Source organism: Sceloporus occidentalis, unplaced genomic scaffold (genome assembly GCF_023333645.1).
Source record: "Sceloporus occidentalis isolate IW3139 unplaced genomic scaffold, rSceOcc1.0.p SCAF_360, whole genome shotgun sequence".
Taxonomy (NCBI): Eukaryota; Metazoa; Chordata; class Lepidosauria; order Squamata; family Phrynosomatidae; genus Sceloporus; species Sceloporus occidentalis.
In genome coordinates, this window is record NW_028317340.1 from 207,716 (window position 1) to 273,307 (window position 65,592).

A 65,592-nucleotide genomic window follows, 5' to 3' on the forward strand; every position below is an offset into this window, starting at 1 on the left:
AATTAGAAAAAATAGTAAAAAAACAGTAAAATGTAAAAATCATTTCCCACTGATGTCACTATCAGGGGAACCTCCAAGTTGAAAAAAAATGTTAAATTTTTTTTTTTTAAAAATAATAAAAAAAAAATAAAAAAAAATATATATATATATAAAAAATATATTTTTGTGAGCAAGTCCTAAAATTAGCATATTAGCTTAAAACAATTCTCGCATGGAAAGAGTTAAAATACTGGCATATTAAATGCCCGTGGGGTGTCTACTTTTAAAAAATGTATGATTTGATGGGGTAAATTGAATGGGCCAGGTTCAACAACGTCCCAATTAACACGGGGGGAAGGATGGCCACACATCTAATTTCCAATTAGAAAAATGCACACGTACCAAATGTGGCCTTTTAGTTCCCCCAAAAAATGACACACCCATGCATGTGGGGTATCACTGCACTCAGGAGATGTTGCTGAACACATTATGGGGTGTCGTGTGACAGCGGCATATACCAGGAGCTGTAAATTCATACATAAAGTAGGTGTGTGTGGGAAAAATACACACACAAAAATATTACGGCAAACTTTGAAAAAATGCTGGTGGTAAAATATGTGCATGCAAAGAGTTAAAATACCAGCATTTAAAATACCCTGTGGTGTCTAGTTTTGAAAAATATATGGTTTTGTTGGGCACACTGAAATGGCCTGGCTCAAAGATGTACCAAATAGGGCATGGGCAGTGGATCCCAAATGCCAAAGTTCAACATTGAAAAAAGCGCATGCCCCAAATGTGGCCCTTTTGCCCCAAAACAGCCAGGCAAAATCATTCATGTGAGGTATCGCTGTACTCAGGAGATGTTGCTGAACACATATTGGGGTGTTTTGTGATAGTGACATATACGAGAACATTTTAATTCATACCTGAATTAAAATGTGTGTGGAAAACCAAATGCAAAAAAATGACTACCACAAAGTTTGACAAAGACTGGTGGTAGATATGGTGCATGGAAAGAGTTAAAATACTAGCATTTGAAATACCCTGGGGTGTCTAGTTTTCAAAAATATATGGGTTTATTGGGCACACTGAAATGGCCCGGCTCAAAGATGTACCAAATAGGGCATGGGCAGTGGATCCCCAAATGCCAAAGTTCAACATTGAAAAATGCGCATGCCCCAAATGTGGCCCTTTTGCCCCCAAACAGCCAGGCAAAATCATTCATGTGGGGTATCGCTGCGCTCAGGAGATGTTGCTGAACACATATTAGGGTGTTTTGTGATAGTGACATAAACTAGAACATTTTAATTCATACCTGAAGTAAAATGTGTATGACAAAACAAATGCAAAAAAATGACTACCATAAAGTTTGACAAAGACTGGTGGTAGATATGGTGCATGGAAAGAGTTAAAATACTAGCATTTGGAATACCCTGGGCTGTCTAGTTTTCAAAAATATATGACTTGATGGGGTAAATTGCATTGGCCGGGTTCAAAGATACCCGAAATGGCACATGGGGGGAAGAATTACCAGATTTGGAAAAAATGGCTTTGAAATAGCAAAACGCTACCTGTACTTATTGCCCCATAATGGGTAGAAAAAAGCAAAAAAACATAAAAACATTGGGTATTTCTAAACTCAGGACAAATAGTAGAATCTATTTAGCAGGTTTTTTCATTACCTTTTATAGATGAGTAAAAGATTTTTCAACTAAAAGTTAGAAACAGTCATTTTTTTCTAAATTTTTCACCATATTTTATAATTTTCTTAATAGTAAATAATATGATACAATCAAAACAATGTCATCTAAAGAAAGCCCTTCTTGTCCTGAAAAAAACAATATCTAATGTGTGTGGGTTCAGTAAACGGGAAAGAAGAAAATTACAGCTAAACACAAGCAGCGCAGAAATGTTAAAAAGGCCATTGTCACAAAGGGTACAAAAAGTAAAATCAGCCTTTGTCTCGAAGGGGTTAAAGTGATATTTATTAACTAAAATAAACTAAGAGATAGTGGGTTCTATCCAATTATGTGAGAGAAATCAGTTATTGTTTTTTTTTATTTCCGTCTATGGTATTCAATGAGCTGAGATAGATTAATTTAAACCACTGAATAGAGCTGGATATTTCAATATGCTGATTGTAAAAAAAACCCAAAAAAAACCCTGGTCATTAACGGGTTAATCATAGCCTTAAATAAATGTTACCAATTTAATTATGTATTATGCTGGGCTAATTTGGAAATGTTTTAACAGCAGAATAAGCCTAGTTTAACACATGTCTAAATCAGCATATTGAAATATCCAGCTCTATTCAGTGGTTTAAATTAATCTATCTCAGCTCATTGAATACCATAGACGGAAGTAAAAAAAAACAATAACTGATTTCTCTCACATAATTGGATAGAACCCACTATCTCAGTTTATTTTAGTTAATATATATCACTTTAAGCCTCATTATAACATTTAAACCATTTATCTAATTTACTAGGGCAATGTTTACTTTATTCGAAGTTGCTTCCTATTGCCTGTAAGTATGAGATGGTTTACTTTACTTAGTGGTGAGAAATGCAGAATTTGCTTTTGCAGCTCAGTTATACTGGCCTTTTTAATACCTTTTTGATACCAGGGAGGTGATAGTCATAGATTCCATGAAGGAAAAAGAAAGAGCAAAAGAAAATTGTGACATATTATTGTCTATTGCAGCTGCTTGTTACCAACTGGCAAACGTATGTTTTATCAGAGAAGAGTGGATGGCATACTTGTGTGAGGACTCAATTCAACAAAATAACAGTTTTATCAACTTGATAAAGACCTCATTGTGAGGTTGAAACGTTGTTGCTGTCTTCCTTTAATAAATCTGCCTGAGCTGGAACCCTTGAGTGCCTGGAGCCATTATTTATTTTGATCTACTGGGGAGCTGACCCTTCCTGGCACAGTTAAGCACCAGAGTTCCTTTGGTGTGTGTGCAGATTCCTCATTCTGGTGACCAACATATTACAAGTGTCACCAGTGTTCAAAATGACAAAGATCTATATGATATGTCAGAGGGTTTTCTCTAAAAAACAAGTTTATTTTTTCTCCCATTATATCCTATGGGCATTCCCTCAAAACTGTCATTCACCTGTCATTCCATAGAAAACAGCTATAATCCCACATAATATGAGTTTTAGATCCTCTCTCTGTACTAGGGGAGTATATGTGCCAAAGATCTATATGATATGTCAGAGGGTTTTGTCTGAAAAACAGGTTTGATTTTTCTCCCATTATATCCTATGGGCATTACATCAATACTGTCATTCACCTGTCATTCCATAGAAAACAGCTATAATCCCACATAATATGAGTTTTAGATCATGTCTCTGTACTAGGGGAGTATATGTGCAAAATATCTATATGATATTTCAGAGGGTTTTGTCTGAAAAACAGGTTTGATTTTTCTCCCATTATATCCTATGGGCATTCCATCAATACTGTCATTCACCTGTCATTCCATAGAAAACAGCTATAATTCCACTTAATATGAGGTTTAGAACCTATACGTGTACTAGGGGAGTATGTGTGCCAAAGATCTATATGATATGTCAGAGGGTTTTCTCTAATAAACAAGTTTATTTTTTTTCCCATTATATCCTATGGGCATTCCCTCAAAACTGTCATTTACCTGTCATTCCATAGAAAACAGCTATAATCCCACATAATATGAGTTTTAGATCCTGTCTCTGTACTAGGGGAGTATACGTGCCAAAGATCTATATGATATTTCAGAGGGTTTTGTCTGAAAAAACAGGTTTGATTTTTCTCCCATTATATTCTATGGGCATTCCATCAATACTGTCATTCACCTGTCATTCCATAGAATACAGCTATAATTCCACTTAATATGAGGTTTAGAACCTATAACTGTACTAGGGGAGTATACATGACAAAGATCTATATAATATGTCAGAGGGTTTTCTCTAAAAAACAAGTTAAATTTTTCTCCCATTATATCCTATGGGCATTCCATCAATACTGTCATTCACCTGTCATTCCATAGAAAACAGCTATAATCCCACTTAATATGAGTTTTAGATCCTGTCTCTGTAGTAGGGGAGTATATGTGCAAAAGATCTATATGATATTTCAGAGGGTTTTGTCTGAAAAACAGGTTTGATTTTTCTCCCATTATATCCTATGGGCATTCCATCAATACTGTAATTCACCTGTCATTCCATAGAAAACAGCTATAATTCCACTTAATATGAAGTTTAGAACCTATAACTGTACTAGGGGAGTATGTGTGCCAAAGATCTATATGATATGTCAGAGGGTTTTCTCTAAAAAAAGAATATTATTTTTTCTCCCATTATATCCTATGGGCATTCCCTCAAAACCGTCATTCACCTGTCATTCCATAGAAAACAGCTATAATCCCACATAATATGAGTGTTAGATCCTGTCTCTGTACTAGGGGAGTATATGTGCCAAAGATCTATATGATATTTCAGAGGGTTTTCTCTGAAAAACAGGTTTGATTTTTCTCCCATTATATCCTATGGGCATTCCATCAATACTGTCATTCACCTGTCATTCCATAGAAAACAGCTATAATCCCACATAATATGAGTTTTAGAGCCTGTCTCTGTACTAGGGGAGTATATGTGCAAAAGATCTATATGATATTTCAGAGGGTTTTGTCTGAAAAACAGGTTTGATTTTTCTCCCATTATATCCTATGGGCATTCCATCAATACTGCCATTCACCTGTCATTCCATAGAACACAGCTATAATTCCACTTAATATGAGGTTTGGAACCTATAACTGCACTAGGAGAGTATACATGACAAAGATCTATATAATATGTCAGAGGGTTTTCTCTAAAAAACAAGTTACATTTTTCTCCCATTATATCCTATGGGCATTCCATCAATACTGTCATTCACCTGTCATTCCATAGAAAACAGCTATAATCCCACTTAATATGAGTTTTAGATCCTGTCTCTGTAGTAGGTGAGTATATGTGCAAAAGATCTATATGATATTTCAGAGGGTTTTGTCTGAAAAACAGGTTTGATTTTTCTCCCATTATATCCTATGGGCATTCCATCAATATTGTCATTCACCTGTCGTTCCATAGAATACAGCTATAATTCCACTTAATATGAGGTTTAGAACCTATACCTGTACTAGGGGAGTATACATGACAAAGATCTATGTGATATGTCATATGGTTTTCTCTAAAAAAAGAATATTATTTTTTCTCCCATTATATCCTATGGGCATTCCATCAGTACTGTCATTCACCTGTCATTCCATAGAAAACAGCTATAATCCCACTTAATATGAGTTTTAGATCCTGTCTCTGTAGTAGGGGAGTATATGTGCAAAAGATCTATATGATATTTCAGAGGGTTTTGTCTGAAAAACAGGTTTGATTTTTCTCCCATTATATCCTATGGGCATTCCATCAATACTGCCATTCACCTGTCATTCCATAGAACACAGCTATAATTCCACTTAATATGAGGTTTGGAACCTATAACTGTACTAAGGGAGTATGCATGACAAAGATCTATATGATAAATCAGAGGGTTTTCTCTAAAAAACAAGTTTCATTTTTCTCCCATTAAATCCTATGGGCATTCCCTCAAAACTATCATTCACCTGTCATTCCACAGAAAACAGCTATAATCCCACATAATATGAGTTTTAGATCATGTATCTGTACTAGGAGAGTATATGTGCCAAAGATCTATATGATTTTTCAGAGGGTTTTGTCTGAAAAAAAGGTTTGATTTTTCTCCCATTATATCCTATGGGCATTCCATCAATACTGTCATTCACCTGTCATTCCATAGAAAACAGCTATAATTCCACTTAATATGAGGTTTAGAACCTATAACTATACTAGCGGAGTATGTGTGCCAAAGATCTATATGATATGTCATATGGTTTTCTCTAAAAAAACAATATTATTTTTTCTCCCATTATATCCTATGGGTATTCCCTCAAAACTGTCATTCACCTGTCATTCCATAGAAAACAGCTATAATCCCACATAATCTGAGTGTTAGATCCTGTCTCTGTACTAGGGGAGTATATGTGCCAAAGATCGATATGATATTTCAGAGGGTTTTGTCTGAAAAACAGGTTTGATTTTTCTCCCATTATATCCTATGGGCATTCCATCAATACTGTCATTCACCTGTCATTCCATAGAAAACAGCTATAATCCCACTTAATATGAGGTTTGGAACCTATAACTGTACTAGGGGAGTATACATGACAAAGATCTATATGATATGTCAGAGGGTTTTCTCTAAAAAACAAGTTACATTTTTCTCCCATTATATCCTATGGGCATTCCATCAATACTGTCATTCACCTGTCATTCCATAGAAAACAGCTATAATCCCACTTAATATGAGTTTTAGATCCTGTGTCTGTACTAGGAGAGTATATGTGCCAAAGATCGATATGATATTTCAGAGGGTTTTGTCTGAAAAACAGGTTTGATTTTTCTCCCATTATATCCTATGGGCATTCCATCAATATTGTCATTCACCTGTCATTCCATAGAATACAGCTATAATCCCACATAATATGAGGTTTAGAACCTATACCTGCACTAGGGGAGTATACATGACAAAGATCTATATGATATGTCATATGGTTTTCTCTAAAAAAACAATATTATTTTTTCTCCCATTATATCCTATGGGCATTCCCTCAAAACTGTCATTCACCTGTCATTCCATAGAAAACAGCTATAATCCAACGTAATCTGAGTTTTAGATCACATGTGTGTCCTAAGGGAGTATGTGTGCCAAAGGTCTAAATGCTATTTCTTAAGCTTTTATTTCAAAATCAATTATTCTTTTCCCTTCCATTATAGTCTATGGGCATTCCTCCCCATTATAGTCTATGGGCATTCCTCCCCATTAAAGTCTATGGGCATTCCATTTTGTCATTCGTTTTAGTATGTCCCTCTTTTTTAGTTTTTCTCCTTTTCTCTTAAAAATAAACTTATGGGAACGTTTTGGGTTGTAATTTACAGTCAGGATATTGATTTATCAAACCAATTATGTGATTTTTTTTTATTAGTATTATTGTACTTTTCCTTTTTTGATTTCACAAGTAAATAATTTAAAAAAATGCACTGTTCCCGAGATCTCCTTTGATCCACAGTGATCTCTCTTCGCATAGGGAAACCCTACACAGCAATCAGGGGTATCCTATGTGACAGCTGTCAGTTGGGGCTGCAGCATACATGCTGCTTGATCGTGCGATCAGTCTGTCGGGCATTAAGGTAGGAGACCTGATTGGGGTCTCCACGGACCCCGGGAGTCCTTGCTGTGTGAAGGGCATCCCCAGGGACGTCATTATGGCACCTCTGGTAGGAAATCCCTGAATCGCCTCTCGGATATTTAACTCTCATTTGAATGTAACGGCGTTTAGTTATAGCGCTGTCACATTGATCTGACAGCTTGGGGTCACAAATAAGCCCAGTTGTCAGAGGGGAGATCGGGCGGACATTTCACAGATCGATCCCTGCCGATACGCAATAGCTATGACGCAGGAGGAACGTCACAGATGTTCACGAAATAGTTGTTTGTGACTAAGCGTGTATAACGAGTAGACATTCCATTTCGCTCCAGTCTATGAACGCAGTGGAGGATAACCAATCTTTTCTGCAGACAGACCGCGAAATCCCGACCATTGGTCAAGGATCCCTTTACAATTCATTGTTTTTTCTTTATCTGGCACCGGTAAGTAAATATTGGCCGTCGAACACAAGTAACCCTGATGGACAAACTCTATCCTGTCACTAACAACCCACAAAATACGTTGTCATTTACATCGCTGGCCAATCAGTCCGGAAGGGATTAAGAGCCTTAAGAGCTATTTGATGTCCTTTATAAGTGGATATACATTTATAACGGATTCTTTTGTTGGATTATGTATTTTTTTCTAAATAATTTGCAAGAATCTATATTTTTGGGGTATATTTTAGATCTTTTACATCAGTATTTATTCTGCCATTCTAACCATTTATTCTGAGTGTCCAAACTTGTAGGTCACTTGGTTGTTCCTGGTGAAAAACTGGAAATGAATCCCTTCTGTTTGTCCAAAAAACATTGAAATCAGTGTAAATTTTGTTACTTTTTCAGGATTTGCAAAGACATCGAAAAGCAAAGTTCTGGAGCTACTTTAGTTTTGGACCTTTGAGAGGTTTTCCTCCGTGGCCGTGATGTATGTGCCACGGAGTATGAATTAATTCAGAGGACAACTCGAGGCTCAGATCCCAGATGGAGGAACATCTGAGCCATTTCTATGGAGAGGAGGGTGGAGTAAGTTCTCAAACACTATGATTTTTTTTTTTGTGGGGGTAACTCTGACATCATTCAGCTTAATCAACCAGAAATACATAGTCCCTCCCAACAAATGGTTCTACACAGTCATGGGCTTCCTATAATAGCTATACAGGGAGAACACAAAGGATCTAGACAGGAAGACCATCTTCTTCATCTGACTGTCCTTAATTTTAACACCCAGACAGCCCATTATTCAAGAAAAAAACTAACCATATTTATATACTTGGATGTACAAGAATGAATGTTCTTGAGTTCATTTTTTAAATGTGTTAGAGGCTAAGATAAAAGTCAATTGTATCATGTATTAAATTTCATGTCAGAACGCCAGACACAAAACACCATTGTTTTTTATATCATGTTAATGCCAACCCACAGAAACAGTTCTACCAAAAACTTTGAAAAACTTTGTAACACAATTGATCAATATATAGAGAGAGAGAGAGAGAGAGAGAGAGAGAGAGAGAAAGATCAAATTATATATACACCCTATGAGGTGCCGTTAGGGACATTATTTCAGGTTTTTTTCCCTTGTATATCATATAGTGAAACGCATATATCATATACTGAAACGCATATGTCATATACTGAAACGCATATATCATATACTGAAACGCATATATCATATACTGAAACACATATATCATATAGTGAAACGCATATATCATATACTAAAACGCATATATCATATAGTGAAACGTATATATCATATAGTGAAACGTATATATCATATACTGAAATTTTTCATATATCATATAGTGAAATGCATATATCATATACTGAAACGTATATATCATATAGTGAAACGCATATATCATATACTGAAATTTTTCATATACCATATAGTGAAACAGATGGAGTGAAATTTGTATATATATAGACTGAAAAAAACGCTTATATCATATAGTGAAACAGATGGAGTGAAATTTGTATATATATATACTGAAACTGGTCATCAGTCACATGGTCATGAGCCTGACAGGTTGACTCCGCCTCCTAGAGCTCATTCTGAACTTGCTGGTAAGCAGTGTAGGCCTCTCCATTGAACTGGGTACGTTTTTCTTCCCATTGTTTTTGTACATTTGAGCCCCTTTGTTTAATTTAATCATTTTCTGCATTTTGAATTGTGTATTATATACATTTATGTTAGTATCTGTGAAATGGTTTTACTGTGGTTCAATTAGTTTCATTGCTAATGCTTGTTTAAGATGGCATGATGCTATCTTACTCTGTGTAGGACTTGTTTTTGCAGATTTTTGGAATATTTAATAAGTTTTTCCAGACACATTGAAGATTATTTCTAAAAGGTATGTGGTGCATTAACCATTCCTTAAATGTACAGAACACAAGACATAGTGACATATAGGGGGTGCATGCACATAGTGAAATACAGTGGTACACTATAAATATAGGGGCACAGGGTGGTACATAGACAAAAATAAGGACATGGGAGGACATACAAGCATAGGGACACAGGAGGACACAATATAAATATAAAAACACATGGGGGCACAGAAACATAGGGGCCCACAGACAAACAAAATAAAAACATAGGTACACAGAGTCACACATATATACAGGGAGACACACATACACTCACAGGGACACATAGAGGCCAATACACACAGGAACACACAGGGTTACATAAAGAGGTACGCTTGAAAAGTGGTTCATTTGCATATCAAAATACAGGTAATGTCATAGACACGAGGAAACCTTTTCCTAATTCATGCATTTGCTTGCATATCTGTTAATACAATGTATAGATTATTCTTCATCATTATTTACTCTCTGTATTCACAGTATAAGTAATGATGAGGTTGACTCAGTAACCTTTAATATGGCTACATCACATGGAGAGTGTCCTTACTTTGTGAATTAAATTCATCCCATTTGTGAAAGGAAGAAAATACCTACAAATTGTTGCTTCTCCCTTTCCAAGTGTCACTTCTTGTTTGAGCTCAGTATACTTTTAATGCTCAATTTCTGATTGATTTATCTTTATTTTTTTGTGGTTTTTGAAGATTTTACAGTTTGGTCACCCTCCATGTCCTTGTTCCTGGAGCTCAGTTTACCCCCCACATCGTACAGTGTATTTTACGTAAAAGATTTTAATATTGTAATTGGTAACTTTTTTTATTACATTTGTAAATACAACAGATGATACTTTGTAATTCTTATTAGAGTTAAAGCAATGCTTGTCTCCAGTACAAATACATGCTTTCTCAAATGATTGCAACATTATTGAAAATCTAATAGGAAATTAGAAGATTGTAAGTGCATAATTGTTTGTTTGCACTCTGTGATAATTCAATTCAGATATCCGAACTATGTTCTATACTAGATGAATTGTATAATTTAACTTATCAATCATTTCATTTTTTACAGGCTCAAATCCCGTTGGAGGACGCCTATTGGAGACCAACATTTCTTAGATCTTCGCTTGGTAGTGACTGGCAGGCGGGGACGTCCAAGATATGATATAAACGTGGAACATATTTCTGCTTTTTCAACTCTTGGTTTTTATTGGCAAACAATTTCTAAATGTTTTGGTATTAAAACAAAGATAATAATTGAGACAATGGATAGACCGTGAACATGGTATAATTATATAATTTATATATCATATATTTAGAATTTTTAAGCGAATGATACAATATTATATTTTTTATTACAAAATATAAAATTTACCATAATTGATTAGAACATAATACATTAGAAACTCTTCTCTGGATAGATGATCTACTTCCAACCGGGTCAATAAACATTAAACTCGAGTTTGTCTTGCATTTAAGCTACCAACTTCTCCTGCATTTTGGAGTAGTGATGAGAATTTCATATATAAGATTTTTACGTTCAGAATCAGAAATATTTGATAATCGGGGTCTTCAAAATCCAGTTGTTTGGCTATGATGATACAAAGTCCAATGGCTAATACCAAAACATTTAGAAATTGTTTGCCAATGAAAACCAAGAGTTGAAAAAGCAGAAATATGTTCCACGTTTATATCATATCTTGGACATCCCCGCCTGCCAGTCACTACCAAGCGAGGAACTAAGAAATGTTGGTCTCCAAAAGGCGTCCTCCAACGGGATTTGAGCCTGTAAAAAATGAAATGATTGATAAGTTAAATTATACAATTCCTCTAATATAGAACATAGTTCGGATATCTGAATTGAATTATCACAGAGTGCAAACAAACAATTATGCACTTAAAATTCTTAAGTAATCTTCTAATTTCCTATTAGATTTTCAATAATGTTGCAATCATTTGAGAAAGCATGTATTTGTACTGGAGACAAGCATTGCTTTAACTCTAATAAGAATTACAAAGTATCATCTGTTGTATTTACAAATGTAATAAAAAAAGTTACCAATTACAATATTAAAATCTTTTATGTAAAATACACTGTACGATGTGGGGGGTAAACTGAGCTCCAGGAACAAGGACATGGAGGGTGACCAAACTGTAAAATCTTCAAAAATCACAAAAAAATAAAGATAAATCAATCAGAAATTGAGCATTAAAAGTATACTGAGCTCAAGCAAGAAGTGACACTTGGAAAGGGAGAAGCAACAATTTGTAGGTATTTTCTTCCTTTCACAAATGGGATGAATTTAATTCACAAAGTAAGGACACTCTCCATGTGATGTAGCCATATTAAAGGTTACTGAGTCAACCTCATCATTAGTTATACTGTGAATACAGAGAGTAAATAATTATGAAGAATAATCTATACATTGTATTAACAGATATGCAAGCAAATGCATGAATTAGGAAAAGGTTTCCTCGTGTCTATGACATTACCTGTATTTTGATATGCAAATGAACCACTTTTCAAGCGTACCCCTTTATGTAACCCTGTGTGTATTGGCCTCTATGTGTCCCTGTGAGTGTCTGTGTGTCTCCCTGTATATATGTGTGACTCTGTGTACCTATGTTTTTATTTTGTTTGTCTGTGGGCCCCTATGTTTCTGTGCCCCCATGTGTTTTTATATTTATATTGTGTCCTCCTGTGTCCCTATGCTTGTATGTCCTCCCATGTCCTTATTTTTGTCTATGTACCACCCTGTGCCCCTATATTTATAGTGTACCACTGTATTTCACTATGTGCATGCACCCCCTATATGTCACTATGTCTTGTGTTCTGTACATTTAAGGAATGGTTAATGCACCACATACCTTTTAGAAATAATCTTCAATGTGTCTGGAAAAACGTATTAAATATTCCAAAAATCTGCAAAAACAAGTCCTACACAGAGTCTGAAAAGGAAAAGAAAATATTAAAAACACAACACAACAAGAAGGTCTAAATAACAGCAAATTTCCAGCAATGACATCAATAACAGAATTTGCCAACCAATCCAATTAGTTTAAAATAAAAAAAAAATCAAACCTACATTACACTGTCTTTTTAATGAAAAGATAAACATAATGAAATGGCAAAATTAATTAAAAAAAACCCTGAAGTAATAACACCTCCTCCACTCCCCAAAACCACTAATCCCACAACAGACCATCTCAAGGCAGCACATCCACATGTAACCCCACAAACTCCAAAAATCATCACTACTTCCAACATTAATCCCGCATGCCCAAAAAAGATCAAAACAAGCAAGTCCCCATCTCACCCCAAAACCCCCATCCAAAAACTCACATGATAGCATCATGCCATCTTAAACAAGCATTAGCAATGAAACTAATTGAACCAAAGTAAAACCATTTCACAGATACTAACATAAATGTATATAATACACAATTCAAAATGCAGAAAATGATTAAATTAAACAAAGGGGCTCAAATGTACAAAAACAATGGGAAGAAAAACTTACCCAGTTCAATGGAGAGGCCTACATTGCTTACCAGCAAGTTCAGAATGAGCTCTAGGAGGCGGAGTCAACCTGTCAGGCTCATGATCATGTGACTGATGACCAGTTTCAGTATATATATATATACAAATTTCACTCCATCTGTTTCACTATATGATATAAGCGTTTTTTCAGTCTATATATATACAAATTTCACTCCATCTGTTTCACTATATGATATAAACAAATTTCACTCCATCTGTTTCACTATATGATATAAGTGTTTTTTTCAGTCTATATATATACAAATTTCACTCCATCTGTTTCACTATATGGTATATGAAAAATTTCAGTATATGATATATGCGTTTCACTATATGATATATGAAAAATTTCCGTATATGATATATGCGTTTCACTATATGATATATACGTTTCAGTATATGATATATGCATTTCACTATATGATATATGAAAAATTTCAGTATATGATATATACGTTTCACTATATGATATATACGTTTCACTATATGATATATGCGTTTCAGTATATGATATATGAGTTTCAGTATATGATACATGCGTTTCACTATATGATATATGTGTTTCAGTATGTGATATATGAGTTTCAGTATATGATATATGCGTTTCAGTATATGACATATGCGTTTCAGTATATGATATATGCGTTTCACTATATGATATATGCGTTTCACTATATGATATACAAGGGAAAAAAAACTGAAATAATGTCCCTAACGGCACCTCATAACACCCGTCACATTTTTGTAAATATTTTATTATATCTGTTCATGTGACAACAATGAAGAACAGACACTCTGCTACAATGTAAAGTAGTGAGTGTTCAGCCTGTATAACAGTGTACATGTGCTCTTCCCATAAAAATAACTCAACACACAGCCATTAATGTCTAAACCTTGGCAACAAAAGACCATGACTCCTTATTCCCTTTTCTTGTTATTACTAGCTGGCCACAGGTGGAATATTTTCATTGCTGCCTTCTTCTGGTCGCTCATTATCACTAATAGTGCCTAAGAGGAGTGAAACCTCAGCCAGAGACACCCCTTCAAGAGCAGATTCCGTCTCATTGGAATGTGACCATCACCTCAGTGGAGGTCTTGAGACAGCAGTCGCTCAAGTGCTACCTTCAGATGTAGAAGGACATCAACAGGAGAAAAATGATTTCCTTCAAGCAGCATCTGGTATGACCGTTTATAAACTTTCTTAATTTGTTAGTGTTGTAACAGAAACATTTCCTTTCCTAATGCAGTCACATATGGTATTATTTTGCTATACATGGTTCACGGCTACCTAGTCTTGCGGGCAGGGGCAAGCACCAACATTGTTCATGGTGGACCTTTACTGGGGTCTGTGGTGGATAATTTAATGATGTTCTACGGACCTTCGCAAACCTTGCCACCTACCCTGTGTCCTGGTACGAACAGTTTGCCGGTCCCTCTTTGTGTGCACTCTCACACTTTCTTAACTTCTTATTTATCCCAGCCCCCACTGAATGGCCACTTTGACAGTAGCCTAACTTGCATGATCACTTGCTGCTTAGCTCAAGCACTTGCGTTGTAGGGTTCTCTTGAGTAAAGTGGGTCTGCCTTCACCAGCAGGGTGTTTAATATCTGTCTTTATTTTATGTTGGATTTTTTGCTTGATTCTGAAGTGTGGTGTTCTATGTGTTCATGCAGTTTGGCTTTGTGGTCTGGGTCTGCAGAAACCAGCCTTCAATGTGGCTAGGCATGAAATAAATTCAATCAGATCAAAATAACTTTAATGTGAAGACGATTATTACTTTACATTTAATATATGTTTATAAACTTGTCTTAGGTATGTATGAAGAGTATATAATTTTAAAAAAAGGATGTAAAGTATTTATTATACAAAACAATCATAAACCAAAGACAATACCTATAGGTAAATATATGAAGTATTTGTCATCTCACACAGTTATTGTTTCATTGTTATGATAAAGCCCAGGCTGATACTCCATAGATAGATCCATCGATCTCCATAGACTTTGAGGATTGATGTGGACTCCTCTTGCGGGTGTTACTAATATGTTCTTCTTTTGCAAGTTGGTTGGAATCGTTTTCTCAGTCGTGCCGTTTTGAGAATATAGAGAGATAATCTTTGATATTTCTTGATATTTTTGTTTTGTCTCAAGCAGAGTCAAGTTCTTTAAAGATCCAGCAGTTTGACAAAGCAGTGGACTCCAGGCGCTTCTACCTGCAACAGACAGAGAACAACACATGCTGCAAAATACCCGCCAGGCATGAGCCAGACCCAAAATTCAATGGCTACGTAAGTATTGTCAGTTGGGAAACAACAGAGTGGGTAGTATTGCTAACATGAATTATTTTCAAACTTAATATATCATATAGTTACCAAAATTCAAAAATTTTTTTAACTAATCATAACTGGTTACAAAAACAGAATGTGTTAAATATAGATGAAATTATATGGATGTGTGGGTTTAGATATGGGACTCATAGACCAGTCATCACTGACGTCCTTGTAGAGCTGTGTGCAGGGTAGTATATGTTACCTATTTCATCTACAAGTAACACAGGCAGATATAAGTGTTCTACTAGAGCCGGGATAGCCAACAGACTACTGTCCAGCTTTTTTTTGGAACTAGAGCTCACTAGATGGCTAGTTTTCCATAGACTGGCTAGGCATCAAGGGAGTTCCACAATACCTGGAGATGCCCCTTTCCTTCCCCCCTACTAGATACTAGACTTTATAAGTAGGCGAGCGAAGAACACACATCAGCTTCATACTACTCCATATTTGATGTCTGAATGCTTAATTTACAGATGAAACTTCTCAGAGAGTGTCAAAGGAGCATAGACACTGTTAGGAAAGTTAGAGACAATCTGAAAGAGGAAGACGAGGAGTTCCCTGGGTTGGCCAATTTAAACAGCACCGAGACTAAATCAGCCGGTAAGTAGGTTGCCAATCATGCAAACTAGTGGGCTCTGCTTACATTCAACTCTGCATTATTGTGGATTCATCATATCTGAGATACAGACAGTCAATGTTACAATTATGGGCACAATAGATAGATCTTAATTTCTGTGTACCATGTTACTATATAACATTTACATATTTTTATTTAGCAGTTTTAAGTAATGGTATCATTAAAGTGGATGGGTATATTTTTAATGGCTGAAAAAGGTCAATATCACATTTTATTGCCCCTTTCACAGAGAATACGTGTCATTGGTCAATTAAGTCTCATATAGTTTTTGCATCAAACCTAATAGTTAAACTGGTATTTTAACTTTCTATTAGTTAAACTTTGAGTATTATTACTAAGTATGTTAAGTTCTTTTAATGTACTTTCTACATTACCCAATAATCCCCTTTCTCTTCTGCAGCATAGCTTACTGTCTCTGTAAAATACATTGTTGTGTTCATGCAACTGTCTCTGTAAAATATATTGTTGTGTTCATGTTACAGTTTTTCCAGGCGTTATTGAGAGATGGGAATTATTCCAGGCAGAAGCAAAAAAGGAGGATCCCGTAATAAATCCAGAATCTCATCACTGGCAGCAATTTATGCCAGACCTCACTAATATCTGGGACTGGCTGGGAGACACCGAGGAAGAGATTGGGCGAGTACAGCAGTTGGATGTTGGCACTGATATTCAAACAGTTAACATTAGAATCAAACGACTTAAGGTGAGCACAGACTATAAGTGATTTTTAATTCTTTATTGAAAACTACATTCCTTTTAAAATTAGTGATCTGATTAGAAAAAGTGCTCTTAATATTCACCAAAAATAGATTGTGGACTTTCATTAATAATTCTACTAATTTGCAAACAAAAGAAACTTATTCGGACAAAACTCAGTGCTCTTACATGCATGTTTTTGACGCCTGTTTTAGAATAGTACAGAAGAAACCACAAAACACTGTTGATTAAGTTATTGTAGGAAGTAGAAGCCTTTGGCAGGTCGATAAAGAAATATGGACAAGAGAAGTATTTTGGTAAAAGGAGATATCTGCAAACATATGTGGAAACCTTTGGCATGTCTGATTTATTAAGAGATTGTCTAGATTGCTTAATTTTTGTAACATGGAATTTTAGTATTGGAAAAGAATACACTTTTTGGTGGAAAAAAAAAAGCTGAGATTTGGATACAATGTCATCCAATAGTAAAAGCTGCAAAAGTTGACCAAACAAATGCGCTAATGCTTTTGATAATCCTTAAAAAAAAAACATTCTGCGGCTGAAAGAGATTTCATTTTTTGGGAACCGTCATAAAAAGGAATTCCACCTTTTCTATTATTTCAGGAGCTTCAGAAGGCTTTGGATACCAGAAAACCTATTGTCCTCTCCATTAACCTGTGGAGCTCACGTGCCGGCAACACAGACGACAAGGAGCTCCAGGAACATCTCAGCCAGATGAACGTCAAATGGGGACAAGTGTGCAGCTCACTAGACGGGTGGCGTCGCTCGCTGCAAGAGGCTTTAATGCAGTGCCAGGTCTGTAGTATGATGTTTTCACTACAAAGTCATAATAAAATCCATTTTTTATAGTCTGTAGTCTACTGAAATGTAAACTACTAAAAAGTTACATTTAATCCCAAGTGCATTGCCAGCCATGTACAGTTGAAAAAGCAGTAAACTATCTGGGAGTTTACTATTAAGTATATTAAGTATATCATGTCCACAAAAAAGCATGAATTATGTGGCATTTAGCCCTTTAGCCCTTTTAAATAAGTAGATGGATTTCTTGGTATTTCTGTATGTATATCATTATTTTTGTATGATTCCGTACACAGGTCTTGTACATTTACATATTCTATCATTCATATTTGCATAAATAAATCCCTTGCTCACTGGAATGGAGGATTATAAATGTAATACAATTGTTTATGGGGACAGATAATTTATTATTGTCTCAGCCAGACACAGGGTGGCCTTCACTCACTCTCTCTGATTTAAAGAGGGCCCTAGGAAGCACAATTTTTTTACATTTGTGTTACTTATTCTATTTGTGTTATTTTATTCACTTGTTTTTATTGGTGGGGGTACTGATTTTTGCATATTTGTGACTTTTAATAGGAATTTCATGAAACTAGCCAGGGGCTGCTTCTCTGGTTAGAAAACATAGACAGACGACAACATCAGATCATTCCCATTGATCCAAATTGTGATTCAGACACTCTTCAGCAACATCACTTGCTTTTAATGGTAAGAAAAAATCTTTGTTAACTTCATTGCAAAGATTGTAATTTTTTGGTGCGGTAGGGACTTTTCTTCTACCCATAAGACATATTGTACAAGTTGATGACCATCTTCTTGTCCGACAGCAAATGAAGAGTGATCTGCTAGAGTCTGAGCTCAAGGTGCCATCTCTGAAGAACATGTCCTGTGAGCTTCTGGTGAAAGCAGAGGGTAAACACTCCCTGGAAGCCAAGGAGAGGGTCCATGTCATCAGTAACAGGCTGAAGTTTCTCCTGAAAGAAGTCACCATTCACATCCAAGAAATAGAGAATATTTTAGGCATCTCAACTAACCAGCCTGTGAATGCCAACTTCCGGATGGTAATGTGTAGATAACATGAAGTTGTATTGTTTTGTGTTTTTTTTCTAAACCATACTATTTTGCCAAGATGACAATATAGAACATGATCTTTAGCTGTGATTGTCTGGCACAGAATAGTAGTTTATTTTATATGGTTTATATATGGATTATATCTATGTGGTTTATTTTTCATCTATTTCTCTATCTCTTAGAAGTGAAGAAGTGTAATTCAATACAATTGTATTTGCAGAGCTGTTTGTGAATGTCAGCACCCATATACTCTCAATTTAAAGGAGAGCTCGACCATTTTTTATAATGATATCCGATAAGCTTTAAAAACTATAGTTTTTGTGAAATATAATTTTATCAGTCATTAATATGTGTTTTAGCAGTGTCATATTGGCCTAATCTACTAGACCACCACCTTGACCCCCTATTATACTTCTTCTGATAGAATGTCTCAGTATTAATCAGTTCCGTTCATTTGAAAAAAATGCTAGGAAAAGCAAATTATACTTTGTTCTGTTTTAGTTACAGATACTAATATTTCTCATTTTTAAACTTAGGAGTTAACATCTTGGTCTCCATCAACCACCTTGGACACTTCAGGATCCTTCGGCCTTATGTTGGGCAGGCGCAGGCCTCTCAAACAGAGAATGGTAATGCCCAGAAACCTTTTTTTAAATATTGGTATTAATGTAGTGAAATAGACAAAAGATTCCATCACAACCCTGCTAGGAAAGTCACATCCCACAATCTTTATAATGGTCAACATTGCAATTTTCAGGATCACTTATAGATCGCTTTGAATCAGAAGAAATGCTATTACAAAAACCCCTGACATTTTTATTAAAATAAATTGTTATATTTAACAAATTATAGTGTTTTCCATGATAAAGTCACTTTTTCACATTGCTTGTGTACTAGAGTTATTACATACTTTGGGTGACATCATTTATGTATATGCAAACTTGGGTCCATCATAATTGTTAAAATGGGCAGTGTATTCACTAAGTATAATTCTCATCAGATCCATGTTGCTGTCGTCTCATTTTAGGCACCCTTGAACTGAAAAGCTAGGTTCCTTTTATCCTGGGCATTGTAAATCTCAAATAATTTTTTATTTCCTTTGTTACACTTTTTATTTTGGTATTTTTATGTCATCGGTAACTTGTTCTTTATTTGCCTTGGCTGACCATTCTTTTTTTTCCCCCTCTCATTAGTGCAAACAGTCAAGTGGCAAATGTGTTGAGCCTGGACCGCGTGTCATCGTTCCACCAAACAGGTACCTTATTCTTCTGAATTCCATAGTCTTTTATAACCAAAAGAGATAGTTTTATCTAGTTTTAAGTCCTGCCCGGGACTTAAATTAAAACATCGGGGTTTTTTTGTTTGTTTTTTAAAACTTTTTTTTAACATCATTCATGTTAAATAAAGTAAAAAAAAACAACGATGCTTTAATTTAAGTCCCGGGCAGGGGCGCCGAGCGGTTGCTCGTGAAGTTTTCAGCAACCGCTCGGCGCCCCTCACTCTCAGTGACTCCGTCGCGGTGCAGGCGTTTCATGTTGAGCACCGTAATATGACATCATATTCCGGCGCTCTACATGAAATGCCGGCACCGCGGCAGAGCAGGAAGACGGATGCCTCCCGTTCTCACCGCATGACTGCGGCAACAAGGTAAGTGAGGATAATGAGAAGTAGGGAGAGGGAATAGATAGTGAGAAGTGACAGAGGGGGGGATAGTGAGAAGTGGCAGGGGGGTAGTAAGAAGGGGCAAGGGGGGTAGCGAGAAGGAAGCGCCAGAGGAGTAGTCCGCACATGAAGCCAGAACACTTAAGGCCGGCTCTGCTTGCAGTAGACAAAAAGCTTAATAATTGAATGCCAATTACTTTTTTTCTTTTTTTACTATTTTTTTTTTTATTTATTATCAGGTCCAAAGAGGGTAGTTGCCATCAACTCGAGAAGAATTTGGCCCAACAGAAACAATCCTTTTTTCGCCGAGTTCTTCTGACTGCCTTCCCTCTGCAGTTTCTTCTGCTGATGATAATTATTTTGGCATTTGTTGCAACAGCCAACATAGAACATCACAGCTGCACTCTGGCCAACAACTTTGCCAGATCATTTAATCTTATGGTGCGCTATACCAACGGGCCACCGCCAATATAGATTTCTATTGATAAGGTTTTTGTTTGTTTTTGTGTGCTAAATAAAAATGACTGATTTCAGTCGCACTCGGTGTAAATGTGTTATTCACTAAAAACAACTTTCGAACAAGAATAACCACACGTTTTGCTCTTTCTGTCCAGTTATAGCACTGCGACATCCCTTTATTTTTATGTCCTTTTTAACCATTCAGTGTTAGACCTTTTATTGATAACCATGCTGTCAATTTATCGATAACGTCCAACTATATAATTGCTAATTCTCAATGATAGCATTGTCAATATTTCAGGCATATCAGTTCATAATGCAATTATGGTGCTATTTTTAGAAGATTTTATTGTTGTAATAAAAGTTTTAAAAAGCTTAAATTGCAAGTATTTTAAGCACAAACCAACCATAACATTGTATTAATGAGAAGCACTTTTTATTTACCGAAACAGGATGTTTTACAGATCTTAATGAAATATTATATATTTATTCATGTAAAATTTGCTAAAGCAAGTTTTGTTTGTTATGATAACTTGCAAATACACATGTTAAAATGATATTTTGGTCTGATTTTTTTCTTTTAAACTAATAAGTCCTGGTTTTTACTTATGTTGTATAAAGTTTTATAATGACAAATTTGCTTCCTGTGTTACAAACAACATACGTTGTGGTGGGTAGCAGAGGGATTATTAAACATGCATCCACACCCACCAGGTAAGCCAGAAGACCTGAAATCTTGTAGTACTAGAATCTCTGTGTCAATTTCAGATTCAGGGAAGTCTTTACCCCCTTTACACTTGTGTTTACAAACATGCTCTCTTATCAGTCTTTCCATATGGGAAATAACTGAAATATTTGTCATTTATTTATTTATTGGTTGTGGGGGAAATACTTAAATATAGCAGAAGGGGCAAGATCATCATCAACTTCCCTCCCATTGAAAAGCTACGTGTTTTCCACTTTGCAATTTTGTTGTTTACATTTTCCCAGATTTCTGTACCTTGATTTAAATCCTAAATTTTTCACACATTCAACGACTGGGATTGGCAAATCTCCTTTCTCTATATCTCCAATAGGTAGAATTGTGCTCTTATTTAAATAAATATCAACCCAGACGCACAGCAACTATATTTGTTTAAGTATCATTTGAAGTGAAACTGTGTCCTCACAGAAAATGTCAACATTAGCCATACACCCCACTACTGTGGCCTCCATACTCCCGCCGGCTCCCACTGAACTTCTGATCATTACCGCCCACTCCCGCACCGTGTGTGTTTCACTCCCGCAACATATGTGTCCCTGATATATGTATCCCCGCGCTGTGACAAAACGGGGTAATCACCCCCACTACCCACTAGTAAAGGGAGGGAGGGTGGGACAACCAGGATTTGGAAAAGCAGTTAAGTGACCGTTTACAAAATGGTTGCCACTGATATACCTTGATAGTAACCTCACCCATAACAAATTTGAACCAATTAAATTAAATCACTCCTTATGCACACCACTTAGCTCAGTCAAGGCCCACTCCACCTAAGCTGCGCTGTTCCATGGGCTTCATTATACATTTTTTATGACTGAAACAGTTCTGAAGAATTCTGACTTGTTTCCAGTATTGTTTAAGGAATGTCAGTATATCTTCTATAGATATAAAAAGAGACTTCATCACTAATGCCATCTAGAATCATCAGCATCTATCGTCTTCTAATTGTTCCTCTTCAAACTGTATTCTCACTGTGCTCTTTAGCCACTCAAAAGTCAGCACCGGAGGATTGCAGCCTCCATCTGATTTAAAGGCTTTTGAGAGCACATACAGTACTGCTCAAGACTATGTGAATACTGTATTTAACTTCATAGGATAGAACTCTTCCCCATAGCACAGAAGGCTTTACTTCCCATAGGGAGGTTGCCATGATGCTGAGAAGAAGGTTTTCCCAGTCAGTCCAGCAGTGAACCAATCCCGACCTTAATGGCACTCATCAGCATGAGACTGGATACTGGCTTACTACTTGAGGCTTGGTCAATATGTGATGCCCTCCACTTAAAATAAAGGGAGTAGCAGAGTAATTATTATACACTCATCCACACCCACCAGGAAAGCCAGAAGACATGCTTTCACCCCCACTGTAAGGGATTATGTGTAGGTATATGTAAATAAGGTAAACAATAACAAACAATGATCACCTTTTTTACCTCTATATATGCTTTATACATGGACCCCTTGTAGAGCAGTATAACCACACAACTTGGTATGACTTTGCATAATACAATACTTCAAGAAGGTTACACAATGACATCTGTAGGCAAAGAAATGAATGAAGGAATTTGTGGATTAAAATGCAGCAATATAATCATTGAAGATTACTACCTTGTCGTATATATTGCATTCACATTTAAATTGCTGCTTTTGGAAGAGTTAGTCAACAACTGAAAAAGAAGAAATGGATTATTAGATTTGACATGCAAATATAAAAATTGCAAGATATGTTGTAATATATGTAAAGGAAGAACCAGGGGAGGGCTGGCAGCCTACGGCCTGGGGTGCAAGTCTAGTTAAAGTAATGTGATGGGATGGGATTGGGAGTACATCAGTTCACTTAAAAAAAATTACCATACACGGGATGCCTGAAGCCACAATTTAACACAACTAATCCTTTTTAATAAAATATGCAGAAAAAAACACAAAACCTTCACTTTTCTGCCCACTGATTTCTGGTCCTAGAAAGCTTTGTCATTTAAAGTGACTATAGTTCAACTTAAACACACACACACAAGTACAGGCTCTGACACCCACCAGATGGGCTAAGCTACAGCAATAATAATTTTTTAAAAGTATTTTCCACACTGCTTTGTCGTTGACCCCCCTTTTAGTGTTTTTGCCCCCTTTTGTGTAATGCCCTGAGTTGCTACCCTTGTGTATTGATGCCGCAAGCATAGATAAAATGCTGCCCTGCACTTACACATCCATGCAATCACACACGTATTCATTAATTCATTCATTTATTATTCACAAACAAACATTCACTCATTCATATATTAATTTCCTCATTTACAGATACTAATCATTTACAGATACTCTGTAAATATTCATTCCCTCAATCACGCATACTCATTCATACAACCTCCCCTACCCCCTTACCTGAACTGCAGGTCAATCTCTGCCACTCGAAGACTTCTGCAGGAGCCGCTGCATCCCTCTGCGTTCTTCTCTTGTACCGCCCAGGAAAGCAGGAACGGAGCGTGACTCTGCTGGCTTCCTGCTTGTCCTGGGTGGGACAAGAGACTCTACTCGTTGTGCGAGTTGCAGGGCGTCTATGGAAGTGATCGAGGGGGTTGCAGGTTTTTGTCCAGCACTAAAGACGGCCGTGCGGCCGCATCAGCCATTCGGCCGGCCGTTTTATTAATATTTAGGGCAGCCTGGGGGCAATTGCCCTCCTGCCCAGCCCACCCCTGGGTAGAACTGCTTAACCCCTTAAGGACCAGGCTGTTTATTATCTTTTGTACCCTTCGTGACCAGGCTATTTTAACACATTTTAACACCTCTCCCATCCAGGGGCGTAACTAGAAACCACAGGGCCCTTTACCCCCCTTCCAACATACACTCTGGCACATATATGCAGACACACAAATTACACACACTTATTCATACTTACACATACATTCACACACACACAATTACACATACAGTATCTCACAAAAGTGAGTACACCCCTCACATTTTTGTAAATATTTTATTATATCTTTTCATGTGACAACACTGAAGAAATTACACTCTGCTACAATGTAAAGTAGTGAGTGTACAGCCTGTATAACAGTGTAAATTTGCTGTCCCCTCAAAATAACTCAACATTCAGCCATTAATGTCTAAACCTTGGCAACAAGTGAGTACACCCCTAAGTGGAAATGTCCAAATCGGACCCAATTAGCCATTTTCCCTCCCCGGTGTCATGTGACTCGTTAGTGTTACAAGGTCTCATGTGTGAATGGGGAGCAGGTGTGTTAAATTTGGTGTTATCACTCTCGCACGCTCTCATACTGGTCACTGGAAGTTCAACATGGCACCTCATGGCAAATAACTCTCTGAAGGTCTGAAAAACAGATTTGTTGCTCTACATAAAGTTGGTCTAGGCTATAAGAAGATTGCCAAGACCCTGGAACTGAGCTGCAGCACGGTGGGCAAGGCCATACAGCGATTTCACAGGACACTCAGAACAGCCCTTGCCATGGTCGACAACAGAAGTTGAGTGCACACGCTCAGCGTCATATCCAGAGGTTGTCTTTGGGAAATAGACATATGAGTGCTGCCAGCATTGCTGCAGAGGTTGAAGGGGTGGGGGGTCAGCCTGTCAGTGCTCAGACCAAACGCAGCACGCTGCATCAAATTGGTCTGCTTGGTCGTCCCAGAAGGAAGCCTCTTCTAAAGATGATGCACGAAAAAGCCCACAGTTTGCTGAAGACAAGCAGATTAAGGACATGGATAACTGGAATCATATCCTGTGGTCTGATGAGACCAAGATAAACTTATTTGGTTCAGATGGTATTGTGTGTCGCGGCAGCCAGGTGAGGAGTACAAAGACAAGTTTGTCTTGCCTACAGTCAAGCATGGTGGTGGAAGTGTCATGGTCTGGGCCTGCATGAGTGCTGCTGGCACTGGGGAGCTACAGTTTATTGAGGGAACCGTGAATGCCAACATTTACTGTGATATACTGAAGCAGAGCATGACCCCTCCCTTTGGAGACTGGGCCGCAGGGCAGTAATCAAACACGATAACGACCCCAAACACACCTCCAAGATGACCACTGCTTTGCTAAAGAATCTGGGGGTAAAGGCGATGAACATCTGTGAGGCATCCTCAAACGGAAAGTGGGGGAGTGCAATGTCTCTAACATCCACCAGCTCCGTGATATCGTCATGGAAGAGGACTCTAGTGGCAACCTGTGAAGCTCTGGTGAACTCCATGCCCAAAAGGGTTAAGGCAGTGCTGGAAAATAATGGTGGCCACACAAAATATTGGCACTTTTGTTGCCAAGGTTTAGATATTAATGGCTGTTATTTTGAGGGGACAGCAAATTTACACTGTTATACAGGCTGTACACTCACTACTTTACATTGCAGCTAGCAGAGTGTCATTTCTTCAGTGTTGTCACATGAAGATAATAAAATATTTACAAAAATGTGAGGGGTGTACTCACTTTTGTGAGATACTGCGCATGCTCACACAATACCCACACATCCTCACACAGACATCCATGCTCTCCCTCACAGAATCAGGCATCCATGCACACCCACACACAATTACACATCTATGCTAACATAAACATTCCCGCCCCACTTACCTCTCACGGATACTGCAGCTTTTAGTCCGTGCAAGCAGCCTCGATTTCACGTGCCCCCGATATGCTCCTTTCTCCCCGTGCCAATTTAAAATACTGTAGGAAGGGCCCTTCCGACCAACTAGAGCAGGTTTTGTGTTTTTTTTGCAAGTTATTGCCCTATAAGTAGTGTTTTACGATTTCACAGCCATTTTTTACCAAATCTGGTCGTTCTGCCACCATGTGCTATTTGGGACATCTTTAAAGTTGGTCTACCACTTTGTAAAACTGATCGTAATTTGTGTTTTATCACAAATTGTACTTCAGGTATAAATTTAGTGATATCACCCATTCATAGGTGTGTCATGTTATTTGGGGGGCTAAAAAGCCACATTTGAGAAATGCGCAATTTAGGTTTTCAACTTGTAATTTTAGCATGTGGTCGTTCTGCCCCATGTTCCAATTACATCATCTTGGAAGCCAGCCAGTTTAATTTACCCCATCAAACTATTTGAGGGGGGGGGGAATTGTACTTTAGGTATGAATTTACAGCCCTTGGTATATAACTGCTGAACACCCAAATGTGTTCGACATCTGAGTATCTGGTACCAGCACATTCACAGCAGATCCTTTAACCCCTTGATGACAATTGCCGGTCCGGGCACGTCACCGAAAATCGTGACGATTATGACAATTGACGTGCCAGGACCGGCACGTCTTTAAACGGGTGAAAAAATCGATCCGTGATCGATTTTTTCACTCAAACGGTGTTGCTCTAATGCCTCGACATCGAGGCATTGAGCAACACCAAAAAAAACATTCCCGTCCCCCCCCGATCGCTCCTAGGAGCAAATAAAAAAACATGTTTGAAAGACTGCACGTCTTTCAAACATGGCGGCGCCCGCCGCCGAAAAACGGGTTTAGGAAGCGATCGCGAGTCGCTTCCTTTGCTTAGCTGGTGTTGCTAAGATGCCTCAGTATCGAGGCATCTTTGCAACACCTGTTTAGCAAAGGAAGCGACTCGCGATCGCTTCCTAAATGCTCAACTTACCTTCCCGGTGCCGGCGTCTTCGAAACACATGCGGTGTTTCAAGATGGCGGCGCCCATCAAGCCGGGGGCGGAGCCTGCTGTCATCATCGGGGGGGGGGGTGTTGCTGGATGTCATGGACATCCAGTGAATAACACCCCTAGTGGTCAGATCACTCATAAGAGTGATCATGATCTGATAAATCAAAGGCAATGTTTTCTAAACATTGCCTTTGATCAGTATTGGATCTGCCTCCCTCCTTCACTTGCTTCTAGTGAGGGAGAGAGACAGATCAGTGTGTTTTTAGGTATTCTCAATAATATATATTATTATTGATCCAAAGGCTCTTATAAGAGCCACCCATTTAATATTAACCCCTTCATTGCCATTGATCACTGCATAAACAGTGATCTTGCATAGTGGCAATTGTTTTTGGGGTTCTTTTTTTTTACATTTTTTTTTACTTTTTATTTTTTTTTGTACTTTTTTTTAGGGTTTTTTTAATTTTTTTTATTAGAGCCATTAACCCTTTCCTTCCCTACTATTTTTGCTGCAATTGTTGCCATGCAGCGGTATACGGCTGAGGAGGCATGTTCCAAATTTGGCCCTTTTGCCCCCAAACAATCTGACAAACCCATGCATGTGGGGTATCAATGTACTCAGGAGATGTTGCTGAACACATATCGGGGTGTTGTGTGACAGTGACATATACCAGGAGCTGTAATTTTACACCTGAAGTACAAAGTATGTTTAAAAAACAGCAAAAACAATTACTATCACAAACTTTGACAAGGGTTGGTGGTAGGATTAGTGCATGGAAAGGGTTAAACTATCAGCATCTAAAATACCCTGGGGTGTCTAGTTTTCAAAAATATATGGTTTGGTGGGGTAAATTTAATTTGCTGGCTTCAAAGATGCCCCAAATACCACATGGAGACAGAATTACCAGATTCAGAGAAAAATGGTTTTGAAATAGCAAAACGCTACTTGTACTTATTGCCCCATAACGTGTAGAAGAAAGCAAAAAAAACATAAAAACATTGGGTATTTCTAAACTCGGGACAAATAGTAGAATCTATTTAGCAGGTTTTTTCAGTAGTTTTTTATGATGAATAAAAGATTTTTCAAATAAAAGTGAGAAATTTTTATTTTTTTTTCAATTTTTCGTCATATTTTATTATTTTTATTATAGAAAATGACATCATATATAAAAAATTATGGTGTCTGAAGAAAGCCCTTCTTGTCCTGAAAAAAACTATATATAACTTGTGTGGGTTTAGTAAATGGGTTAAGAGAAAATTACAGCTAAACACAAACACCGCAGAAACGATAAAACAGCCATTGTCACGAAGGGTACAAAAAATAGAATCAGCCTTTGTCACGAAGGGGTTAAGGACTGTAACTTGAAGCGTGATGAATGGCGTGTTCTGATAGTTTTTTTTGGTTATTGGAGCTACAATACCTCACCTGTTGGCTTTGACTAGAGGCCAGCCATGCGCCTCAGTGAGCATTGGCTGCACGTGACCATGTCACTGCTTTTGCTTCTATGCACCACTGCAGACCCCACAATAGCCGCAGTTTTGGAGATGCTGTGACCCAGTCATTTTGCCATCATAATCTGACCCCTTGTAAAAGTCACTCAGAACCTTACACTTGCCCATTTGTCCTGCTAACAAATCAACTTTGATAACTAAATGTTCACATGCTGCCTAATACCCACTGACAGGTAGCATAACAAGATCAATGTTATTCACTACACCTGCTGACAGTCATAATGTTATGGCTGAACGGTGCAGTTAACGCAGGATCTGCAGTTTCAGCCACCTCAGGGCCTACATTAATCTTCCCTCAAAAGTTGAAATCTGCAGGGTTAATTTAATATTTTTAAAATACTAGGGTAGAGTATCAAGTTAACACCTTACTTTGTACATGTCAGATTTTGGTTTTATTTAATCATGACATTAAGGCAGTTTACATACAAGTCCAAACAATCCTTGAATGGTAACATTTTATTTAGATCACGTCAAATGCCAGTGTTCTGAAACCCATTTAAAGTTACAAGGTTTAAAGCTCTGTATGCAGAGATTGCGGAATTCTTCACGGTCTCTGAAATAAAATGAACATTCTGCACATAAAAGTATGAAACTAATCAAGAGCAAAATCCCTTTGGCAGCAGAAGTCAGGACAAGATATGACTTGCACACCAGGCATGTAACATATATACAAGCAGGTATCTATATATAATAAAAAAAATTAAAAAAAAAAATACCCATGCAACTTTGCCATTCCCTGCAACATTTTGAGAGAAGACCCTAAGTCATGACAAGCCATTCACATTAGTTAATAACACTTTAATTTCGAGATACAAAAGTTTTTCACCTTCAGATGAGAGGGAACATACATGGTACGCTAGTCTACTGAAGTGAAGTAACAAAGTTTAAAATAAACCCAAGTTGTCCAATGCAGGATATCTGGAGACTCATTTACACATTCCTTTCAGACCACCATGTCATCTATCCATTCCTTTCTGGACTTATGCTCCTCCGTGGGCTCCTAGAAGGAGAGCGGCTGCAAGAGACAATCACATCACTGAAATAGAAGAGACCGAAGGTTGTGTAACCATCTTAACAATTTAGTGCAGGGCACAGGGGGAACCATTGAGAATTTGAGGTCCGCTGAAGTGGTCATTTAAAGATTCCAGGTATTGCAGCATTTATTCCAGCTGTACAGCTACCATGTCCGTCATCTATTTTGTACCTCAAAGTTCTATTTTAAGGTAAAGGTACTCGGCAGCATTCCTAACAGGACAGTGCATAAATGTCAAGTTTACCTATAGTGATTTAGTCTTGAATTGGTTCTAGTTTCCATATGATGGACCGTTAAATATTTGTGTTCCTGCACCATTTTGACAAAACATATGAGACTCAAAAAAAAAAAAATGGTCCTTATACTGCCTTGTGGTAAGCCATAGAAAATGGATGAAAAATCTAGGTCACCAGAGTGGCAGTAGCAACATGCAAAACCCATACTAATACTGTAAATAGCACTTTTGGAAGACAGTTCACTTCATTGTTCGTCTCCTAGTGGTATTAAGGTGCAAAATATGAATAAAAAGATAGTTACCTTCTTTTTGGAGAAGCAGATCTAGACTTTGATCTGTTTGGGGGGACAAAAAAAAAAAAAAAAAAAAAGAAATTTACCATGCAAGATCTGCCGGAAAACAGTTCAAAGCACATGTACTCATCTTTCCAATTAGGCTTAGGACACACGCAAACTGAACCAAGCCTACCTGTTAGATAATTTGATATATACACTGGCTCATCACAGATGCCTGCACAATGACTCTGAAGTGTATGCAGAAGCATCAGTTTCCATTACCCTGAACCCAAAAGCAAACATTACCATAACACTATCTAGAGGGAAACTTGTGAAGTGCCAAGTAGGCCTCACAGAAGTCACTATGACCCCCTTGGTTGGCTCAGACTAGTAGGTTGTGAGTGGTGCTCTGTTGACAATTCAGGACAAGCAGAGCATTAAGTCAGAGTACTGCCCCATTGCAAGAAGCCATGGCAACAGTCCCATGTTTAGCAGATTTGCTTACACTCTAAAGTGACAAGTTTCTGTACAGTAACAGTATTTGTAAACTTACCTGCTTCTTGGACGTGAAACAGACCTGGATCTTGACCTAGATCTGGATCTAGACCTAAGGAGGAAATAAAGTTAGTGCCGGCTTTGCAATGTTTGTTAACTGTAGTTACAGGGATGTAGGTACAATGCAGTTACCTTGATCTTTTAACAGAAACTGATCTTGACCTGCGTGGGCTGCCAGTCCTGGATCGGCGGGGAGATGCTGACCTTGATCTGCGAGGAGAAGCAGATCGAGACCTGGAGAAAGGAAAAGCTATTTTGAAGCACTAGAATGCCCAATGAATCAGCCATCTTAGTGTTAAGGTTATACACAATTTTATTTAGATAAATAGGATCACACATTTAGTAGCCAATTAGTTTTGTCAATGGCAGAATACAATTAAGCCGGAAGAATCTCTGCAACACAGTACACAGCCAAGTTACTGAGAAACTCACCTCCTGCCACGGCTTCTGCTGCGAGAACGGGAATACCTCCTTCCACGTGATCTTGAGTGAGATCGAGACCTGGACCTAAGTAGTTGAAAGCCAAGTTATTCAACATTCAAGACAGACATGGAACACTGCAGTCTGTATGATCATAGACACTTAGTGCCTTATTATCAGGAAGCCTACATCTTGAAAAGAGCTACCTAGAAGAAACTTGTTAATAAAAGGCATTCCATTTTAAGCTAACATTAAAATGCAAAATTTATAGTGTAATTTGTATGTAAAATAAACCTTGCATGTCTGCAGGTCGACCCTCTTTGGCCCAAGGTCTAGAAGATCTAGACGGTCTAGAAGGATCTACCAGCCGATCGCTGAATCTACTGAAGGTGATCTTCAATCTAACGACGATCAAACTGACAGCCACATGAGCCAGGTGAGGCTTGATTGACGCATGAAGGTTTTTCTAGGTGGGAATCTGGTCAATCTGAAGTTCTTTCTAAACCGGAGGGGTGCCCCAAATGTATGCCAATTTTACTGATACGGCGATCACAGTAGATCATGTTTTCTGGCCTCTACAGAATCTTAAAGGTGGATCTAGATGTAGAAGGCTTGAGGGGATCTGGCCTCTTATGCTGATCACCTCAAGGTCTAGCAGAATCATAAGGTCGGATTTGCAAGGCGCCTCAGCAAGAAATCTTAAGGCTCGTGACATTCTGAATCAAGGCGACTGACTCAAACGAAGAAACCTGTAAGGTTTTGACCAGGTTGATTATTAATATATTTTAAACATGTGAAAGTAATTACATAAGCCATAAAGCACCAGAACAAATAAGCAGCAGTCCACTGTTAATATCTGGTGCTAAATCATAACGCCCTTTCTAGCAAACACAGCATCAGTGATTGATTTATATACCAAGTCCAAGTTGTTCTGGTGCACTCACTCACTTCTATAACATCAGATTTCACATGCAATGTCCACCAGTTCCCAGCCTTATACTAAGATAAGTTGACCCAATAAAATTCTCACCTGGATTTTTTTTTTTTTTTTTTTTTTAAATTAAGGCATCAGTGGTTAAAGTTTGCCAAACCTCAAACACTGTACCAGACATGGACTGCTGCTTTTAACTACCACAGCATTTACTCCAGTCTCTAAATACCCAAGCAAATAAGCTACCCTAGTCCAGGAAGAATACCTGCTGCCCCTTCTGCGTCTGCTATACCTCTGACAGTCATATGCATAATGACCCTTTTCACCACACTCGTAGCATCGATCACTGGGGTCAAATGGGCGACGAGCAGGAGGTCTATCATATCGTGAACGTCGAGGCATGCCAGTCGATAGCTCCACACGAACTCTGGATCCACAAATCACTCTGTTGAATATACATATATTCAAGTTTGCACAGTAGAATGTACAGCCTATGAACTAATCAAGACAAATCAGCAGTCTACAGACTTTTGCCTGACCACTACACAATGAGAATTACAGTATAAAAACCCAATTGCACTGTGAAACATTTGGATGGCTCCTGCTGACTTATCAGGTTATGAAGTTCTGAAATAGCTTTAGAGGTACGTTAGGATACATGTAACTGCAGCCGAGAAGGTTATACATACTTTCCATCAAGCCCTCGCACAGCATCTTCCGCATCCCTTGTGTCCTCGAACTCAACAAATGCAAAACCCGGTGGGTTTCTTGCAATCCACACGGTACGCAGCGGTCCATAGTAACTGAATGCACGTTCCAGCTCGCCTTTACCAGCACCAGTGCCTAGGTTTCCAACATAGACCTTGGCCTCTAAATAAAGAAAAGGAAAAAAAATTACACTAACTAAACCTTCATGCAACATCAGTAAGGGACAGTGTTGGAGTAGTAAGGGATGCATGTATGCAATTGGATTATAATTACCAATGTTGGCTATAGTCCCCTGACAGACCGGAACATTGGCCACTAAGGGACACCGTAGGAGTACTTACAAAATAGGGCATCAACGCATTACACAATAACAGACAAAATCAAAGCAGTTTCATATAAGGTGGTAAGGAAATAGAGCCCTGCAAATACAAGTCATGCCAAGGTAAAAGCTTGGACACGAAAGCAGCAGTCTTTCATTTTAAAGGTGAAATTCATTCAGCATAAGGCCATGATCTCTCCCGCCTAAAACGAGAGCAGTGCTGGACGGTTTTAACAGGGCTTGCTGCAGCCTGTTCAGGAAGTGAGAGGCAGGGAGGCGGAAACAGTTCTAGGGCCGTAACTACAAGAAGCATAAGAGGGGAAATGTAAAGAAAGGCGCCTATGTCGGAATTCAGCACAAGTACGTATGTACATCAAGCAGGACTGATACAAACGTAAACACAGGGATTTAAAAGAAGAATTTACGTGATACGGTTCAGACGCCATTAACAGCGTGCACAAAACTAGCGCACAAAGCGCAAGCCATGTGACTAGAACACCCAACAAAATGGCGGCTTTACGCCAGCTTCCTAAGAGCCCGTTGGACAAGCACACACTGGGAATGATTTCTTACACAGAATGTTCGCGCTACAACGCAACCGGACACACCGAATACTTAATCTTACCTCCTCCGTAACGCCCGTACCGCGACATATTTCGCCTCACCCCTTAACTCCCACCTCGCAAGCACGACAAAAACCAGAATAAGCTCGCGTAGCGCGTCACGTTTTATATGGGAGTCAACGGTCGGAAAATACGTTGTGAACTCCCGATTGGCAGAGAGGGGTGCACGTCATATTAGTCAACACCCCATTTACAGAGGAGGCGGGAATGTTCTCTGATTTCCATGGCTACAGTAACCCATACCCTTTGTGTTTGCAGGGAACGAGCGGCAACGTGATCCTTTATTATGGTGGCCGGTTCCTTGTAATTAATTTGCATTTCGAACGTTTTCTGCGACAAAAATATAATAATAATTTGGAAAAACATTTTATATTTAAAAAAATTATGTGAACTGAAACTCTTCAGGTCTTACCTGTTTTAACCGGGGTTTTATTTCCAGTTGCTTTTGACCATATGGTGGCTGCATGAGGTGCTTATTATTAAAGCCAATATATAGAGTTCTATTATTACATTTTACTCGCAGAAAACAGCAAGAATTCAGCACTTAGCCAGCAAATACAATTTCAAAAGCACCTATCTAAAGCATAAATATTGGCGATTCCGTCACGCTTTATGGCTATATATTGTTTAGCTGCCACTACGTCAATGTACCCCAAGTTTGGCAAGTCCTACCTAATTTTTCGGGGATATATTGCTTACTAAGGAGCTGATTCGGTGGAACTGCACTGCATTTTAACACAAAAAAGAAAGACTGTCATGCAATTTAAAGCCTTCTCTGGGCGCCATTAATGAGGCACCTGCATTGCCGGAGGGGTGTTCAACCTGAAAGTTTGGCCATGTAATGTAAAAAATCCCCAACATTTTTGCGTTAGATGGGTGTTTTGTTTTTGAATGGTACTCGCTGGGTATGTGCTCATACCTGGGAATTCTCTGGCTCTGGCTACCTGAAGCCCCACTTGATGGACGCGGATATGAGGTCCTGCTGACGTTGGTGGGTGGTTAATTCTGGCTTCGTTTTGTGTGTTTGTTGGTCATTATTATTCTGGCAGCAACACGAAATCTAAATGTGTATGACTTTTATGCTTTTTAGGTTGTGTGCTCCCCTATTTTTGTATACATTCTATTTATAGAACCTAACATATTCTGTAGCACTGTTACAATGATGGAGATTACAAAATTCACAATATTAACAATATACCCAGTTAGTAACACGATCATACTACAACATACTGGTACAGAACAAGTTTGTGGGGGAATGAGTCTTCTCATGGTGGCGTATTTACCTTTAGTACTGCCCTAGGTCTAGCCCAGGGAACCATTATTAGCAAGCATTAGAACATAATGTCATTTCCATACCTCTGAACTTCTGGGCGGGGAGCAGGGGCGTGTCAAGACCCCGCGACCCGGAGGATTCGGGTCTTGACCCGGAGAAGTGGTGGTTCACCCGGCAATCTCTGGGTCAAACCCGAAGAGTTCCCAGGTATGGTCATATCTATGCGCTATACTTTTAAAGGAAGGACACTATGGAGGGCTGTGCTGACTTGTCATGTATCTCCATAGGGTTAATGGGTCGGTTGGTGAGATCACTTATAACTGGCTCATTGACTAGGCTTGGGCCTTGTAGTCCTAGGCCGGAATATACCACTGTACACAGACAAATAGGTCCCCTATGATGTTCTTTCTGGACCCTGCGAGGACCTAGTCTCTGCGAGCGAGACTGCGTCGGACTCACTTCTTACTTGTATAGCATTATAATTTGGTTTATACTTTTGACAAGCCGCTGCATAGAAACTTCACAACGGGCTGTTAAAGGGTTGATATTTCAAAAGCCTCAGGGTCTGCTCATTTAGAAAGTTCCCAGGTATGGTACAGATCTATGTAACATTCTGCACCGACTGTTTAACAGGGCGAGGCATTGCTAGGCAGTGACATGAATAAATACAAAGGTCGTCAAGTACAGGTTATTTGTTTTGTACTTTGAAAGAGTCTACTTTTAACTTTAAGACATTTTTAGCACGTCTTTGTATTTTAAAATTGTATACATTGATTGACTACTGATATTAGGGTGTATTATAGGGGAAATAAAGTAATTCCGTTACTACAATACACTTTTTTTTCTCTCCTCAGATTATCACTGTCAACTAGTCCTTTTAATTATTATGATTATCTTTTATTTATATAGCGTTTTTACAATTGACAAATAGCTTCTTGCAATACCTACATTCAAAGGGTATGACAAGACTAGAACTAGGACAAACTGATACATTAGATAGAGCTTACACTCTAGAAGTACATTTTCCCCCGTGTCTGTTTCAATACGTCTATGGGATCTTCTGGAGTGTCTGTAGGGTCATTTTAATACCATTAACCCCTTGACGACAATTGACGTGCCAGTTACCGAAATGCATGTAGTTCGTCTCCGTTGACGTGCCTGGCATGTCATGCTATTAAGCGAGCTTAGAAATTTATCAGAGATTGCTTTCTTCAGCCAGCCAGGGTTGCTGCAATGCCTCTATCAAAGCATTCAACAACACCTTTGTGATTTTGAAATGAATCCTGAAGCGCACAGGCAGCCAGTGAGGAGACTGACACAGGGGAGAGACGTTAGTAAAGCGATGGGAGAGGAAGATAAATCTGGCAGCAGCATTCATGGTGGATTGTAGAGAGGTGAGACGGTTAAGAGGGAGACCAGCTAAGACAGAGTTACAACAATCAAGACGGGAAATGATAAGGTTCATGGATGAGAGCCTTAATGGCATGCTGTATTAGAAAGGGACGGATGCGGGCAATGTTTTTAGAGACAGACTTAATGTGGGGGGTAAACGAGAGGTCAGAGTCAAGGGTGACACCAAGACAGCGTGCATGAGTAGACGGGGAGATGATGGCACCATTAACAATGAGGGAAATTGATGGGGGAGTGTTAGCATTGGAGGGAGGGAAGATGAGAAGTTCGGTTTTGGAGAGGTTGAGTTTCAGGTTTCCCAAGCGAGGAAGTGTAAAGAGAGAACAGAAGGGGTCTTAGAACTGAGCCTTGGGGTACCCCCACTGAGAGGGGCAGGGGAAGTGTTACTGGAGACAGACGCTGAAGGTACGATCAGAGAGGTAGGAAGTGAACCAGGAGAGAGCAGTTTATATGGGTATCTTTTTTCTTCCATACCAGGATCTCCTCTATTGCACCGCATCTAAACCAAGCTTTTTGAGCCCCAGAAGACCTTCTACATAAACAGATTTCAGAAGCTTAGGTGGGAACAATATAAAAAAGAATCAGTGACATGCATCACCAGTGAAAGAAAAATATAACATTGTGCCAACATTTTTTCTGTTTTGTTTGTAGTAATAAATATGATCTTTTGGATTACACTATGATTTTTTTTTTTTCCATTCACATACTTGGAATCCTCCTCTTGAGCCTTCACATAAACCCTTGGTCTGCTGGGATTGTCTACAGTGATTATAATATATATATATATATATATATATATATACACACACACACACACATATTTGGCACAGCTTTATTTATTTATATCTTACAGGTGGCTCTCCTTGTTCCTTTTCCTCAGAAGCTTATATGAGCTTTACCTAGAGACTCTCTTCTCTGGGGCTAATATTACAAAGGCATTGGATAAAGCCATACATTTAGGTAGAGAATGGGTTATTGACCCACCTGTTAACCCCTCAGTGAGGATACTGGGTGTATCCAATCCATGCAGCGCACAACTACTACATATACGTTTCAGAGGAAGAGTACTGGAAGTGGCTTCACTAAGGGCACGTCTCGCAGGAAGTGACATCACTGATGCTGTGCATTAGTGCTGAGCCCCACCATGAGTTCGGGAAACAAGAAGTAAATGTGTAGGGGGTGTGCTCGTATCGCCAGGGCTATTAGCATTGCGAAGTTTTATGCAGAGCCGTGACCTCGAACGTATAGATAACAATACAGACAGCCTGCGCTCCAGGTAGCAGCCAGCTATTCATCGCTCGTGTTAGTGAACTGTGTTCTGGGACTTCATTTGCATTGCACATGAATTCTAGTACTTAGGTGGCAAATGCTAATTACCGATCGCAAGCTTTCCTACAGTTTCTTTGCTGTGCATTTTATTTCTAGGGTTACACCCTTTCATTCAGAACAAATGCAATTAGATATGTGTAACTGTACACGTTATAAGCATTACAAATCACACTATACAGGATCTATGCCTTTATTTCACACGTGATTTTTAAAAGATTGTTTTGAGAATTGATGTTTTGTAGGTGTGCCTGTATGACCTGGAAAATGTGATTCTTTGTTTCAGGGAAAGAGGATATTTGGGGAATGGCAGAGTGGTATAACAAAACCCCCTTGGAATGGCAGGCCTATGTCAACAAAGAGGTGAAAGTCTCAGCTGGCGAGAACAATGAATTCCAGGGATTTGTTATAACCATTGACCCGGTTTCTGCAAGGTAAATGTTGGGGGGGTGTGTGTGTGTGTGTGTGTGTAAATGTTTAAGGTGATAAAAGTAACAAGTAACAAAGTCTACATACTTTGCTTATGTATTGGGGTTAATTATCAAAAGGAGTTGACTGGAGATATACAGGTTGGACCCAAGTAACCTTCTGCTGGATAAGTAACCCTGATGGCTCTTTATAAGGCATATTTAAATCTGTGTGATTTCTTAGTCACCTTGCTTCAATAAAAGCGTTATACAGGACCAGCTCAACCCTCCTGAGCAATTAGTAGAGGACTCCTGCAAATTAGTGGACATCACTTATGAAATACCTTAAATGTCTGAAACTTGGGAACCGCTGTAACATATTGAACTTGCAGGATGTCATAATATATATTTCCTCTAATAATAAGTCCTCTAATGGCAAAGTCTTTATAGTGAGGGCCACCAACAAAATGGTTGGGTTTATTGTAGGCTGTGTGCAAAATACACTTTCTATACCGTTTTTTTATTTATTTGTTATAAAGCATTGTGCTGGCCAACTTCGAAGGCAATCAGAAACCCTTGGTGCGTGTGGTCATGGGACATGTCGTACAGCAAGTAGAAGTCTTAAATGATGCAGACGAAGCAACTACAGAAAGACTTGCAAATCTATTCACTCTTCAAGATGTCACCAGCCATCACAGCAAAGAAGATTTAGAGGCAAAGAAAATCAGCTTAAAGTCATGGTTGGAGCAAAACAATATCCCGGTGACTGAAGAAGGGGAATCACAGAGAACATTGTGTGTGGCTGGTGTGTTAACCATTGACCCCCCGTATGGGCCAGACAACTGCTGCAGCAGTAACGAAATAATACTCTCCCGCATCCAGGGACTTCTACAGAACTATGTGACAAGCCAGTGAGAGAAACCACACCGATTGTCTCATTGTGGTTAGAGGATATTGCACTTAATCTTGTACAGTGGCCTAGGTATCCTCGTGGGAAGCATTTTTGGCAACATCCAAAAATACTTAAGTATCAAAAGTATATAATGGCCTGTGCTGTTTTTCAACTAAGGCACCATCACTGATGCCTCCAAAGTCTAAACTTTCTGAATGTATGTCTTGTGTTGACAGCTCGGCTCCACTAACCCCTCAGAAACATCTTCAAATATTAAATGAATTCACAGCAAATTAATACACCGTTTGCTTTTTTTAGGATCTTTATGTGTATGGCCAACAGTAATTGGGAAACAATGTTTGTTTCGTTCTTACAAATTCCTCTGAATGAAATATCAAAAAAACTTCATGGAGTTCCGTGGCCATAGTTAGGTTTAGATTCAGAAGAGTGAACTTTAAAGTTAGTTTGTGTTTTATGGCCCGGGACAGCAATGCCTCCTCAATATCCTCACTATTCTCCTCCTGACTCTTTTCGGTAACCCCCAACCTCGTCAAAGAACCTTAACAAACATTGTCCTTAACATAGGAGATGGTACACGGTAAAAAAAACAAACCAAATGACTGCAGATGTGTTTTACTGTAGCTTAAATAATTAGGAGCTGTGACTGATGTTCTTTTAAGCCATATACAACAAGTAGATGATTCTATTATTTGATACACAAGGAACAAGCATCTAAAAACACCCAAGTGAAACAAAAAAAACTATTGTTCAATTTTAGGCAGCATGTATTATAAATGTGAGACAGTGATGACGCAAACTAAGATGTTTCTAACTGTTAACGTGTTTACACAATCCTCTTAGAAAATGCATTTAACATGTGCCATCAAAACAAATCATTACTAGTTCTTTATATTTTTCTCTGCTGATCCGCATATTCTAGCCAGTTAGACATGGGTAGATGTTTTACCGAGATTTTGCCTGTGCTTCATTTCACTTTTCGAAAGTCTAAGAAGGGTTTAATACGTGGTATAAGTGCAGTTTCAGGATCAGTTTGACTTCTACATAACGCTTCCAGAAATATATTTAGCCAGCAACGCACAAAATTCAATTCTGACCTTTCTACAGCCTTCATTAAAAAGATTACTGAGTAGTCACAAGTTTTACAATCATGGCAATTATACGGGACCCTCGGGGACAGGTGCACAGATCCACTGTCGGGTTCTTGATTTTATCCTGCAAAAGTTGGTCCAGTTCACTCCGTAGTTCTTTCACCAGCTCTGCTACCTAAGGTAAATGAGAGGGGAGGGGGGGGGGGGGGGGGAATCATTAACCCAAGATTACAGGAATTGTTATAATAAAAAAAGGTTACAATGTATGTTTTGAATACCTCCCCCCCCCCCCCCCGAACATCAAGAAATTAAGACACGTTTACTCCCTTCTATACTTTAATCAAAAGTTATTCTCCAGCTTGAAATGGGAGAAAAAAACCAAAACCACCCACCTGGTAGGAGACTGCGGCAAAACGAATCCATCCATCATCCAGGGAAATCAAAAATTCACCTCTGTGAAGCTCCACGTTAACCTGCCCCCCGCCAAACAGGAGTAGAGGGTAGACCGATACCATGCTGCAATCCCGAACAAACACACGGCTGGTTTTTATCTTCTCGTGATATACCAAGTACGGGCTGTCAAAATGTCTGACCTAAAAAATGTAATCCAAAATAATGGAATAGATGGAACCATACACAATGGGAATTAACATGTTACAATTACAAGAAACCGAGAACTGACCTGATAATTTACAGAGGATGGATGAATGTGAACGTAACCGTCATTCTTGGTGACAAACTTTAACTCCTCAGCTTTTGGCTGAGTTTTGACGGCGCCCGCTCTTGTCACCTGGAACTTCCCTTCTGGGGACTTCACCTGAGTAAACCAAACATTTTAATGGAAGCCACATCAGGTGGATAGACAATGGCTGGAGACATATCAATTTTATATAATGTGATTTTCACACATAGGGTTCTATATGCTTGTAAACATACAGTAGAAGTTAAAGGGAGACTTCAATACAGCCTCACCATCAAATAGTCCATTTTAAAAGGTCTTCGCAAGTACCTTAATATCCATTCTTCATTGTTAAAAAAGTATTGGTCCTGTTTTACACACCACTGTTGGCTGCATCGAGCAGCCGATAAGCAGCAGAAAGGCGCATGTACATGGGAGGCTTGTTAGACCCCCCGGAACTATTGCATGAGCGAGTGGTTGTCAAAACGCATCTTGTAACGGAGACAAAACTAAAATATAAGCGACCACCCAGCTATCATATGCGTTGAAGTGCATATGATGGCTGGAGGGTCCCTTTAAGGGAGATTGATATTTTATGGGTAAAACGCAGGAAATCCATGACAATTTTGTCCTTATTCGAGCACCAAAATCTATTCCACTGAACATTTTAAGGACACAGGGACATGGGTAAGCCAAACTAAGCCAAGGATAATTGGCTGGCATTATTATGTACGTTTACAGTAAATGTTAATTGCAGTTATAGAAAATACCTTCATGAAATAATTACACCACTTTAGAGAACCTGGCCAAATACCGTACACTAGCCATTACACACATTGTGTTGCACTGATTTTAAATACTATCTGATGGACAAAGTGCCGTGCAAAACATCTGCTTCACCTGTTTGATACATATCTCTGTCTGCTGTGTCTTCTTAAAACTGAACCGCATGTCGATATGTCTCTAAAATTTTCTTCATATAACCAACATCCCCCCCAGGGGAAGTACCGCAGTCACAGCTTTTATTATAATTAAATATATCAATTAAAACGAGCTACAGCTTGTGCTTATATTCTAGAATATTCCGGCCACACATCATTTAATAGAAAGAAATATTCGCTATAGAGATTTATAATTCTCCCAGTCATATAATCTTTCTGTGAGATGATGATTTATTTTTGCTTATTAAGAATTCTGCTCAAAGGGACTGATTGGTGCGCCAACTTGTGAACAACTGATCTTTCCACATTTGATTGATAAAGCAATTCTGCCAGTTGGCACGCAGTATTATATTTTAATTTATTTTAATAGTTAATCTCACGCTGGTGAATGTGCCATGCTCAATTTCCCGTCCTGTACCCACGTCCCTTGTAAAGGCTGCCAGAACAAATTAATAGAGAGATAACATAATGGGGAGGGTTAATAAACCAGAGAAAACAAAGCCACTACACCCTTTCCCGTGACATGTGCATTTAAATGTTTTTTTATATGTATATATTGTTTGTATCTGAAAACATTGGTTTTATTATCTTATTTATATAGCGCCAACAGTTTACGCAGTTCTTCTTAAAATACATATGTATTCAAGCGGGATCTAATTAATTATCAATGAGTCAGATAAAATCAACGCTCACTGCACCACATCCACTCGTCTTTTGTGCTTATATCAGTTTTCAGACGGTAACCGTGACTTACCTGTACCACGTTGGGATATAAAGCTGCGCACAGCATCGCAGATATCAGCTTAATGTTCTCTGCATTGGCGTTTGCCTACACGAGAAGACGTAATGATATGTCAATGAAGTTTGTAGGGCATTAGCAGCAATTACCATATTGGTTAATACACTTTAAAGATATTTTTTCAACAAACATGCTTTTATTTAACCCCTTAAGGACAATGGGCGGTCACTAAACCCATCGAAAATTTTGTCATTAAGGGGTTAAGATAGAAGCTACTTTAATTATTGCTTGCTGATTTTATCCGTTGTTTCCTAGCAGGCAGACAAATCCTTCCATCTTTTCCTGTTTTTTTTCCCCTATTATTTTCTGCAAGTTAGCTAAATTTATGTAAAATACAGGTACATTTGTTAAATTCAAACAATGCATCCCACAGCAAATATGTGCAGGTTCTGCCATCAACTGTATATGGAAACAAAGCCCCGACTGTTTTAACCAGTTCCCAGTTGCTTTTTGGGCTTACTCACCCCATTTTATGCCTACAATCTGCATACAAAGTTTTTTGGGGGAAAAGCAAGGGCGATGAGAGAATGGATTTCTTATATTTATATAGATTGAAAGCATTCCAGAAGTTTATAGATAATACTGAACTACACAACATAGTGATCTGCATAAAAACCTGTCACCAAGGTGCCTTGATCTATTCTGGTATAAATTCCAGATCTGTTTAAAAAGAAATCTTTTGTAATATTTTCACTTTATGACAAGAAAACCCATGGGCATTCAGGTTATTACATGCATTACCTCTTCTCCAGTAGCCTCCAAAACACCATCTCCATTGTGAGCCCATCTCTTTTCAATCTCTCTGGCTCTCAACCCTTCTTTAACAAATCCAATGTCAGACAGCAGTTCTGTGAACTGTCTCTTTAAGCTGGCGATCTCCTGCAAACCAAAGGTTTTCGCGAAATCCGAAAACTTAGAATAGTGCAAACAGATTTCACAATGTGGTCGGCAATTTAAGATGTTGAAATATATATCAACTGGATACCTGTAGCCCACCATTAAAAAAAATACAAAACACTTACTTGCATTGTTCTGATAGACAAGAAATTGTCCCGGCAATACTGGTATGCACCACGTGAACTCTCCTTCAGAGCCAGGCTCCATCCCTAGGATTAGAACAAAAACTACGTCACAAACCATGAAAGACAACATTTAAACATTAGCCATCCTGATGGACACGCTCATACTGTGTATACACAATATTTCCCTGGTGTTCACTCCTGATCCTTTCCGGAAAACAAGTAGTTTTAGTTCTTAGTTGAGATGCCGGGTCTATCTCTTCTGCGTATGTACCACAAGCGGCACTGGCTTAAGGATCTCGGAGAAAGGTATAAACGCTATTCAAACACCAAAAGGGGCGATCATTTTTAATAATGTCGAAAATATCAAAAATCTTTAGTAGATGCTTACTAAGCATTTGAAAAAACTGTAGAACTGATGTAGGGCGACGCTGATGACAAAACCATTAACGGAAACATGCAAATGTATTTACTTTTCACTAAATTACACAGAAATGGTCAATTTCCCAGTGTAAAGCAATACATTTAGTGTTTCGGGCAACATTAATCAAAGCACAACATTTTAGTGCTGCAGCTGGAACAATCCTTTGCTTTCTTTGTTGTCTGCTCCGATGCCCATGACCATGCCCGAAACTTGTCTCCAGTTTCATATTGATAAATGTGGCTTTTGAATGAGACATTTAGCCACCATTTACCTTGTAAGCCTGAAGAAGGGCCAAATGATCACTGCCCGCCATGGCAAATTCTAGCTTTTTCTTGTTTGCCTCCTCCTTTTTATCCCAGGGACACACCTTAAAATAATAAAAAAACATTAAAAGACAGCATAATATAATCGCAATACAGCAAGCAGAAACATGAACATTCTGGAAGGATTACCACATTTTGTATAGTATGCAGTTACAAAAATAAAAAATAAGGGTGGGCAATATTTAATATATATTCTGTCCAAAATGATTTTAAATATATATATATATATATATATATATATATTTATTTATTTATTTATTTAGCAACGTTAGCAGTGATACTTACAAAGGGGGACTTAAAAGCCAGACTGCCAGCAATAGTTAGTGCAGGGTCAAGACAACGGAAGATCGCCCCGAAAAGCATCAGTTTCCCAATTCTGACATCAACTGGGAGGGAAGCCAAGTGATACCCCAGAGGAGTGAGTTTTTCCTCCTGCGTAAGAGCCCCAAGGTCTTGAAGACGTAACTGGGAGGCATGCAGAGACTCCATCCGCGGGGGTTCGATTAACCTTGCCAGGACAGACTGAAGACGGCACGCTGAGAACATATCCAAAATTTTAATCCTGTGGGAGAAGGAAACAAGTACAAACGTGTATTAGCTTTATTAACCCTTTAAGGACGCCAGACATATTAGAATGCCAGACCTACTACTATTATATCCTCAGCAATTTCACACTGATCTCCTTCTTGCCAATGCATCGGACATCAGGCTGTCCCATAAGAGCACAATCCTTCATTTTCAGCAGTGGATCTGTGATTACAATGCCTGAACAGAAGTTTGTAGTAGCAGAAGCATTATTAAAGACTCATCTACAGACACCAGACAAGCCAGAAGGCTTATTTTTCCCTCAGATATCTCTTGGTGCTGCCACAACCACAAGGGATTCTGGGTAGGCGCATTTAAATAAGGTCAACAATAATCACCTTTCGCCTCTATATCCACTTTATACATGGATCCCTTGAAAGTAATTGCCCGCTGTACAAGACAGCCCTTTAGACAAAACCCAGGTAAGAGGTGCAGTAGCCAGATCACCGCTCATGGACAGCCGCTTCGTCCTTAATGGGACTGGTCAGCATGACATTGTGATACTTGCAGAAGTTTGGGCATTCTCTTTGCTGTAGTGTCAGCGCAGCACTGCAATCTGCCTGTTTAATAGATGCCCTGTAGGGTCTGTACAGACCTTGCTGGGACCTACATTTTATTTATCGAGTGCCAGGAGATTACATAGTGTTGTTAAAAGTGGAGTGAAAAAAAAACCAATTAAAATTGACAAAACAGACAACAACAAAACATTAAGGTGGAGAAATGTCTTCTCTATCAACCCAGAAGTATTAAAAAAAATCAAATAAAAACAGTGTATTTTGTAAGGAGGTATTTTGGCCATCCAAAAGAAAACCTACGCCGTATTGCTGCACTTGAGGGATGTTGCAGAACATAAACATAATGTGTTTTCAGCAATAATATCTATCCTGTAGAAGAAATTCTAAGCAAAATGTTTGTATTCTAATCTGTCCTCAAAAGTAAAACAGCCTTCATCCTTAAGGGGTTAAGTAATATTTCATTATTTTTTGCTGTTTTTTTATAGCCTGGGTTCTTATATAAATTAGAATTAACATTTCACCAGTTAGTACTAGTTTAAAAAACTTTGGCAACAACAATCTCTCAAAACATTCTGCCATCAATTATTCATATATGCAGATTCCATGGCAGAAGACACCTACTAGTAGCAGAGAGGGAGTGGGATTACCATACCTTAGGCACAACTGTTCAAGAGGAATTCTCTGGATCTCTGGAGGTTGTTGATCTAGAAGCTGGTGCTCATAGTGGTGGCTGGTAAAGAGGTGAAAGCAGACTCCGGAGGCCACACGTCCAGCTCTACCTTTTCTCTGCAAGGTATTGGCTCGTGATACCCAAGTTTCCTCAAGGCTTTCCATGCTTTTTCCAGGGTCGTACCTAATAGACCATGCAAGAAGCTTCTGTGATTTGTAGTATTTAGCAGCTCTGGGATTATTATTATTGTTGTTTTACAGCACCAAATACTGCAGCATTGTACAATGGGTCAACACAACAATTTGATTTACAGAAACAAGAGATAAGGAGGGACCTGCTCAAACAAGCTTACAATCTAGGCCTTGATGTGGCGAGTGGGCTTAATTATGCTTTCCAGCTCATATGATCAAAACCTCTCATTTATATTATGTTTATATATTTGTTGCCAACCTTATTAGGGTGAGAAGCGCATACTGTTTTTGTTTTTTTGTATACACTGTACTAGTCAAAGTATTGCTTTGAATCCAATTGAGATTATGTGGCATGGCCTTCGAAAGGCAGTTCAAGCTCAAAAAAATGCCAATGTAGCTTAATTAAAATAATTCTGCCAGGAAGAGTGGGCCAAAAAAAAATAGATCTTTTGTTGTTTCTTTGCAACAGAAACTAAACTATCCACAAACTATTTTAGTTCTAAGGGTGGTTTACAAATGTATGTTCTTAAAACTTTTGATCGCTATGTCAAAAATGTAACAGCCTGTCCATCATTACAGGCCTTAGTAAATTGATCTTACCATTAAAATACATAAATACACGTCCATATACATTGCATATATAGCAAAAGCATACCTTGTCTCCTTCATTTTCCCAGAATCTATCACATATACCACATCATCAATGGTGATGGAAGTCTCTGCAATATTGGTGGAGATGATTATCTTGGTGACCCCTTGAGGGGGACGCGAGAAGACAGCCTGCTGCTCCTCACTAGACAGGGATGAGTGCAGGGGGTAGATGACACATCTGTCTCAATGATATAAAGACACACAACAATGCATTAGTGTTTGCTTCAGAGCAATACATAGAACAGGATTATATTGTATAAGTGAGGGGGAATTGCAAGCAGAACAGCCACTACCTCCGATAACAAGGTGGTTGAATTTAGACCAGTTAGATCTGGGCCAGCTTGGTTCTTCCTACAGTCCACCTCAATCCTACAATCAGCCACACAAACCCCTTCCAAGTCATATTAATAGATTTTATTCATAAAAGTGGGATTCAGCTCTCTGACTTCACTATGCACTATAAAGGGGGGGCAACCTCCATGAGCTTCTTGTGTATCAAGGTCAATGCTGGTCCCATGTGATGTATAGTTAATGAGCTCATATTTCTTGAAAATCATCACGGTGATTTAGCTATGCATTATCCAACCCTTCTCGGAGGAGTAATTCACCAGGGTTGGCCGTAAATAATGCTTAGTGAAGTTGTGGAGGTGAAAGGTTCAGCTCACCTGCAAACTCCCCCTTTAGTGAATAAACTCTGCTATGTGATCCCACATTGTGTATATACCAAATGTGGCAGACAAGTACTCACCGCTTACTGCGTCTGTTACTAAATAAGGCATTTGATTGAAGCTGCTCATAGAGCATTTTAATTTCTGCCAAGCCAGGTAAAAATATCAAAACAGCACCTGATGTAAATAAATTCAGAAACACATTTTAGCCATCAGAATTACAGGTATTTATTTTTAAATCTTACCTGCAATATTATTATTATTATCTTTTATTTATATAGCACCAACAATTTATGCAGCACTTAACAGGCATTTACTGAAAAGCTCCAGGTTTGTTCATCCATTAGACAATATGAATCTACTTTTACTCAGGTGTTACATTATTATTATTGAAGAAAAGTGAATTCTACATTTTCGTTACAGAGTAAGGCATTTACACACTCTGAATTCTTTTTATACCAATGAGTTGCTCAATAGCTCATATTTTCATCTGGAGTTGGTGGAACCCTACAGCAGAATGTACAAGTTTGCATAAGAGGTCCAATGTAGTCCAAAAGAGTTACAGAGAATACATTCACCACTCTTCAGAATTTAGGAAAGTGGTGATAAGCATCTGGTAGAGAGCCCTAATAATGCAGAGGATGGAACTGGGGTGAGTTAGTAACACCGTGTAGTACTAAAGGTGGCAAGGAAAAGAAAAAGTGGGAAAGGCAGTGAAGATGGGGGGGGACATAACAATGGTTGAGATGTACAATTACGTCAGAAGGATTTGTAAAAAAAGGGAGAATGAGGAGATGCTGAAGGGCTTGTACCTTGGTGGGGACATGAGATAGTGGACACGAGAACGGTACATGCCAGATGTATAGTACAGGGCATGATAAATGATAATGAAATGTTGTAATGTATGAAGGAAATGAATCTGCAACAAGTATATATATATATATATATATATATATAATTGGATTAACAACGTGGGTGACTGAAATAAGTATAATGCTTAAAACTAACATCTTTAGTGTTACCACTTGGGCAACAGATACATATCTCAGAAAATAACCGATTGGCCCATCTGCAATCTTTGAATCGTTTTTTTTTTTAATTAATGATAGCTTAGGAAGTACATAATACTTTCTTAAATTCCTTTGTTCTGCGTGCCTGTACTCCATCCACTAGACGTTTATTTTAGCCATCTAGTATCCATTCTATAAAGTAGAATTTCTTTACTTAACCGCTCACCTATGTCTTCTAGTTCCACCATTCCTTTGAATAAAGAATGCATTCGTAATATTTTTTTTTTTAAACAATTCACATACTTGAACGTTTCTCTCTGTATCCCCATGCTGCATGAACACTCACCTGGCGGATACGAGTGAACGCCGTCCACTATCCACTCTAATAAAGCTTCGATCAGCTCCAAGTTAATTTTATCCAAATCCATGGCAGATAGTGTCTTGAGTACGGATTTGCTGACTTCTGAAGAAAACCAGTGACAGTAAACCAATATGTTAAAGGAAACATGACCTGCATTCCATGTCACAAGGATTCTGTACATTCCATCTCTATATGGATTACTCAACAAATACGGTGAAATATGGTGAAACTCCAACTTGGATTACAGATCCTTTCAATAATCTATTAATTGTGACATGTTAACCTTTACACATTATGTATGTGTATATATATATATATATATATATATATATATATATATATATATATATATATATATGTATGTTTTGCTCGAATGGGCAACTTCCCACTGACTAGTAAGCCGGAGGAATATTTTTCCAGGTCTGCACATAAATACTTGTACCACAAATATGGCAATGAAGAGATGGGAGTCCGTCACACATCCGGTAAACCGTGCATTAACTGTATAACAAACACAATTTACCATTATAGCGAGTGCACAACTCCTTGAAGCTCAGCTGTTGGTCTGGTATAGAGTCCTTAACAACTCTAGATTCCTGAAGCTGCAATGTCATGTTTTGTTCCAGTTCTTCCAGCAACTCTTCGTAGCTCTGTCCTTTCTTTCCCTGACGAGACGAGAACTTTGAGGAACGTCGATAGGGACTGCCATCCTCTACCACATACCTGAGGGTAGATATAGGGAAATAACGCACTTTTTGAGTTATGAACAATGCCTTCTACATAGCGGACTATAAATTGGGGGGAAAAAAAACTAAAGCCAAAAAGAAATGATTTTATTTGAGAGCAGTTTGAGACATAATAGCAAAAATGTTCATATAATACGCTATTAAACCTTTAAAGGGTGTCTGCACATGTGGTTACACTCAGGGAAAGATTTGCTAGCCATAAAGTGAAGAATAATCAGTCTAGCGATTGTCAAACATGAAAAGGAGGTGAAAAAGAAGACTTGACCTCTTCTATCTAACTTGAAGCACAATGCATAACAATATTTACCATATTTTTTATTTAGCCACTGCAATAATTGTAGATAGACCAACATAATAAATATAAAGTAGCATTAAATATACATTTTACCGAGTTTTGGCAATAGCATCTTCCAGAAAATACTGATCAACTGGAAAAGTGCGACCTGAAAGCAAACATTTTTGCAATCAAAAAAAGGAAACGACAGCATGTAACAAGCAAAATAGATTCTTAAGTATCAATGGTGCTTTCAAAATATATGCTCTGATAAAAAGTAACGATTTCTAGAACTGAGTGCACTAACAACCAAAAAGGCTACAGCTAAAACAAAAAGAACAAAAACAAAAAATAAAAAACACAAGTTAACCTGGAATGAAAAAGCAGATAATTTACTTTTGAATGGAAGTGTATTTATTACAAAGCTGCATAAAACTGACAAACACAAACTGGAACTTTAATATATTGCGTCTACAAAATGTACATTACATGGATAAAGGGTTCTCTCTCGCTTTCTCACCTGGTATATGTAGAACAGGGCAACCGTTGAAGTACTCGGAGAAAAGGTCAGCATTTAGGGTTGCACTCATGAGCAGAATTTTAAGGTCTGGCCTCTTTACCATCACATCTTTTAAAACCAGCAGCAAGAAATCACTGGGGGGGGGGGGGAAACGGAATGGATTAAGAACCAGCCACTACTTTACATTTCATAAGAACAATTCCAGGTAATGCATTAAAACTACCTCTCTTCTGTCCTCTCGTGGACTTCATCCACGATAACATGCGTGGCTCCATTCAGCCTGGTATCGCCTTCCAGACGTCTTAGGAGCACGCCAGTTGTGCAGTACAGCAATCTGGTGGCTGAGGACTAAAAAAAAAATAATGGAAAAACAAAATATTACTATTAATAGCAGGTTCCAATATTTTCAGGCTTAAGCCTAGCTGTTGGTTTTCCCACAGACCTTGACACTTTCTAGCCTTATCTGATACCCCACAGAAAGCCCAACTCTCTCCGATCTCTCCTGGGCCACGCGTTCTGCCACAGAAATAGCCGATATCCGGCGAGGTTGGGTACAAATGATGTTGGACACGTCACTGGAGGACCCTTGTAATGAAGCATCAAGTATGAACTGTGGTATTTGTGTGGTTTTGCCACATCTGCAAAGAAAACAATTAATTTTGGACAGGATCAAACTATACCACGAAAACAGACTACAACTACAGTGCCTATGAGAACTCTCTAATGTCTCTCTATTTGCCATTTATACTAGAGATCACAGCTAAATGAAAGTGGTAATTATGTATTCCAAATCATCCTTCCTCCTGTATCATAGTGACCCATCCTCTTCTGCATCATCTTCTACCTCTGTCTATGTCTTGGAAACTGCTTTATATGTTCCAGCGCCCTGGACGTTTTCATTTCTTCCCACTAGTCAGAATGTTCCCCATTAACCAAATGTCCCCTAAAGTCAATAATACTTTTATTATTCCACAAAAATGTTGCTGTAGGTCGTTTATTGTACTAGTCCTGCATCATACTCCATATGCCTCTATACACTTTGGAACTAACTCTCCAGGATGACCAGATGGCCAACACGACCATTTCTGCTCTGCACACAATTTACACAGATTATGAAAGAGAGTTACCTGGAACATCATGCTACCCAAACACCAAAAAGGAAATATTAATATAATTACATACCCTGTCATTCCACTCACAACCAGGACCTGATGGTTTGATAGGAGCTGGAGGATTGCCTCTTGTTTGTCCCAGGCTGGAAGCTTTTGCCTCTCTTTCAGCATTGCCTGATAACGTCTCTCAGACTAGAGAAACAGCATCATCACTGATCATAATATAGACAATTACATATACATATACATTACATGTCACATTTTAAATAGAAAAATTCAAGGGTAGGCAGTCTAGAATGAGGAACAATGAAGATAAATTGGTACTTATATTTCGGACAGAGGAAAATATATAAATCATAAATATTATTAAGCCCAGACTATTATGAAAGTTTCTAACCCCAGATCACATGGGCATCAGGTACACAAGAATAATATTGATTTATATTTAGTGTACCCTGTAAAACAGTTAATAAGTAGAAACAAGAACCACCTGGTGTTCACACAACATTTCTGCATACAAAATATCCCCCACAAAAGTCAAGCACTTGGCTACCACGGTCTCATAATATACCTGCTTGATGCGGAAATGTTTGCAGATTTTGGCATTTTCTGCATGCAGTGTTTTTGGGGAGAAATTGTATTTCTTGGTCTGTTTTTTCTTCAGGTGTGCATAGCTCTCATTTTCAACCAGCACAGTTTCTGACTCCAATTCATCAAAGTCGTCCACTTCTGTGGAGGTACATTTATCTACCTCGGCCTTAAGTGATTTATGTTCCTTCTTGACTGAAAGCAGAAACATTGAGTTTGATCAGGATCACAGCACAAACTAGAACAAAAAAAACAAACTAAAAAAAAGAGATGGCTTAACAGAAACACGCACCCTACTCAATAGGACATAGATGACAGTTACTACCAATCATCCCTAATTTTTAATATTTGTCTTATACTGATGGAAAAGAGGGGGTTAGATGTCTCCCCAAACGTAACAGGTTCCACAGAGGTTTTGATGAAATATTATTTAAAATATAACCGTTTAAAGGGACACTCCATTCATCAGAAATTCCTGTATGCATTTGCTCTCAATCTCCATCCCCCAGTGATTTGCTTTCCAGGAGATGTGTGCTGGCTTGCAAGAGAGTTTCTGGGGGTCTAACAAGAAAAATCTAATAGATTTTAATGTCTGATATCGACAGATTTAAGCAGACTCACCAAGGACTTTTATTTTCTACAGATAAATAATGCATTCTAAAAGTACCTTGAAAGGGGGGCTGTATGAGGCATTAGACTAAACCTAAAATACAGTTTTTACAGGATCTAATAATTAATGTTAAGTTATCATAGGTGACAGACCCTCCTTAAGATAAAGAGCTGGACGGGTTCCCTGAGTTGAGAAGTCCTGCTTCTAGAGGGATGCATAAAGTGCTTCATTGTATGTTTTACTACGTAAGCAACATTTCCTTGACACATAGAATGATTGGGAATTATGCGTTTCTGTGCAAATTTTGAGAATTGGTGTTATCACCACAGCTACCAATGGAATGCGCATCCAAAAGGAGACCAGTCCATTGGCTGCTATGGTGACAAAACCACTTTTCAAACTTTGTACCAAAATCACTTTTTTATATGATCTCCACTGTTCTAAATAGGACAGTGTTGAACCTAGTGTAACAGGTGTAAAGCCAAACGGACAACATCCAATAAGAAAAACGCAAGCACATATAAAATGAAAAATAATTATAGAAATCATACCTTCAGATGTTCGGTTTGGAGCAGCTGGCTTGTCTGGAACAATTGGTTTGTTAAGGATTACAGAAGGGTTTTTCTTAGTCTCAGAGTGATTCGGTAAGATTAGAGGAGGTGGGATGCTATATCTATGGTGAGTGTTGGCAAGTACCTTTACCAGTTCATCTTCATCTTCCAAGCAGCTCACAAGCGAGAACACGGCAGGCTCACCGGTCTGGGCAATTGTCAAGGCCCTTTCATAAAGGTACTCCGCTACGTGTAAGCGGCATCCCATTGGGAGAGTCTCATTGACTGAATAAAAGGCTACCAAGGGTGCCTGGTATGGGTATTTGTTATCCTTTGGAAATCGGATTTCAAGTTCATACAAAAAATTACCGTCACCGTTGGCACACAGATGAGAATCATCCTTCACGATCTGCTTCGGAGCGTCATGCTTAAACTTGCACTTTGAGCCAAAGCGACAATTTTCACCTTTTGAAAAAAACCTACAAATATTGTTGGGGATTGGATTCATTGAAGCCTTGGCACTATCCCTTTGGCGGGGTTTCTGAAGCCTATTTGTCAGGTACTCCATGTGCAGACCTACAGTCCATACTCTATTTGGAATTCTTTCAATAAATCTCTCTCCACAGATTGAGCTGAGAACAAAAACCTCTTCCTCCCGACGAGCAAGGCATTCCTCCAAACTGACCTCCGACGCAGCCCTTGGAGCCTTTGTCTGTATGCCAAAAGTTTCAGAGAAACACTGCTGCAGTAAATATTCCAGGGAGGCCCCTACATCGCTGTCATGGGACCTTAGTGCAGTCAGACACCTCTCTCTGTCAAAGCCATACCTTCAGAACAGAGGGAAGGGGATACGTCTTATTATTATCTTTTATTTATATAACGCCAACAATGTATACGGCGCTTCTTACAATACATATATTCAAGGGGTATGACAAGACCAGAATCGACAGATAAACCTGAAATATTCGAGACATCATTATTGGGACGCGGTTACTAGGACAACCGCGATAAGACCCGTAGGAGCTTATTAAACAGTAGAAGGCCATAGCCTCAAAATATGAAGATGCTACATAAAACATATACCTTTAAATATGTAGTGACACGTACTATTAGATGGAAATAATAATGAGGTGGAGTTATTAAAATAGACTAAAAGAAAACATTTGTTTGGATCAAGAAAAAAAAAAGCCAATGCTAAAGAGATCAAATGAATGTAAAAAAAATAAATCAATTAAAATAGTGGATGTACCTGGTCAGCTTTCCTATAGCAAATGGTGATATACTGGCTTCTGGCAGCAGCTGGTCAGCGGGTTTTAAAGAGGTCTTTCCTGGTGTTTGAACATTTTCTGACGGTGCGGACCAGAAGTCAAATGTACAGTCTTTTTCAAGGTCATCCTTCTCGATGTTCTCATAATCATCATCATCCTGAGAACATGGGTCATCATATTCATCTTCTAATTCAGATCCCACATCACTATGGAAGGCATATGGGGTACAATAAAGGCCTGAAGATCACTAGCACACCATAAATACATGAAATATGAAAACAAATAACACTAATGCAACAAAAAAAAACGGGAGATCCACACAAGGAATCAATATATAGGGGTATGTTTAATTGATGAAACTATAATCCCATGTTTTAATGTTGTAAATTAATGTTTGCACATAAAACAAATCACTTCTTCTCCTAAGCGGCAGAAGAAAATAAAATAATGAATAAACTATAAGGTGGAAGAGAAAACAGCAGGGCTCCATGCATAGTCATGGGCATCTCATAGTGTATTCTGCATTTATTAAGGTATAATTGCCAATACAAAAATATACCTGCAATATAATGCATAGTAGAGACAGCGCCTCTATTGGACCCAAATTAATTGGCCTCTCTTTACTACCTCTAATGTCCCACTTTTCCAAAAGCTTAGAACGTTTGAGTGCATGACATGACTTCCAAGTCACCATAATATGCGCAATAAACATGTTTATATTTTAAACTATGTAACTACACAATATTATACACTATTAGAACACTTTAGAAAGATATGCCAGTAGGTCACAACATCGTGAACAAAGCCCAAACTCTACTTATCACACCCCTAAACAAACATGTCTCTCTTTGGCCATTTGAAATGTTAAGGGGTATTTAGAGGGGGTTGAGCCATTCCTCTTGAAGACCTCAGCGGGTTGCTTTTCATGGGGGGACCCTAGAAGATCCAGCCCGCCTAAGACTTCGGTCGAGGAGGGAAGGAAGGGTTGCACATCACCTTGTGGGATTGCAGGCCCCAGATTGCAAAGATTGAGGAACTGGTACCAATTTTCAAAGACAAAGTGGTAGCACCAAGCACCCTCAAGCTTTAAGTAATAATTAAAGAAGAGGTACGAAAATATGTAAAATATATATATAAAAAAATACTAACTCAGTGCCTGCATCAAATTCATGTCCTTGCAGATCACGAAGAAGAGCTTTTACTCTTTCCTGATTTTCTGTGGTCATGTGCAGGGTCTGAAGTTGTGTCCTGGCAGGAGGGTTGCTGCGAGGTTGTGATGTTCTCTTTGTAGCCTGGCTTGATCTAAAGTAAAGAGAACGTTTTTTTTGTTTCAGAAGACATTGCAGTTTGACATCTGATGTTGCACAGCTTTTCTTTTTTAAATACAATTAGGGCAAAAACGTGGAAACAAAACAATACTATGAAATTGCATGTTTTTTTTAATTAAAACCTTATGCTTTCGCAAATAAAGAACACTGGGTCGATTTATTTACACTTCAAGTAAGAAGAATGCTGCATTATTATCTGTATGCCCAGACCTTACCTTGGTGGTCCCGTCGGTCTGCTGGAGAAACAGATATCATCTCCTTCGTCCCATGCTTTGCTGGAGCTCTTTCTGCTCCCTCCACCACCTCCTGCTGCTTGCGTCCGGGATTTTCCACCTCTGCTAGAACCACCTCTACCAGAACCACCTCTACCGCCTCCACGCCTTTTGCCTCCTCCTTTGTTTGGTTTACCTTTCCTCTGATAATCCATCTGTCCTATCGATGTAATGTAAGGTATTCAGTACATTTTCAACGTATAGGTTGCGTTTTTCCAAATTGATAGACCATTGATAGGCAGTGGGTTGATGCCATTGTCACTGTAGGTATGTATTCACGATTTAGAATCCATTGTGTGTCTCTATCTGTGTTTCCTGCTGACAGGCAGATTGTACAATTAGATACAGTCTCCTTGTCAATTAGATATACCCTAGACATGCACGGTTTTAGTTGGACCTGATATGTAACCGCGTAGGGCTTGTGGTCAACTCATCCTGCTCGTCAAGCATTATATATCCTGTGCACCTGCATTTGTGGTCGCTTGTGCGGCTCGTAACCTTAAAACCTTTTACATTATTATATCTCTAGGGAGACTCTCTACTTTTCTAGAAAGTTCTACATAACATACACAGAAGGCCAGTCCATATAGTTATGATTTGGAAAAAAATAAGGTGGATGGCTTAAATGCATGATCAGCGGAGATAAGACAAAGTTAATATTCGTATAAGCCCTGGTTCTTCATTAATGTGTGTTATATGTCCATCTACACAGCCACCAATGTATGGTACAGGCCAAGCCATCCTCAGGCTCTGGCTCTGCCATACTAAGCCACACAGTGCAAAACATTTATAAGACTCTGACTTATTTATTCCCTTTAAATAAATAAAAATCCATAATTTTATTAAGGAACACCATATATTCCAATCATTGTTGGAGGCAGGTAAGTCCAAGCTAATATGCTTTACTTTTTACCCTTACCCAGCAGGCAGTGGCCCTCGTTAGCTAAATTAATTTAAAAAATGGATAACCTAATAACTGATTTGGGGGACGAGTCCTACGCATTATTATTAATGTAGGTTACAAAGTAACCATCTCAGTCGGATATGTATCTTATTACAAATACTTAACCCCATAAATAATGAATCACACAGACATACATATATGTGTATGTATATAAATATATATGTGTGTGCGCGTATATGTTTATATAGCCACATACAGTATCACTTTCTATTACCTGCGACCGGCGTCCTCTTCCTGCCTGACCACGTGGTTCCTCTGACAGCCCTTAACCCGCCTACATTCCAAACCGCTATTGGTTTTTTTAAGCGTCCATCACAGCGTCTAGCCCTGCCTCTTCGATACTTGTTTACGGAGGACGTTTGCCATGGTGACAGTGCAGGCTGGCGAAGAATACAGCGCCGGGATTACCGGGGATGGAGGAAGCGATGGATCAGTCGGGTGAGAGCTGGAGTGGGGATACGAGTGACAAATAGATTTATGGGTTGGCGAGAGTGCATCTGTTCGATGTGTATACATTGTATACATTCTTATATATACAGTAAAGGTATTGCCAGTTGCACTCAAGTTCCAGGGGTCTGTAATAGTCATTTATCTTGCACCGTCTTGACTGGTTACTGAAATGTGAGTACCGTATATTCCCGCGTATAAAACGACTGGGCGTATAAGACGACCCCCAACTTTTCCAGTTCAAATATAGAGTTTGGACTATACTCGCTGTATAAGACTACCCCTCTACCCAGCGTACAACAACCAGCCAATCACGGCAAGCGCTGTACCTTACCGGTGATTGGCTGGTTGTTACACACACACACACACACACACACACACACACACACACACACACACACACACACACACACACACACACACACACACACACACACACACACACACACACACACACACACACACACACACACACACACACACACACACACACACACACATTTATACACTGCCCTCACCACACACCCCTGCCTTTACACACACACGTATATACATATATATATATACACACAGACACACGCACATGTGTGTGTGTATATATATATATTTATATATATATACACACACACACATGTATATATATATATATACATACATACACACACACACATGTGTATATATATATACACACACACATGTATACACACACATGTGTATATATATATATACACACACACATGTATATCCTGTATATATACACACATGTATGTGTGTGTGTATATATATATATATATATATATATATATATATATATATATATATATATATATATACCGTATTGGCTCGAATATAGGCCACACTTTTCCCCCCCACTTTAAGTCTTTAAAGTGGGGGTGCGGCCTATATTCGGGGTCTAGCGCCCGACAGGCAGCGGGGTTAGGATACAGATCCCCCGCAGCGGTGCAGGGGACCTGCATCCTACTCCCCGATACGCTGAGACAGCCTCCCCTGCCAGCACTTCCCACGGGGAGGGGTGCCGGCACGGGAGGTTGTCTAAGCGCATCGTGCGGACCATCCGCACGATGCGTTTTACCTCTGCCCCCCCCCCGACTTACCGGAGCAGACGGGGGGCAGAGGAGGACAGTGGCAGCATATTCCAGGGGGGGGGGAGGAGGACAGTGGCAGCATATCTCGGGGAGGGAGGACAGTGGCAGCATATCTCGGGGGCGGCCTATATCCGAGCCAATACGGTATATATATATATATATATATATATATATATATATATATATATATATATCTATCTATACACCAGCTTACAAACACACTGACCATCTCACACCAACATACATACACTGCACTCACACCCCTTTCTCCCCATCTCTTACCTTTCTCATCTTCTATCTTCTTTCTTCCATCGAGTCGTGGGAGCGCGAGGTCTGTCATGTCAGACCTCTGTTTACTGCTCCCTCATCACTACGCGCCGGCAATTGATGCCGAGCGCCCGGACATGACGTCATCACTGCGCTCGGCATCAATAGCCGACGCGTAGTGATTAGGGAGCAGGGAAGCCGAGGTCTGAAGTGCCAGACCTCGAGCTCCCTAATGTCGGGCTTGTTAGAGGCATGTCGTGATCTCCCCAGCTAGCCCTGATCAGATCACGATCTTGCACCTACCTCGGCGTGGCCCTGAAGACCGGCCCAGGGGAGGCGGCTTCTCCACTCGCCCCTCCCCTAGAGATTTGTGGCGTCGTGGGACTCTCCGGCTGGGTAAGTATTCGGTACTCGGTTAGTACCCGGCGTATAAGACGACCCCCGACTTTTAAGAAGATTTTCTGGGGTTAAAAAGTCGTCTTATACGCCGGAATATACGGTATCTTTTAAGTACTTTGATGAAACGTGAATGTCAGGTCAGATTTTGCTTGCATTGATCCAACTTCCCCAGCTTTAGCTCCCAAACTACTAGATGGAGATCTCTGAGGGAAGTGGGGTCATTGCAATGTAGTGGGATGATGCATTCTTCACATTATAACATTGTACTGAGCTATGGACTATGATGGCACTATATAAATCAAAAAATAAAAAAAAATCTAGTAACATGTGGATGGCCATAATTTGGACCTTGCTTTTTGCAAGCTGTTCCAGGCAGGTGATGGAGCACACTGCATATGGATCAGCCATCGGAATTCTGGTTTTGCCCAGAATTTCCAGGTCTGGTTCTCGGAAGGACCTACTCCTCACCCAATCATGGCATTTCCCTTAGGAAAAATTACTGCACTTTTACTGCAGTATTACTCCACTTTTACTGCACTTTTACTGCACTTTTTTCATATTGCAAACCTACAGTTGTACTTCAATGTATTGTAGCTTTATTGCATTTGTACTTCCTTACAGAAATAACTGCAGTACAGTGAAGTAGAAATGCAGTAAATGTGCAGTAAAAGTGCAGTATTGCAGTTTTTTCATGTCCAAAAAACTGCAGTATTACTTCAGAAAAAACTGCAGTATTTTTTCGTAAGGGTTACCTGCGCGTGCGGTTAGGCCAGCATGCAATGTCAGCAGGGCTGCCCACTAATGTCAGCCTACCCACATCCCAAAAAGAGAGGGCTCCAGGTAGCTGGAGCCTGGAAGTTCCAACATATGGCAAAAAAGTGGTAAGCTGAGTAAAGGCTGGCATCAAAGACCCGAGTGGATCCAGCCAACAGATCAGAAGGTAGAAGGACACTCACAGGCTCACTCAACTGATGAAGGCTCACCTGTAACCCCAATGTGAGTAGCTGGGTAAGGGGCAGCACCTAGAACTGGATTTCTGCTCACTCAAATCCCAGGTTTGTGACGGGCATACCACTTACCAGGTTTAATTCACAAAGAAACCCTTAAATATACAATGGCCTACACCATGTCTTACATAATTACCAGGTGTGAATTATACCAGCATCTCATACCGACATATTAGATCTCGTATTCAGTGAACCAAGTCAGAATACTGTAAAATTATATTCGTTAAAATGAATAACAATATAAAAGCCATTTTGCTGTATTTAATATTGACTATTATAACAAGGACTGCAAAAGAATCAGTAAAGGAAAGACAGGTACTTGTGATCAAGGAAGTGTATAGACATGATGGAAATGTTTGAAACTAATAGAGTCAAAGTGATATAACTTTATTGGCCCTCTAGAACTGGAGTACAAGCTTTGAAAACAGCATAGGCATGTAAGATGTCAGAAGTAGACCTTAATTGTCTTCAAAGCTAACTAAATATTAATTTCCTGACATTGCAAGGTGATCATGCTGGAGCTGCAATAGCAGCACAGACCTTCCCTGATTATTATAGCTCCCTGGGGTGGTCAGTGAGGATCAGAGGATCTCCTCCCCCAGCCCATGACTCCCACTGAAGCACAATAAAACATCTATATTGTATCGGGGACAGCTGGAATTACCAGGAAATCAGGACTATCCTGCAAAAAACAGAACTGTTGATAGCTATAATATATGTATAGTTAGTGTTTATTGATTTATATAGTACCTTCATATTCAACAGTGTTGTACAATCGGTTGAGATAAGTACCGGCTTCTTGTGGATGTATGTATATATACACCGATCAGCCATAGCATAATGACCATCAGTGGGTGGGATATATTAGGCAGCAATTGAACATTTCAGCCTCAAAGTTGATGTGTTAGAAGAGGGGAAAATGGGCAAGCGTACAGATCTGAGTTTCTTTGAAAGGGCCAAATTGTGATGGCTAGAAGACAGGTGTTCCCCGTCTGCAGTGGTCAGTACCTATCAAAAGTGGTCCAAGGAAAGAAAAGCGAACAAGTGACAGGTTCATAGGCAGCCAAGGCTCATTGATTCACGTGGGGGGTGAAGGCTGGCCCGTGTGGTTAAATCCAACAGACGAGCTACTATAGGTCAAATTGCTGAAAAAGTTAATGCTGGTTCTGATAGAAAGGTGTCAGAATACACGGTGCATCACAGTTTGTTGTGTATGGGGCTGTGTAGCCACAGACCAGTCAGGGTGTCCATGCTGACCCCTGTCCACTGCCCAAAACACCTAAAATGGGCATGTGAGCATAAGAACTGGACCACAGTTGCCTGGTCTGGTCTGATGAATCATGTTTTCCTTTACATCACATGGAGAGCACACGGCACCAGGATGCATTTATGGAGGCCCCACCTCACAACTTACAAGACCTAAAATATCTGCTGCCAACGTCTTGGTGCCGGGTACCACAGCACACCTTCAGAGGTCTAGGGGAGTCCACACCTTGACGGGTCAGGGCTGTTTTGGTGGCAAAAGGACAACCTACACAACATATTTCTAAATGATCTTGAAATAGGCGTTGAAAGTCATGTTTCCGTGTTTGCAGATCACACAAAACTCTGTAAAGACGACTGTCAGAGAGAAGTCCCCGCACCGGTGCGGTGAACTCTGATCTCTGACAGCCTGGGAAGGTCTGCGCGATGGACGCAGACAACCCCCGCTGTTAGCCACACCTCCTTCCGGCTGCAGCGTAAGCTGTTTACGCGAATTGCGTAGACATCTACACACTGCCCGGACTCAGAAGCACCGGTAAGTGGGGTGGGGGGGGGGAGAGACAGGAGGATTCAGGTCCCCTGCAGCTGCGGGGGATCTGGATCTTAGTCGTCTCACAGTCAGACCTATTTGAAGTCTGATTATAAGACGACCCCGATTATAAGACTAGGGGTATTTTTCAGCGCATTTGCTCTGGGGAAAAAAAACCTTGTCTTATAATCGAGCAAATACGGTACTTTGCTGCAGAGGGATTTAGATAGACTGGGGGACTGAGCACACAAATGGCAGATGAAATTCAATGTAGATAAATGCAAAGTTATGCACTTTCTGGGTAAGGAATGCACAAGCAACTTACACCCTAAACGTTAGTGAATTAGAGATAACAACAAATTAGAAGAATTTGGGAATTGTTATAGACGACAAACTAGGAAACAATGTGCAATGTCAGTAAGCAGTTGCAAAGGCCAGTAAGGTATTGTCGTGTATAAAAAGGGGCATCAATTTGCAGGATAAAAATATAATTTTGCCTCTTTATAAACCGCTTCTTGATCCAAGGAGAGCTCTGACTGCCATTCCGGGGTCAAGAAGGAATTGTTATATATATATATATTCCATGTAGGTGAGAGACATTTTATTTAGGAAGTTATAGCTCATCCTCATGTGAACAAAGTATTGAGACTGACATGCAACCTTTTGTCTGTTTTTTGTGCAGCCCCTGAAGTCTTTCAGATTTCTTTTGTTTTCCCGAATGGAGACCTTTATGGTGAGATATACAGTAAACAGACCTTTTCCTGCTTATGCTACAACAGTATACAAAGTGCAATTAGATACTACTACTACTACTACTTAATACTACTGTACCCACATTCCCTGATTTCTGTTTTCTGCTGGTTTCTTAATTCTATCCGTAGACATGTAACACTAGGGGAGAAAAAATTGATTTAAAGAACATCTTATCATCTGTGTGGATTAGTTAGTATAAGCCTACATTGTGTTTTCATTAAAGATGGTGAATGCACAAGGTCATCTTCTGGTTCTTTGGAGAGGAATGGAAGAGGAGTCCATAGACGTCCAGATGGCTTTACTTACACCGGATCCTGGAAGAATGACAGGGTAACATTATTTGTTAAGACCCCCCTTTCTAAATACAACCCGTCAATGTTTCTAATTAGCTGTACATCTATTTTTTGATCTATTCATAGATGCACAGGTTAAGGCAACTAATGCATCTTAGTGATCAGGGTGATCCCGTTTGAACATGCAAGACGAGCCAATTGGCAGCCTAATCTATTCCACAGAAACAGTGAGAAATGTGGTTGCCTCCTGGTCCACTGTGCTGGCCATTCATGACTTAAAAGGCTGGAAGTGAAAGGGTTTAAGCAAGCCAATAAAAAACTGGTTAGTGGCAAGTGAAAAAACATTTACTGAGATTTTATTTTTTTTAAATTAACTAGCTAGGTAAGGTACCTAGCTATATGTGCTAAGTAAGCGGTTACTTATTGTATAGGGCTTTCTGCACTTATACCAGAATAGGATCAGCTGTATGTGTAGCCAGTATTGTTGCAAATACAGAGGCATTTTATTATTTTTGCAACAATATACGTAAGGCTTGCATTCAGACATTTGATGCCATTTGTGGAATTTGTATTTGTGTTTCTGATCTCCAAGAGGCTCCCAGGTAGGGGGAACTAGCTTCTCAAATAGCAGAGGATCATAGGTAGGTGAGTACTTGCGTGAAACATAAAAATGTTTAATGCAATTTTATAGGACAAATAATACCATAGGACGATACAAAACGGAATAAACGTATTGTTGGAATTTTAAGAATGCAAACTTGACTTTATGTTCAATTGTTTTATGCTCTTGTGAACTGGTGTATCTTAATATATGGTAACTGGTCTATTTTAATGTGGAATAATTGAATGTTTTAACGTGGAACAATATACCAGAAATAAAATCTATTTTCAACCCATCTTTAAAATGTTTCTTCTTTGAGTACTCATTTAAGAGTTTTCATTATAGGTAATATTTATTGTACGTATTTTTATTAGTAGACCTCTTACCTTGGAGAATAAAATCCACCTACAATATATAATACTATATAGAATCGTACACACATGTAATACTGCATACACGTTATAGTCATTGTTAAAATGAACGAGCATCTGATAATAAAACAATTGGCTCCTCTCTACCGCAGATGAATGGTGCGGGGAGACTTGAACATCCATCAGGTGCAGTCTATGAAGGAGAATTTGCGGACAATATGTTTCATGGCAGGGGCACTTACACATTCTCCAATGGAGCAAAGTACATAGGAAGCTTCAAACAGAACAAGTAAGCCAAGTACAATTTTGAAAACACAGGTTGTTGTGTTAATCTTAATAAAATAATATTAAATGATTCCCTTTTGGAAGGCCCAAATTAAACATATTTTGTCAGATACTGTGTGAAAATATTGTGGGTTTTGGAATTTATTCCCTACATTTAAAGTCATTCACAGTATTTACCGTATTGGCTCGAATATAGGCCGCACTTTCCCCCCACTTTAAGTCTTTAAAGTGGGGGTGCGGCCTATATTCGGGGTCTAGTGCCTGACGCCCGAGACATGCAGTCCCGGGCGCCGGGCAGGCAGCGGGGTTAGGATACAGATCCCCCGCAGCGGTGCAGGGGACCTGCATCCTACTCTCGGATACGCTCAGACAGCCTCCCCTGCCAGCACTTCCTACGGGGGGGGGTGGTGCCGGCACGGGAGGTTGTCTAAGTGCATCGCACAGACGTTCACCGGCAGCGGCGATGCGCGTAAACAGCCTCCGCTGCCGGCACGTCTGCACGATGTGCTTTAACAATCTCCCTTGCCAGGAATTCCCACGGGGGGAGTCCTGGCAAGGGAGATTTTAAAGCACATCTTGCAGACGTGCCGGCAGCGGAGGTTGTTTCTGCTTGCATCGCCACTGCCTTTGAATGTCTGCGTGAACAATCTTCCTTGCCGGTACTTCCCACGGCGGAAGTGCCGGCGCCGGAAGTTGAATACGTGTTATGTGTAGATGTCCCCCGCCGGCCCCGCAAGACCCCGTGGAGTCTGCACCGGTAAGTCTGGTGGGGGGGGCATCTTGGGGACAGAGTGGCGGCATATCTCGGGGGGGGGGAGAGTGGCAGCATATCCGGGGGGGGGGTACATCTTCGGGACAGAGTGGCAGCATATCTCGGGGGGGGGGGCACCTAACTTTTAGGGTGCGGCCTATATGCGAGTGCGGCCTATATCCGAGCC

General features: G+C 39.2%; 4 protein-coding genes across 4 annotated transcripts; 2 read left to right on the forward strand and 2 right to left on the reverse strand.

The window, feature by feature from the left end:
• The first annotated feature begins 7,229 nt into the window (after nucleotides 1–7,229).
• Nucleotides 7,230–20,873, forward strand: LOC149273786 (nesprin-1-like). Its single transcript, XM_089506002.1, has 11 exons — nucleotides 7,230–7,355; nucleotides 14,130–14,372; nucleotides 15,341–15,472; nucleotides 15,988–16,114; nucleotides 16,643–16,854; nucleotides 17,472–17,663; nucleotides 18,246–18,374; nucleotides 18,494–18,706; nucleotides 19,274–19,366; nucleotides 19,931–19,992; nucleotides 20,639–20,873. Exons 1-11 carry the CDS (start codon nucleotides 7,230–7,232, stop codon nucleotides 20,871–20,873), a joined length of 1,764 nt encoding a protein of 587 aa, XP_089362128.1.
• Nucleotides 20,874–29,708: 8,835 nt separating this feature from the next.
• LOC149273787 (serine/arginine-rich splicing factor 7-like) lies at nucleotides 29,709–33,877 on the reverse strand. Its single transcript, XM_089506014.1, has 8 exons — nucleotides 33,850–33,877; nucleotides 32,887–33,067; nucleotides 32,463–32,642; nucleotides 31,279–31,353; nucleotides 30,979–31,080; nucleotides 30,845–30,898; nucleotides 30,319–30,351; nucleotides 29,709–29,763 (listed from the first exon to the last, which is right to left on the reverse strand). The coding sequence occupies exons 1-8, from the start codon at nucleotides 33,875–33,877 to the stop codon at nucleotides 29,709–29,711; spliced, it is 708 nt and encodes a 235-aa protein (XP_089362140.1).
• A 4,285-nt stretch (nucleotides 33,878–38,162) lies between these two features.
• On the forward strand, nucleotides 38,163–39,178 carry LOC149273788 (gem-associated protein 6-like). Its single transcript, XM_089506016.1, has 2 exons — nucleotides 38,163–38,290; nucleotides 38,803–39,178. Exons 1-2 carry the CDS (start codon nucleotides 38,163–38,165, stop codon nucleotides 39,176–39,178), a joined length of 504 nt encoding a protein of 167 aa, XP_089362142.1.
• Nucleotides 39,179–40,295: 1,117 nt separating this feature from the next.
• Nucleotides 40,296–56,040, reverse strand: LOC149273789 (putative ATP-dependent RNA helicase DHX57). Its single transcript, XM_089506004.1, has 23 exons — nucleotides 55,919–56,040; nucleotides 54,751–54,975; nucleotides 53,563–54,328; nucleotides 53,202–53,243; nucleotides 52,324–52,509; nucleotides 51,823–51,944; nucleotides 51,083–51,278; nucleotides 50,864–50,988; nucleotides 50,641–50,774; nucleotides 50,235–50,289; nucleotides 49,624–49,823; nucleotides 49,086–49,202; nucleotides 47,810–47,906; nucleotides 47,066–47,239; nucleotides 46,202–46,402; nucleotides 44,735–45,011; nucleotides 44,398–44,493; nucleotides 43,706–43,789; nucleotides 43,425–43,562; nucleotides 42,639–42,713; nucleotides 40,947–41,081; nucleotides 40,657–40,857; nucleotides 40,296–40,439 (listed from the first exon to the last, which is right to left on the reverse strand). Exons 1-23 carry the CDS (start codon nucleotides 55,993–55,995, stop codon nucleotides 40,296–40,298), a joined length of 3,867 nt encoding a protein of 1,288 aa, XP_089362130.1. The 5' UTR covers nucleotides 55,996–56,040.
• Nucleotides 56,041–65,592: the final 9,552 nt, after the last annotated feature.

Excerpts from the sequence above, each read along its gene's own strand:
- LOC149273786 (XM_089506002.1), top strand. The coding sequence starts at position 7,230 with ATGCTGCTTGATCGTGCGATCAGTCTGTCGGGCATTAAGGTAGGAGAC. Across the intron at positions 17,664-18,245 it reads AGGCTTTAATGCAGTGCCAG|GAATTTCATGAAACTAGCCA; the intron begins GTCTGTAGTATG and ends GACTTTTAATAG. Across the intron at positions 19,993-20,638 it reads GTCATCGTTCCACCAAACAG|GTCCAAAGAGGGTAGTTGCC; the intron begins GTACCTTATTCT and ends ATTTATTATCAG.
- LOC149273789 (XM_089506004.1), bottom strand. The coding sequence starts at position 55,995 with ATGACCACAGAAAATCAGGAAAGAGTAAAAGCTCTTCTTCGTGATCTG. Across the intron at positions 43,790-44,397 it reads CCCTTCTTCAGGCTTACAAG|GGATGGAGCCTGGCTCTGAA; the intron begins GTAAATGGTGGC and ends TTCTAATCCTAG. Across the intron at positions 41,082-42,638 it reads TATATCCCAACGTGGTACAG|GTGAAGTCCCCAGAAGGGAA; the intron begins GTAAGTCACGGT and ends TGGTTTACTCAG.
- LOC149273788 (XM_089506016.1), top strand. The coding sequence starts at position 38,163 with ATGGCAGAGTGGTATAACAAAACCCCCTTGGAATGGCAGGCCTATGTC. Across the intron at positions 38,291-38,802 it reads ATTGACCCGGTTTCTGCAAG|CATTGTGCTGGCCAACTTCG; the intron begins GTAAATGTTGGG and ends TTTGTTATAAAG.
- LOC149273787 (XM_089506014.1), bottom strand. The coding sequence starts at position 33,877 with ATGTCGCGGTACGGGCGTTACGGAGGAG. Across the intron at positions 31,081-31,278 it reads AGCAGAAGCCGTGGCAGGAG|GTCTCGATCTGCTTCTCCTC; the intron begins GTGAGTTTCTCA and ends TCCTTTCTCCAG. Across the intron at positions 29,764-30,318 it reads TCTGCTTCTCCAAAAAGAAG|CCGCTCTCCTTCTAGGAGCC; the intron begins GTAACTATCTTT and ends TGTCTCTTGCAG.